The sequence below is a fragment of the Oryzias latipes genome, chromosome 12 (genome assembly GCF_002234675.1).
Source record: "Oryzias latipes chromosome 12, ASM223467v1".
NCBI classification, from domain to species: domain Eukaryota; kingdom Metazoa; phylum Chordata; class Actinopteri; order Beloniformes; family Adrianichthyidae; genus Oryzias; species Oryzias latipes.
Genome location: NC_019870.2, coordinates 3,147,784 through 3,219,872, shown reverse-complemented (window position 1 = coordinate 3,219,872; position 72,089 = coordinate 3,147,784). Strand labels below are relative to the sequence as shown.

General features: G+C 40.8%; 1 protein-coding gene and 2 long non-coding RNA genes across 4 annotated transcripts; 1 reads left to right on the top strand and 2 right to left on the bottom strand.

The window, feature by feature from the left end:
• Positions 1-27,070: 27,070 nt before the first annotated feature.
• LOC110016003 lies at positions 27,071-29,507 on the bottom strand. The gene is made up of 3 exons (XR_002291258.2): positions 29,247-29,507; positions 27,378-27,560; positions 27,071-27,313 (listed from the first exon to the last, which is right to left on the bottom strand). It is a non-coding gene; the product is annotated as an uncharacterized LOC110016003 (long non-coding RNA).
• Positions 29,508-32,239: 2,732 nt separating this feature from the next.
• lhx5 (LIM homeobox 5) lies at positions 32,240-51,847 on the bottom strand. The gene is made up of 5 exons (XM_004074634.4): positions 50,826-51,847; positions 49,584-49,807; positions 48,847-49,124; positions 46,722-46,887; positions 32,240-33,221 (listed from the first exon to the last, which is right to left on the bottom strand). Exons 1-5 carry the CDS (start codon positions 50,996-50,998, stop codon positions 32,872-32,874), a joined length of 1,191 nt encoding a protein of 396 aa, XP_004074682.1. The 5' UTR covers positions 50,999-51,847; the 3' UTR covers positions 32,240-32,871.
• LOC110016027 lies at positions 38,244-46,715 on the top strand. Of its 2 annotated transcripts, XR_002291286.1 has the most exons (5): positions 38,244-38,566; positions 41,023-41,032; positions 41,502-41,601; positions 41,668-41,768; positions 46,415-46,715. It is a non-coding gene; the product is annotated as an uncharacterized LOC110016027 (long non-coding RNA). The 2 variants fall into 2 exon arrangements; XR_002874318.1 differs by lacking the exon at positions 38,244-38,566 and having other exon boundaries at positions 40,506-41,601.
• Positions 51,848-72,089: the final 20,242 nt, after the last annotated feature.

Sequence of the window (72,089 nt, the reverse complement as noted above, 5' to 3'; positions counted from 1 at the left end):
AAGAGGACAGAACCCCAGTGTACCATAGTTACCCCAGCTTCAACTTCTAGCAGCCTTTTAAAAGAAATTGTTATTATTAAGTTTAATTTAAACAAACTAACATTAAGTTAAATAATCTCTGAATACTAACTAGTCTGACAATAAGCCTGTCCAAAGAGGAATGTTTTCAGTCTAGCTTTGAATGTAGAAACTGAGTCGGCCTCTCTTATATGAGCTGGGAGTTTATTCCATAAGACAGGGGCTTGGTGGCTAAACGCTCTACCTCCAACCGTACTTTTACCAATTCTAGGAACCACAAGCAGTCCTGCATTTTGCGAGCGAAGTGTTCTGATTGGTTGGTAAGGGACTATGAGGTCCTTAATATAGGACGGGGCCATTCCATGTAAGGCCTTATAGGTTAACAGGAGGATCTTGAACTTAATTCTAGAATCAACTGGGAGCCAATGGAGCGAAACTAACACAGGAGTGATGTGATCTCTTCTGCTGGTTCCAGCTAACAATCTAGCAGCTGCGTTCTGAACAAGCTGGAGACTTCTTAAGGAACTCTTAGGACACGCTGCTAACAAGGAGTTACAGTAATCCAGCCTCGACGTAACAAATGCATGGATGAGTTTTTCAGCATCACTCTTAGAAAGTATATTTCTGATCTTAGCAATATTCCGCAGGTGAAAAAAGGCAGTTCTACACGCCTGAGATATATGAGCCTTAAATGATAAATCCTGGTCAAGTAAAACCCCAAGGTTTCTAACTGTGGAATTGGGGGCTATACTTATACCATCCAGGGAGACTATCTGAGCAGACAGAGCATCTCTGAGGTTTTTAGGACCAAGTATAATGACCTCAGTTTTTTCTGGGTTCAAGAGGAGGTAATTAATTGTCATCCAGGTCTTGATGTCACTGATGCAGGCGTTCAGTTTCTCTATCTGGTCATTCTGGTCAGGCTTCATGGATAAATACAACTGCGTATCGTCGGCATAACAATGAAAATTAATGCTGTGTTTCCTGATTATGTTTCCTAGGGGTAACATATAAAGCGTAAACAGGATCGGTCCCAAGACTGAGCCCTGTGGGACTCCATAGTTGACTCGAGTGCACTGAGAGGAATGGCCATTTACATTAACGAACTGATACCTATCAGACAGATAGGATTTAAACCAATGGAGAGCAGATCCTCTGATCCCTATGTCCTGCTCTAATCTATGGAGTAAAATACCGTGGTCGATAGTGTCAAAGGCAGCACTGAGGTCCAACAGGACCAGAATAGAAAGTAGTCCCTTTTCTGAGGCCAATAACAAGTCATTAGAGACTCTAACTAGTGCAGTTTCCGTACTGTGGTGAGGTCTAAACCCCGACTGAAAGTCTTCAAAGTGGCTGTTGTCCTGTAGGTGGCAGTAAAGCTGCTTAACTACAACTCTTTCTAGGATTTTAGAAATAAAGGGCAGGTTTGATATCGGTCTATAGTTGGCCAAGATGCTAGGATCCAAACTGGGCTTTTTCAGAAGAGGTTTAACAACTGCATATTTAAAAGACTGTGGCACGTAACCCGTTTCCAGAGAGGCATTTATCATTGTTAATATGGGATCATTAATTAGGGGAAAAGTTTCTTTAAAAAGTCTAGTGGGAATTGGGTCTAACAGACACGTTGAGGATTTGGAGGACGTAATAATTGATGTTATTTCCGCTTGATCCACAGCAGTGAAGCAGTCTAATGTTACAGAGGTTTCTATGGATGAGGTTTCTATGGATGCCTCCATTTCTACCGCTTCAGCCTGTTCTGGGCTGATAGTAGGAATAACTTGATTTAACTTATGTCTAATATTTGAGATTTTACTATCGAAAAATGTAAGAAAATCATCAGAGCTGAGAGAAACAGGAACATGTGGTTCTACTGAGCTCTGACTGCGAGTTAATTTAGCTATAGTGCTAAAAAGAAATCTTGGATTGTTTCCATTCTCTGATATTATGGTTGAATAGTACTGGCTTCTAGCTCTACGCAGAGCTTTTTTATAATTTAATAGGCTATGTTTCCAGATATCCAGAGACTGCTCTGAACCGGAGCGGCGCCATTCTCTTTCCAACTTACGGGTTTCTCGTTTAAGAGAACGAGTTTCAGCGTTAAACCACGGTGCTACTCGGTTTTGTCTGACGAACTTAGGTTTCAAGGGGGCAACAACATCGAGTGTACTCCTGAGGGCTTGTAAGGCATCATTAACAAAGTGGTCATTTATACTAGGACTGATACTATGGGAGCTGGTCTCAGAGTATTTTCTCAGAATATCACTAAGTACTGGCTGAACTGTGTGTTTAAACTCAGACACAGAACGGTCAGTTAAGATTCTTCTAAGTTGTTTCTTATTCACTGGGGCAGAAGGATGTTCCAGTGTAAGCTGGAAGGTAATCAGAAAGTGATCAGAAATGATGGGGTTAAGAGGAAGGACACTCAGCTGGCTGATCTCTATCCCATGGGTTAGAACAAGGTCCAGGGTGTGCTTATGACAGTGAGTGGGTTCATTCACACTTTGGGTGAAACCAACATCATCTAATAAAGCTGCAAAAGCCTTTCCTAGGCAGTCACTGGGGTCATCAACATGAATATTAAAATCCCCTAATATTATAATTTGATCAGAATCTAAGACAATAGTCGATAGGAAGTCGGAAAACTCAGTTAAAAATTCTGAATATGGGCCGGGGGGGCGATAAATAATTATGAGTAAAACAGGTTTTGGAGTTTTCCTGTTTGGGTGACTTAAAGACAATATGATGCTTTCAAATGAATTATAAGCATTTTTAACTTTAGGGCTGAGAAGTAAGCTAGACTGTGATATTACTGCCAAACCACCTCCTTTCCCTGAAATCCTGGATTTCTGATAGTTAGCATAAGTGGGGGGGGTTGCTTCATTCAATCTAACATAGTCATCCTGATGGAGCCAAGTTTCTGTTAAGGCTAAAAGACTAAGATTGTTATCAGTAATTAACTCGTTGACTAAGAGGGACTTGGAGGAAATGGATCGAATGTTTAATAAACCGCATTTAATGACATCATAATTCTGCTTGTGAGAACTGCTGTCTGTCACTGTAAGGTTTCTATGACGCGCTCCTTTCATTTGTCTTTCAGCACATAAGCTAAAGCTAGGACCTGCTTGACTTTCCCTGCATGGGTTTTGCACCGGCACTAACCCTAAGGGAGGCTCAGAGGAGCGTTTTTTAGATCGTGTGGCTTCTACTGAGTTCTGGTCAGTGAGAAATTGACCCGAATGGCTCTTTAAGCGTTTAAGGTTGGAGACCCCTGGTTCATACCATTAAATTACATTCAGTATTTTAGCTTTCCTGTTGAACATTTTGTTCTAAAACTGGGAAAAAGACACACACGAGTCTTTTTTCACGAGTGTTTTCTGTATCATCATTTCTGCTGGAATTTTGAGCCATTGTCCAGCCAAAGAAAAGACTCTTTCTGTGTGATCGCTGAAGCTTTCAATTTCCTATTCTGTCAGTACCCCAACAGCAGCTATCATTATTTATTACCTCTGTCTACAGAAAAGGGTTGTGTAAACCATCAATTCTTAATCTCAGTTGTTCCAGACTAAGTTCCTCATTCACTCTTGCAGAGTTCTGTAAGTGGCCTATTCTAAAGTCCAAATACTTTCACTTCACATTTATTTGTTTTATTTGGCCCAAATAGGTTTTGGCCAACTCTTCATCCCCACACCCATTCTCCTCTTCCTAAAGGTTTCAGCCCACTTCTCTATGTCTTCCCAGCTTTTAGTGAACAAGGCTTTAATCTTCAAGCTTTGATCAAACCTTTTTTCCAAAGTGTGGTGCATGTCAGGTTGCTCGTTCCTCCAGGAGAAAGCGGCTTTTGAGGTTTTGAACAGATGGGTAGCAGAGTGGAGAGAGAGTTCATACCAAAAGCCTCGAATGGCGCTCTGTGGCCTCTCTCTAAGTACATGTCTCTGATGTGTCAAGTTTCTACCCTGACTACAGTACTTTGTCCTGTGCCGGTCATGGAGGAAACTCTGGCAGTGAGTTTAACCACAGATAAAGGTTTGGTTTTTGGATCAGAAACTGCTGCACAGTGTCCTCTGGTATGAAAGCGGTTTTGTTTGTGCTCTGATCGTGAAGGACGGAGGAGCTGCCGCTATGCTTGAATTATTTATAGCTTCTCAACGATTTACTTAAAGCTCTCTTTTGAAACAGAGGGGACTTCTCTGTCTGGAATTGACATAAAATAAGTGGTTATGAGACTTTTTCTTATACATGCCACAACTGAAATGTTCATTGGAACTTAGCACTTAAAAAACAGGTATTTTCAGGGGGGAAAGGAACCATCTGAATTGTTTTTTAGCTAGATCTACATTTTCTTAGGGTGTATTCTGACTAGAAAAGTCTGTTGGTCTGGACCGAGTCTGCTTAATTTGGTCCAGATTGAGTCCTGAACCTTGCGCTTGAACTGTATTCAGGCAGCTGTCAAGCGGACTTTCCTGTCTTGTAAACACAACCATGCGATAAACGATGTCTTCGGTCAATGGCCAGGAATTACAAGAGCATGGAAAAGCAACAAGAGGAAGAGTGAGGGAAGTCCAGTGCTTTGCGATCCTTGTCGGGATAGTTCACTTATTTAAAGTTTACATTTCGCTGACCAATTTTGAAGGAGAGTTCAAAATAAGTTACTAGCTTTTGTCCTATAACAGATGTTCCAGTGTTTGTGTGTTTGTCTTTTCCCTGTCCTCTTAGCCTCCAAACAGTCAAAGCAAATGTTTGCCCATGGAGGTTCTGCTGGAGGCTTCGTCTTACGCTTTCTTCTCGTTTTCCTCTGCACCACCCCCTTTGTTTGCTCCGTGGGGGGATGACAACAAAAACCATCCATCCATTTTTTATTCCTGCTTAGTTCTGTGCACAGTCACAGGCGTTGCTGGAGCCAATCCCATATGTTTGGGGGCAAAGGCAGGGGGCCATAAGAAAAACCCTTAAGTGCGATCTGTTGATCACTTCTGGGGGCTTTTATTAGGGTAAAACTGAGTCAGTTAAGCTCTGTTGATATTAATGGGTAAATAGTGGTTACCAGCTTTTTTTCTTGTTGTGTAGAGCCATGAATAGAATAGAATAAATAGAATAGAACTTTATTGATCCCACAAAGGGAAAATTACCTTGTTACCATAATAAAAACAGCAGATAGATTATACTAACACACTCTTACAGCTGAAACAACCCTGCTTGTGCACTGGCACCTTCAAATAACCATCATTTATTTTGAACTGCTGCAGGTTTTTGGGTTGTCCACGGGCTTATATAGGGGTATGGGGAGGAGCAGCTCCATTTTAGGTGAAGCTCAGGTGTGTCTCGCAGTTCCCTTGAGGCTCACCAACTCAAAGGACGTCATGAAAATGGAACATACCATTGTCGTGCCTGTAGTGTGTTGGGAATTTATGTGGGTAATGTATGTTTTGGCATACAGGTGACGCTGTCTAACAAAGTCCTCATTTCTGTCAGGCTACAAGCAAGGACTGCGCCCTTCTCATGTGAACAAAAGAAAAAAATGTTTCTTGGATTTACTGAGCAGTTTACAACCTTGATATTTCATGTAGTCAACAGCGAGCCCCAAACAGGTTTGACCATTGTTCACCTGTACCCCGCATCCACCAACAAGGGTAGGTGTGACCAACAGGTATGGGGAAAATCTTTAACTGAACCACTTGTTCTGGTCTGACAGTGTCAAGTTGATTTCTGAAAACCCAAGACAGTATCAATAAACAGAAGCAGGAGCCCTGTACGATTTCTTGCAAGGAGAGCCGAAAATACAGACAAACAGTCCATCTGCCAAGGCAGCTCTGAGGATGTCTGCCCGACTCTTTTTATTCAGGAAGTGGGGTTTCCATGGTTACAAAGAAATCTAAAGGATGCAGGGTCAGTAGTTTTTAACACCGTTTAATCTTTTCACTGCAGAAATGGGAGGGTCCGTGTAGAGTTCTTTAATTGAGCTGTTGTTTTTTAATCTCCAACTGTATTTTAAAGACGCTCATTGTTCATCTGTTGGTGCAATCTCCCTTTCTCAAACTGGCACACACAGAAAAAACTCCCGCACTGCAGATTCAGTGTAGGTCAAACAGATCACATTTTAAACAGCAGTTAGATTAAAAACAAGAGCATAAAGTATGTACATTCAACAGCCAGTAAGCTGAGCGTAGCCTTCAGTCTGTCTGTCGTTCATCACTCAGATTACATTTCTTTCTCAGAAATGTTCCTGCAGCTCAGGCCTGTCACCTTTCTTTTTCACCTGACACCATTGTCTTTGCAGAAAACAACTCCCCCCCAAAAAACGCACTTCTACTGAAAAATAAATCATACTTCCAGCTGGTTTTAACGCAAAATCAGTTTAAAAAAAATCCTAAAGTTTTAGCATGTAAAAAAAACCAGTTGTGTGCTCCTGTAATGCTGCCCAACACCTTTTTTTTGGTGAACAAACAGGTTTTGTGAGTGTGCCCTTGGCATCAAGTGCTGGTGGCGGATCATTTGTCTCCTTCGTTTCAGGGTGTGGATCTGACCTGTCCCTCAGCATTCCTGTTCTGCTCAGGTTGACTCCAAAAAATGTTGAGCTGGTAAAACATGCAAAGTATTTCCCTTCAGAGTTTTATGTCAGGCACCTTTTCTTCCCTTTTTTTTTCTCACTACCTAGGGTTGTTTTAACCGTTTTCTCTGAATTACCATAGTTTTTGACGTTCAAACCGAACGACCTGCAACACAGAGGGCTTTTGTGAGCAGGACCCTCAGCCGTCTCTTACCTTCAGCGCTGCACTCCACTGCAGGGCTGTTGCATCATATAACATCTCATCTAACTTTCCAAAAGCCTTTCTGGCAGAAGGCCCTGAAGGCAAACTCCCAACAGCGGCGCATTGTCCAGCTCCAGGAGCTCGCTGGCAAAACGCTGTTGCCATGGGGGAGGGGTGTGTTTGGGTGGTACATGTCGAAGGAACACCAGCAGGATCCAGGATCCAGAGTTTTCAGCGGGATTAGCAGTTTAAACCATCTCAGACAGAGGCTGGCGTAATGCTGTAAACTGAAGGATGAGCAGGATTATCACGGTTTCTGCGTCTTTAGGTCGTCAATGTTTGCTGCTGCTGTAGGCGATGGATTGGAGAGGACACGTCAGCCAGAGGAGAGCTGACAGGAGGCAGATGCAGCCGTGGAGCTCCACTGAAGGGGGTGTACTGTCACACTGTGGCTTCAGAGTGAACTGCAACGCCAGGAAGACGGACTCCTGACTTCCGTTTATCTGATCATGTTGAACATTTCAGCTGGTGGCCAATCGAGGCCTGACTGGGTTTTTATGAGGCTTTAGAGCAAGGGAGCTTGTGATATGCAGCTGGGTAGCTCAGTTGGAAAGGTGAGAGGCTACCACTTAGGTACTGGGGCAATTACCATATCAATGGTGAGCAATTAACATCACCCAAGACCCTTAATGCTACTGCTTCCCGAGTGCAGTTGGGCTGCAGCTCACCGCTCCCCCAGGGGGATGGGTCAAATGCGAAGAAGAAGTTCCCCGTTGTGGGATAAATAAAGTATCAATTATTATTATTATTCGTTGTCATGAAAAGGTGGCAGATCTACCACCACAACAGGTAATCCCTTAGTCAGAATTGCCCTTACAGGTGGCCATAGGCTGTCTGCTGGTCAAAAATAGGCAAATCTGAATGGGCCGCGCAGAAAATGTTATGGTCGTAGATTGCTCAGTGAATCTGTAGAGCCAAAATGTTCATCATGCACATTTTTATTACGGGCATGCTGTGGGCAACAGGTTGTAGTGAACACTTATACTACACATAAATGTTTATTAGTTGAGATTTAAACTTGTGGTACAGATTTTTCATTTTTCAACTCTCCCGAATCATGCGCACTGCCCAAGGTGCCCGTTAGGGCTGTTTATGTGAAGTGTGCGCTCCTTGCATGCAGGCTGACTATTAAAAATGAGACAATCAGAGTTTAGCGTGTTTGGACATCCTACAGGCGTTCAATGGGCAAAAAAAAGTATTTGGTCAGCCACCAATTGTGCCACTGAAAGAGGCCTATAATTTTTAGCTTTTGCAGCGTGAGGATTTTAGTAGTAGGTTTAAAGGTTGTCATCAGAACTTAGTTTTTAAAGACAGAAGACGTTTCACCTCTTTTCCAAAAGGCTTTGTCGATTCTGAAATAGCTGGTAAAAGAGCTGGTTTATATGTGCTCATGGATGGTCTCGTCTACTTAGCCTACATGGTTTCGGGTCGTTAAGAGTCCTTTATCCTCAGCTGGGGGTTGGGTAGCCGGGGACTCCCTCCCCAACCTGGTCATCTCTTTCAGCTGTTAATGACCCGGGTGGAACTGGTTCGGTTTGTTTGGTTTTCAGAACACTGCTGTAGATGGATGGAAGAATAAACCTGAGACCACCATTCTTATTAAGAGAAGGTTTATCCTTCTTGACAAAGATGGCTTCTTTCACTCCTCACTCAAACCATCCTTTCTCTCTGGCTAAAATTCGGACTTCACTGTCCTGGAACAAGAGGTTTGTGGCTTTCGGGTGGAGGTGCACTGCAGACACAGTTTGTGTAGAGGTTGTTTGGTTTCTCCTATGTATTTGCCATTGCCGTTCTCTTTGCAGTGGATGGAGTACACAACATTACTCTGTTTGTAGCTGGGATGTTGTCCTTTGGATGAACCAGTTTTTTTCTGAGAGTATTAACTGGTTTGAGATGAACTGGGATGTTAAGTTGTCTGAAAAATCCTTTTTAGTTTTTCAGACAGGCCTGAGATATAAGGAATTGAAATACCGTTCCCCTTAGGCTCTTGTTCCTTCTTGTCTTGTTTTCTTGTCTGTTGGGATCTGGTGAAAGCACAGTTGGGATATCCACAGGTTCGGAGGGCTTGACAGATATGTTGCTCTTCTTTCTTCTTTCCGTCAGAGCTTGTGGGTACCTCTTCATAGCTAGTGTGAGGATTTGTTGTGCAGAAGTGAAGACGAGGGGCAGTAGAGGGTAGTAATGGCTGATGTAAGCACAAAAAGTGAAGGAAATTCACACAGCCAAGATGCACATGGCTGCATTGTCCGCACGTATTTTAAGTAAGTCCAAGGTCATATTTTGTTGTTGGTATTTAAATTAAAGTTAAATTCCCATTAGCTGTCACGCACCTAGATGTATATTCTCTGCATTTGACCCATTCCCTGGAGGACCGGTGAGCCGCAAAAACAGCCGCGCTCAGGAACTATTTGTTGGTTGAACCCTTACCGCAACCGTAACCATAACCCATCCTTTAGGACAGTGCGTCCACCAAAAAAAGTTCAGAGCTTGGGGTCCAACATTGCAGCCTCACATCTGTGGAGTGGACCCTGTTTCTGTCCCGGTTTGGGCATCTACCCCAGGCTGCAGTGTGCATACCGAGGTGTGGCTCAACGTAGGCGGGGCAAAATGCAATGCGCTCATTGTCTGTGACTCCGCCCACGTCGAGGCACGCCTCACACTGCAGCCAGGGGCTTCTCGGTGTGGGTGGCCCCTGTTCCTGTGGCTGAGCTGGCTCCCGATATAAACAGATTATATCCTCACAGCGGAGCCAAAAGGTTTTTTTATGAGTTAAAGTCAATTTTTTTATGCTGCTATTCTTGTTGGTGCAGTCATGGGGTGCGTCAGTGAAGGGTGGGCCAAAATTGTGGGTCGGTTTTAAACAGAAATTTGGTGGCTACCTTTGTTTTTCTATTTGTTTCTAACTATATCGTGCTTTGAGCTGCTCAACACATAAAAATAGTTTTTTAATTCTAAAGTTTAAATGCCACAAAGGTTTTGTTGGGTTTTGCTGTTGTATACTAGTTCATAATGTTAAAAAAGCTGTGATGGTTACACAGCATAAAGCTGCTGCCATAAGATGCTAATGGGGCAAATAATTTGAGATTGGTCTTAAATTTAATAATCGTTTGTGGCAGCCTAAACGTTTTCCCAATGTTTTTTTGACATTTAACTGGGGATTTAGGGGTTAATTTTGAGCCTGCATATGAAGTTTATTTTTTATTTGTTTTACAAATGTGGGATTATATTTTTAGCCAATAGAATTTCCATAAATCTGTAGGTAGTTTTAAAAATGAATATTTACCATTTACTGCAAATCTATGGGGACAAAACATAATTCAACAGGTCATAACTGAAAATTTTCCAATCAAAGGATTGAAGACGGAAAACATGAGCTAATTTTTTTCTCTGAAGTAGAGATCGATATAGAACATGACAATTTAAATTTCCAATTCATAAATGTTTTTAAAATATTTATTTTATATTATTTATTTAATATTGATTTAATATTTCTTAGCTAACTGTATTTTTGCCATGCTTATGGTCTTTTATTTTTTGTGTTCTGATAACTATTATAATGCTGTTCAGAATTCTGACATCTTTTGTATCCACTTCTTAATTTCAATGACAATATAACATGTCAGTTGACAAAGACAAACAAAGTTCTGTTGTGACTATGGGGGGGGGGGGCGGCGGCGCCTGGGGAGGGTCTCGCCCGGGGAGTAATTCAGGGTAGAACCGCCACTGTCTTTGGCAAACAGGTTTTCCTTTTTCAAGCAGTTCAGATATTATGAGATAAGACGGAAACTGATTTTAAAATCAGTTTTTAAAAAAAACCTTGTGCTATCTTAGGCACTCTAACGTTGGGAGTTGGGTCATCTAGACCCACTAGACAGTGCTCTGAACCTTTTTTCTTCAATGATTTGTGATCTTCACTGGTGTCCATGGATTACATGAAATCTTTCCACCTTTATCCACCTTTGTCATGGTAGGAAGAACACGTCAATGTAAGGGTGGGGTCATCTAAGATAGCACAAGGGTTAAAAGGAGAGGGACTGGGACAAACGTCCAGATTTTCCCTTTTCGCTTACGACTCTTTCTGTGATGTTTCCAGTGATTCCCAGCAGAGGGCAGCAGATCTCAGAAAAACCTTTTCTGACTCCTTGTTCAGCAAACGATGTCAGGATTGGTACATTAGTTAAAAATATTTAAGACATCAAACCAGAGTAAAAGAAAACAAATCCAAACCGAAAACTCCATCTTGGTGCTGCACCTGTCAATATTGATTTTTTTCAATATATGTCGTTATTTGTGATTTATTATTTTTCTCTGAGCATCAGCTCAGTACTTTGGTGGCACAGAAAACTACTGAAATTTAGGAAAGTGTCCATTCTACCCTGTATGAATAAATGTTCAGTCCCTAAGAATCAGTTTCTGAAAGGTTCATTCTATTACGTCACAATTGTTAACTTAAAAAATTACACAGCTTTATGTTTGTGTCCAAAGTTGAAAATTAATAGAAAAGTGTCAAAGATTTATTATTATTCAAGTCATTAATTAGATAATTTATTAATTTTAATAATTATTGAGGTTGAAAAACCACACACAATAAACAAAACATCTGTAAAGTTGTGTAAATCCGTAAACTAGGAGAATAAAAAAAAAAAATGTAGGTTTAAAAATAGCCAAGCTTGATCACTAAGAAGCATCTCATATTCAGTCATTTAGAAACAGAAGTAACCAGATATGATTAAAGGAAAGAAATTAAATGGGCACAAAAGGAAACATTTGTTTAATGTGACAGCATTCTTTTGTCTGCTCCTGATTCACAGTGATTTGAAAAGATTAATACTCAGAAATTATTTTTTTTTTTTATATATGTCCTCCTCGACCTGAAAAATGCTACAAGAACAGGTTAAAAACATGATTTTTGTCTTTAAAAATGGTTAAAAATGACATACAATTCGTTTACAGTAAAGAATTAAAGACACTAGAACAACACCTTTTTTTTTTAACAAAACGATTTATTGACTTCAAAGTTTTAACTGAGAGATGTTCGATTGACTGATAAAAATTCATTTAGGTGTCGACTGCAGCTTTTTTATCTTTCAATCCTTTTGAAGCCACGTTTCTCAGAAAGGTTTGGTGCCACAAAGTATAAAAAACAAACTATGACGCATAAATATGAAACAAATGTGAATTTAGGAAGTATCCGTCTCTTTGCTTTATATAACAAACACATATTTTTTTTAATGGCTTTTTGAAGAAGACTAATGAGAAAAATGTCTCTGAACTCCTCTCAGTCAAAAGTACCTTAACTCCTTTCATAAATCAGCATCCTTGTAAAAGATGAAAAGCTAATTAAATAAAACTCAGACGTGAAGATCAATCGTTTAACACTTGAGAGCATTTCTGGTAAATAAATCCCACCTCCATTCAAGAGTGTTTCTTCCTTACTTTTCAATTTTATTTAAGCTTTTCTGTTTGAAGAGTCTTTACAAATATTAGGCCCAAAGTCCTTATAAAACCCTGTTGTGTAACAAAGTCTGCAGCACCTTTGAAATCTAAACAAAGTGTCATTTGGCAACATTTCAAACCAGAGATTCAGACAAAAGCTGGAAATGTTCTTTAGTGAAATGATACATAATTTATTATCAGAACTCCTAAATCTTTACTTACTTACTTACTTATTTACCCAACTTACATTATCCACCTTTTTTTGTTACACCTTAACAGTCAAGCTCTGCGCTGGAATAAGACCCTTTTCAAAACAAGTACAAGAAATATAGAAAACAAAGTTTTTTTCTTGTCATAAATGAAAACATCTGCCAATAAATGTGTTGTTTTGATTTCATTAATGACAATTTGACTCTGCTCTGTGTTCCACCAGCAAAGGAAGTTCCTTTTGGAATAATATAGTAACTTTGAGTTCTAAATTATGTCTTAAAATAAGCCTGTATTGTTAAAATATTTTATTTTTTCTTTAAAGTAAATATATTAACACAAATACATAGTGTAGTGCTATACTCCTCATTTCTAAACCAATTGAATAAGACTAGAATTACACATTTTAAGATAAAGTTGTCAAAATGATGTGTTGATTATGAGTGAAAAGAAATAGTTTCGTTAGAGATATCACTTAAAATAAGATGTTTTAAAGAAAATGACTCAACAAGATATTCAAGATTTATTGTCTTAAAACAAACCTCTGTGCCGGTCCCGAGCCCGGTTGCTTTGAGAAGGTTGCGTCAGGAAGGGCATCCGGCGTAAAACATTGCCAAGTTTACCATGCGACTCGCTCACTGTGGCGACCCCTGATGGGAGAAGCATTTTAATGGAATTTAGGTTGATTTTGTCTTCTATCCAATGTAATAGGTTATTTAAGCTTGTCTTTTTATTGTATACTTTTAGAGGGCAAGACTTTAAAAGAAGTTTAGTCAGGTTGAAAATATTTCACAATGTCTGTCTATTTGAGAATCACACAAAAAAGAACACATGGCTTTTCTTAAAATGTTCAGATAAAATCCTCAGACGTTTAGACATTTGAAAATGAGGACAGCTAAAGTAAAGACTAAGAATGTGAATGATACAGATATTGAAAAAATATTCTAGCAATAGGAGGAAAGGGTTTGATAACTAATTTAACTTCAGTTTAATAAAGTTCATAGTCTGTATTATTAACTGACTCATTGGTTATTTTGTTATCAGACACAGTTGTGGGTTTTTTTCTTTTTTCTATTAGTGTAATTATTTTTGACTTTAGCTTCAACTTGAAATGGGATGCTACAATCTTCCAGTCTCTTTAAGTCTTTACATTTGTCCAAAGAAAGCAAACGTATCTAAAATCGGAAACGCTAGCAGTTTCAGAAATCCTGATCAGAGTGGAAGCTCATCGAGCTGCTGAGCGAAAACATGTGATGGCCTGAGCCTGCCGCACAGAAACTCCAGGGATGAAATTGTGGGGGGAACAGAGGCTGCAAACGAGTTAGCAGATGCATCAAGAGGGAAAAGCAGGAAGCATGACCTGAACAGGAAATGGCCTGAGAAGGAATCCCAGGAGGGATTGTGGGTGAAGTCAAAGGGAAGAGTTTAGTTTAGCTCTGATATTTATGGTTTTTTACAAAAGCACCAAACCCAGAACTCTTCTATCACAGTCGGTGAAGCAGAATTAACAGAAGCTGCTATGAGGCAGAGGAAGTCACCTCTAGACAACTTCCTGTTCCTCAAACTTAAAACTTTATTGATTTGTTCAGCACCTTTCATTTTGGTTAAAAACACAAAGCGCTTAACAATAAAGCAGATAAAATTGTCATCAAATATGAAAATTGTTTAAAACAGGAAACACAGGACAATCACACACAGATGGGACCCCTCCCTCCACCCACCCAGTTCCCCCAGTAGAACACAGAACAAAAACGAAGAACTGCAGAAGGTCTGGCTCGGTTCTGCTGTGAGGAAACGATATCATGGGGATCCATTCATTCCAAGGCCCAGTGGATCACAGGGGTCATTACCACAGCGCCCGCCCAAGACAGAGCAGCCAAGGGCCACTCCATGGATATTACACCACAGAGCGGGACCCCAGCCAGCCCAATGAGAAGGAGCAACAGCACCCCCTACAGGCGGAGCCGGTGGTGCTCCAGAAGAATGGATGCCCAAAAGGAAACACTGGATTATGAAACATCCAGATGAAAATTATAATAAAAAACAATATTAAAAATATGAGATATATCAATATTAGTAATTTGTACTTATTTTCCAGAGCAATTCTTACTTTTTCAATTTTTTTTAAAAGTAAAAAGACAAAAAAAAAAAAAAAAAAAAAGTAAAAAGACAAAGAAAATTTAGAATATTTTTTAGAAATTCCAAAATATAAGTTTATCTTACCTACAATAAACAAGTACAGTCTAATAGAATAATAATTATAAATACCAATAAAATAGAAGGGGGGGGGGACTCTGAGACAATAGTGGAGGGTTTTCTCAAAAAACATTAGGCAGAGGTGTCAAATTTAAAAACAATTTTTTTTAGGACCATGGACAGTGTTTGGGGCTATTTTAATCTGAGTCCATCGACAGCAGAAGATCCTCCGGTGTTTTTGAGGAGGAGCAGAAAAGTTCTACTTGAGTTGGACAACAGCAAGTAGACATGAAGGAGATAACATTTTAAACTTGACATGCAGTGAATCCACATGTCAATCCAGTCTGGGGCAAAATGAAAAAAAAACAAAGGTAGAGGGGAGGGGCTCTTTTAAATGGTGCAAAACTTCAGAGATGAAGTTGAAAGAAAGAAAGAAAAATGTCCAAAAGCCTTACAAGGACCAGAACAAGTGAAATAGAGCTGGAAATCTGAAAAAAAATCAGATTTCCATAACCACTGACTGTATATGAGAACTGGACTGAGTGACTCCTCCCCCTGGTGTTCCAAACAGGAAATACCAGCTGGCTCCAAGAAGCCAAAATCCCATAGTCTTCTATAGAGAAATAAACAGCTGTTACTCAGTCATTCTATTGGTCAGAATAAACATGTTTCATCCGATACATTTGTTTAACATTTCCTCAATAATCCTCATTTTTTATGATATTTTTTTATGATAGTTTGTTTTTTTTACTGCAGTTCTAAACCATAGGTACCAAAGTAGAATCAGATCAGGGCTTAATGTCAAAGATTTTAAAGGTAAATCTCCATTTATTTAGTTAAAGATTTAGTTAAAAAACATGAAGTTGAACAAAAAACACCAATCTTCAAACGTACCTGCAATAAAATAATTCAACATTTCTGAATTTCCTGCAGCCACAAATCAGATAATCTGACTTTGTTCATGTTTGGAAAATGCTAATGCATGAATTTCAGACCTTCTGTGTAGAAGGTGACTTCCTTGTGGGCAAGCGGAACTTTGAAAGTGAACTTACAAGGACGCGTTGCAATCAAACGCCGTCTTGTGGTTCCGGCGTTTTCTCAAAGGAGAAAAAACTGATTATGCTGGGGGGGGCTGTGTATGTGTTTTTTTTTCCTTTTAATTGTGCGGCTGAAAAAAAAAAAGCTGACAGTACAAGCTATCTCTACAATTCCTCCTCAATTTAAAGCAAAGCGGTTTTTCAAAAACCACATCTTTGATATTCAGCAGAGGGAAGAAAAGATAAAGGAAAAACTTATTACAACAATCCTTGAGGATTACCAGGGTCAAAGTGTTTTGCTTCAGTCATTCTTCAGCAACGACCTTCCAAGAGAAAAGAAAATATGATGAAATATATTTTGGTATTCAGAGTATGATCAGTCACATCAAATTAATCAGGTTTTTGTGGGAATCACTTGTTGGCTTCAAGGAAATAATTTTAAAAATTAAAAAAGAAAAAGATAGGGTTTTGATGGCTGCTTCTTGTGTCCAAAGAAACCTTCAGTTCTAATGTGGAGAAGACGCAGAGCTCTGTACGACATTTTCACTATTCCTAAACAAACAGACAATAGTTTGTCCTGTTGGGGGAAAGTTTGCAGCAGCAATCTGAGGATTTAGGAAGAAACAATTCCTGGTGTTTGTGAGATGAAGACAGATGACTGCCTTTAATTTGGAGCTTGACGGTGCAGACCAGCCTTTTTCTGCTCATGCAGATTAAGGACTTGTTGGTATTTTGGTTACGGATTAACACGCAGCACATGTTTCTGCATGTGAATGATCAGATTTTAGTTCAGAGATTTGCATCTAAAACATCAGTCGGCTTTTAATGCAGAAATTAAAAGTCTAAATTCGACGGTGTGAAAGGGCACAGACCGTCCAGTGGCGTAAAACGTCAGACGGCGTGAAGACAAAGAGGCAAAAACATGAAAACGGTTGGAAAAATGTCCCTTTGGTAAGAATAGTGTAGTGAAACAGACTAGAATAGACTAGGGATGGATTTCATCTGGTGCCAAAGCGGTACTTTGAAAGCGTTCCGGTGTCTAAACAGTGCCTCAAAAATGGAAAAAAATAAACAAAAAAACACAATTGTTTCCAGAAACATTTAAGGCTGATGAAGCAGCTTCATAGGGGGGATGAGAGCGCTAGAATGGGGGCTAAATTTCCCTACGGGAATTATTAAAGTCGACCTTAATCTTCAAAAAAAACAGGAGTGAGCACTTTTCTTTTTTTTTACACATGGGCCACAAAGGTTTGTAAAATTTGGCAGAAGGGCCAAACCGGCGGCAGATGTTGGAGCGTTTTGGTAATCCACCTTATAAGACACAGGAAAAACATGTCTGGACTGCTTTCATTTTGATTGAAAATTGATTTATATATTTAAAAACTAAACATTTTGGACATTTCATTTGAAAGTTGCGACTTTTGTTTTCATTTTAGTGCCAACTGCACCAAAAACACAAACTTAGATAAACGAATTGTTCATGAATTTAGTGGAAAAATGTCCGACTCTGAGAACACATGAAAAGCAGTAAATCTTCAGTTGTTTTCTTCCTCTTTAGAGCTTGTTGCTGTCGCCCCCCCAACAGGGGAACTGCATAACATTTAGTCCTCACCTAAGAGTGCACTGTGAAAGCAAACCAACGAAGGTACAATTTTCACAACTGCCCTTTTAGAACACTTTAGTGGAAAAAAACTATTGTAAAAGCACTTCTGATCTACCAATTAGGATCATGAACCTTTTTTTTGGCATCAGCATCACCCACTACTACTCACATTTTGGGATTTTGACACGGTGGGTGTCTCACAGCGGTTCAATTTAAGGCTTTTGAAACCCAAAACAAACTCGATTAATATAGAGTAACAAAACTTAACGCACATATTCAATGGTTTTCAAGAAATGACATGGTTGCCAAGAACAAAACACCTTTGTTGAAGCCACAGGCATTTTAAAATATTTAATTTGGGTAGATTTAAAGCATTATTTAGCTGCAGGTGCTATTGCCATGGTGACCTGTGGCTGCAGCGGTGGTGCTGCTCATGGGTTGTAGGCTAGATTACAAACAGCCGTGGATGTGAAGGTCATTCAAAGCTGCTTTAATTTCATTTCCTTCAGAAGAAAAGTGGCTCTTTTGCCAGTGTGAGAGCTTTATGACATTTCATTTCACCAGTCATGAACTTATTTTTTACCCAGCAAAAAGAGGATTTTTGTTCCTTGATAGGGTTTGTTTAATTTCAGCTGACTTTCTTCTACATACATACACCTTAGATGTTTTCATATGCAAAATAAGTGGTGCAGCTCAAGAAAAAAGGAAACTACATGTCCAGCATCAATAGGTTTTATCCCTCCTTTTTATTCATTCCCTCTGTGCTCCCTCTGTTTACTCTCTGGAGTATTTTCCTCATTTCTGCTCCATATCACTCCATCTCCTCGGCTGTGTATCTCCACCAGAGCAAAACACAAACACACAGAAAAACGGGGCAATGTGATGAAACGACTCTATAAAAGTCGGCAACAAATCAGCCAAACACTTCCAGAGGCGGCTGGGTGGGTTCAAAAACAGGAACTCAGTGGTAAAGCCTCACATACACAGAGGCTTAAGCCTCGTCTTGTTTTCAAACCTGTGGTGAAAGGTTCGTGCAGGTACAGGTGTATGTAAAACACGGCGGAAGTCATCGTTACATTTCTGGAGGTAGACATCAAACAAGTTTTTTAATTTTATGCCGTAAACTCCTGGACTGAGGCTTCATTTTTATAAATATGTTTTGATTTGAAACGTAAAAAAATGAATCCAAGAAGTGCTTAATGTAGGTAAATCAAAGAAGCTTTAGGAACAAAAATAATAACTCTGCCTAATTCACAACGTTACCATGACAACCATGCAAACTTTGGGTAACCAAATGTGCCTTCTACATGACGATTATTTGTAAGGTAGGAAAAGTCATTACAAACCCGACCCCTGACGTTCATGAGGAGAGATAAAGTCAAAGTGAGGCGTTTCAGGAAATATACATTTTTATCATTTGCAAATTTTTATGCGTTTATCCGATGCTCGGCACAAACAAACTTGTTCTTAAATTAACCGTCCAGAGCCATGGGTGAATAAAATTCGTGGTAACTGACAGTGTTCTACAGCTTAAAAAAATGTTCTGTTCAACTTGAACACATTTACTTGTTATGTCTTGTTGCCATCACAATTATATCAGTGTTCTAACTGTGGTTGCTATGAAAAACTTGAAATTTGACTTTGCATACGGACATAAATAGTCATGTATGTAATTAACTGCACCAGACATGAAAAAAAAATTGTACGGTTGCTATAGATTTTTGGAATTGTATGAGGCCAGGTTAAAAAGTGGAATGAAACAAGCAAAGGATCTGGTTGCCAAGGAAATTTGTAAATATATAACTTTGTCCTACAGACATAACATTTTCTGCTTGTATCCATCAGCATTAGACATGAAAAAGATTGTATGGTTGCTATGGATCTCTGACCTTCTGTAAGGCTAAATGTCTTTAGCACAAGCAGCAGCTGCCAAGAAAACCCGGGAAATTGGGAAACAGACGAGGAAATTACAGAATATATTGATCTGACCAAGACTTGAGGACAGTGCCATGGTGGCTATGACCTGTAACCTTCAATGTGGTCACCATTTTGAACAAATCTTGACGTCACAGCACCACTGAGGGATGTAACTTCATTGGAACTTATCATGGCAGTGAACTTTAGGGTTTAAGCTTCATTTTCTTAATATTTGTCCTCCATGATCAAAATAAATAAATAAATAAACAAGAACATGTTAAAAACCTCCATTGGGATTGATCTTTAAAACTAAGAGTTTGCCACTTTACTTAGTTTCTTGTTTGTATTTATTTATTGGTGTTTACATTTTTGACAGATTTGCATTTTTTTTCCTGGATCTGAAAAAACTTTGCTGCTGCACAGAAAGTTTTAAACCTCTGAAACACAATATTTTGTCTTCTGACAATCAGTGCGATGTGAAAATTTTTTGTTTACACCTTTTTTTTTAAAAAGCAAATGCGTAGATTTTTTCAATGAAGGAACAATGTAATGATGGGAAGATCCATTCTGTCATTGCTTATTCTTTTTGTTGACACTTGACAAAAAAGTGTTCTTCTTTTTTTTTTCTTTTTTTGACTAAATGTAATTTTTTCTTAGGGAACCATGAGATTGCAATGAAAAAACAAAACGACTCTGATTCTTCTACTTTTCAGGTTGGACAATGTAAATATTGCAGGAGCTGGGGGGCTCCACTAGGTGGCACTGTGGATGTGCAGAGGAGCAGTAGCACCTTCAGTTCACTCTTTTGTCTCATTTGTGATCATTCAGTGGCTCATTCACCAGACCTGAAGATCTCAGCAGTTCCACTGTGAAAGGAAGGTTTTAAATAAAAGGTAAAAGTAATCAACTTGTATTGAAATAAAGGCAAACACTTAATTTGTGTCATCAAATACTGCTTTTTAACCTGATGTTTGTTGGAAAAAATGACTTCTGACATTTAAAGAATCCTTTACATAACAGCAAAACAAATGTATCAACTCAAAATGCTGCACTTGCAGTAAAATGAAACTCAGTCAAAGCAGCAGATTTGAATACAGAAGTGAGATGAAAACTACGGAGCCCGTTTTCTGACATGGATAAAATAAAATATATCTTGTTCCCACAAAATAATTACGTTTGGCGAATGAAATATTATCTTGTTCCCACAAAATAATATTCCGTTACCACGAATTAATTAATTTGTGCGGACGAAATAATTATTTACGTCATAACTCATTCATAAACACGGATTGCTGCTTCACCTACCGGACTTCGTAAACATGGACGTCAACAATAGTTGGATTTACACCAGATACCTTCTCATTTCTGTCTGTGTGTGTCTCCTTACATTGCACGGAAGACACGGAGGATGTTTAGAGATCAGATTTATTTATTTTAAAAAGCAAAAAAGCATCGGTAATCACGTTTTCATGTCTGGGTTCATTCACATCCCTGTGCCCTCTCCGTCCATCCTGCTGCAAAAGCCGCTTTCTGCCGCTACTTCCGTGTCACTGTGACCCACATTTGTTCAAGAGGGGGAAAATAAAAACAAGAATGATCTATTATTCTCTCAATGAAAATCAGAAAAATATCACGAGATTTTGGATGCCCAAGCTTCCTGCTTCACCTGCCGGACATAGCTTCTAGCTCCGCTGCAGAGCTCTTTTGCTTGTCATGCCGGCATTCAGGCAGCTGGCTGGCCGGTAGCTTTGGTATGGGATATTGTAATTTAGGGTCGAACAGGAATAATAATATTTAGGACTTGTCTTTTATTAACATACTTGTTAGCAGTCACTTTACATCCGAAGGCTAGTAGGCTACATGCTACGTAGCCAATCGCATGTCCTGTTGTCTATGAATGCATCACGGTTACAGGGCCACGGCGATTTGTCGAGATGCATCATGGGATATCTGTGATGCATGATGGGATACGTGGCATGTAGCCTTCGGTTGTAAATAAATAGACAATAAAAGATCGATCATTCTTGTTTTTATTTTCCCCCCTTTATTTTCCAAATATTGCTCACATCCGTGTTTATGAATGCCTTATGGCGTGAATAACAGGTTAATGATGGGCTAGGTAGCAAGTAGCCTACTAGCCTTCGGATGTAAAGCGAAGTGACTTATAACGTGAATAATTATTTCGTTTGCACGAATTAATTATTTCGAGGGAATGAAATAGTAACGGAATATTAATTTGTGGGAATGAGATATGTTTTATTTTTTCCACGTCAGGACAAGGGCTCCGTAGAAAACCACACAGAAGCAGAAAAAGAAACGTCTAGGTAGCAGGTCAAAGGATCAATATATTCTTTATTAACGAACAGGAGTACTTACTCTCAAAAGGCCAGTTCTTCATACGAATTATTTTTATTATTATTTCTCTGGTTTTTAACTATTTGAACACACATTGAAGCACTTTTTATGTAGTTTTATTTATTATTTATGATTTTTAGTAGTAAGTTGTGTTGTTTTGTAAAGGTATAATGTTGCACCGACCCAGGAGGCACTTTTGATTTCATTCTACGTGTGACAATGACAAATAAAGATCTAACTTTCTATCCATCTGGAGACATGAGGACTTCACCAACTGTAGCTCTTTCACAGACTTTTACAGGACACAATAACAAAATAGAAGCAGGCAGATTAAAGACAATGCAGTGATGGTTAGTAATTTTATTTTAAAGAAAAGAGTCTTGACGAGGCTCCAGAAATTAACCTTGAGGAACTCCGCGTGGATTTACCCCCCCTGAACTTTATTTGTTTCTCTATATCCAGTGCAGTTTCCCACCTAAATTCAGGAAAATTTTAGTTAAAAAGCTCCAGAAACATCCAGAGCTGCACACAACAGATGAGCCTGATTAGCCTATGGAGGCGCAGAGTCGCTGACTGCAGTGCAAACTGATTGTTGAGAATAATAAAGCAAAGTCTTGATAATTTAGCTCAAAGAAGAAAACTATGGTTAGAATAAAGAAATTAAGATTAGTTTGCCTTGAATAGTGGATGCTTTGCAATTCAGGCGGTGCAATTTGTGGCCGGTGGGTTTGCTTTGACAAGAAATGTTGTTGGTCATCACAACACTAAACACATTTCTTCGGGAGCTGCAACATCTTCACCTTGGAGGTTAAAATCCCAGTTGGAACGGTTCTGTTTGGGGTTTGCATGTTCTTCCTGTGTGTTCTGGGCAGGTTTTATTCTATTTGTGGGTTAATTTGGTGACTCCAGTTTGACTCATGGGGATCTGGTTGAGCCTCTGAGGTTAACTGTATCTGTAAATGACCTTATGATGAACTAGAAACCTGATCAAGCCTGCATCCGTAGACTTTAAAAAAAAAAGATGGATGGCAATCCTTCCATTGGTTTGAATTGAGCTGATTTGAACACAGTTTTTCAGTGCTGGGGGCTTGACAGTCACCTGTCAATAAAGAGACCACGCCCACATTTTGATTTCTTTTGTAGTTTACAAAAAGCTTTTATCGGGACGTCCTGCCTTTGTCCAATGACAGCTGGGATCTGCTACACCTACCCACCACGAGTCTGATCTGCATGAAGCGAGTGTAGATAATGGATAGATGGTTGTAAACGCTTTATCTCACCTGCCTCCCTGTTTGTAGCCTGAAACCAAACAGTAAAACATAAAAACAGCTGATCTGAAACCAGACAGGGTTCAGATAAAGGCCTGCACCTTTCCCAAAGAAAGAAAGAAAAAAATAACGAAACACTTCTTCGTTTGAATTTATGCAAGCTGCAATATCACTTCCTTCACTTTGGCAGTTTATTTTCTGGACATTAACATGCACGTCCAGAATGTCAAACAGTATAAAAATGTAACTCATCCCCCAGGATGCTCTGGAGCTGCAGCGTCCCCTGACTGACGTGCATTCACGACTTAATGCATCCTAAAGGTGCCCACCTGAACGCACATAAACACTTGGCCTGATGGCCTGGCCATGCACGACTCGCCTCCCCCTCTATTTATTTTATAGCGTGCATGTATCACTTTATGGCGCCCATCTATCTGGCAAACCTTGAGAAGGCTGTTGAGACTGCGGATAAATCTGAGGCTCTGACACTCTCCGATCTGCCCGTCCGTGTAGCCTGAAATCTCTGTCGGTGATTTGCTCTCTTTCTGACTCTCAGAAGCAGAGGCTGATCTGGTGTGCGTGTGTGTGTGTGTGTGTGCACGCATGTGTGTGTGTGATCAGATAGTGCAGCCCGGCTCTAATGTCACCTGTCAAGATGCAGCTGACAGAGAAAAATACAGAAATATTGGCGGCTGATGTTGGAGCCTCCTGCACGACCGGCTGGGATCAGAGGGAGATGGGTTTTGGCATACGTGTGTGTTTGTGTGTGTAAAAGAGCATGAGAGTGTAATTAATGATGTGTTCCTCCTCTTCATAGGGTAATAGGATTTCCCCGCCCCAGGCGGTACAGAGAGAGGGGGGGGGGCACTCTGCACATATGAATGTGAGAGGAGGGAGAGTGTGTTTGCTGCAGAGTCAGTGAATGGGAGCCCCATGAAGCGATGCCAATAGAGGTTTTTGTGTATGTGTGTCTGTGTGCGTGTGTCTGTGAACACGTGCACGCGTGTGTGTGCATGTGATGGGGGGAGGAGGAACAAGCGAGTGATTTATAGCACCTACTTCAGGTCTCTCCTCTTTCCCTCAGCAGCAGCACAAACACATCCATTACGAAAGCACTGATGTTAATGGGGCTGCCGTGTGTGCGCGCCGGCCTCATTCTCGTGCACGGGAGTGAGAGTGATAACCAGATGCTGCTGGGTGAGAAGGAGGTGAAGGTTACCAGGGGTGCAGGTTTCTCTCTGTGGCTGCGTCCTGTTTATGCCGCTGTGCAGGAGCGTGCACACCAAAGCGCATGCTGGACTTTTTTTTTTTTTTTTTTTTTATAGAGTGTAGGCCAATTTCAGTGCGGCGCGTCTGTTTGTGTGTGCGCTTCGCGTCTTGCTCTGCTGGAGACACGCAGCTGAGGAGATGGAGTGATAAAAAGCTGAATTGAGGAAAATACTCTTGAGAGTAAACAGAGGGAGCAGGGAAGAAATAAAGAGGATGTATAGAGCCGCTTGGTAATGGACTGGTAGATGCTGAGGAACACATCCTCGTCTGCCGTGGCTGTGCGAGTGTGCAGAAATGCACACAAACACACACATATGTAGGTGATGTGTGGCTGTCTCCTCTCACATTACCCTTTACCTTAAAACCAGTCAGGGGTAAAATTACTGCAGACTTGGGCCACGTCTGCCCACCTGGCCCCACAGAAAGGGGGGCTGAGGGAGCTGAAGGCTGTCCAAAGTTGTGATGTCCAGATAACCAGAGTCCACTGCAGGTTTGGTATCTGAAAGATATTGGTTATTGGGGACTTGAGCTCGGAAATGACATTGTTTCGCCCCAGTGACAATTTCTTATTTAGCAAATCATTTCGATTGATTCTCGAGGAATGAGAAACATGGCAGGAAAAAAGGTTTGGGTCTCGGTGACCCATCTGTACGGTGGCCATGAAGTCCAAATCACATCAACAGATGACGCAATGCAAAAACATATCAAAGACCACAATGACAATTAAAAGAGCAATTCTTCTTCTTTTCCTTTCGGCTTTTGCCTTCAGTCACCCCGTCTTCTGCATCCTCTCCTCTTCTACTTCTACCACTAACAGGAGTCCAATTTCCACCATCGTCGATGAACAGCACCAACGGCGATTGCGGTTATGGATAATCGATTTGCATATTTGGTTTGGCAGAGACTTTATGTCGGATGCCCTTCCCAAGTCAATCCTCTGCATTATTCCAGGTTTGGGGTCGGCCCCCCTCATCACTACATTAATTAAAAAAAGTTAATAAAAAAACCCAAAAAAAACAACATAACATTTATTAAATCAAATCATGATCCATTGTGAATTTCTGTGGGGCCGTGCGTGAGGAAATCATAAAAATCCATAAAGGAGCTGGGATTTGAAGGTATTGTGATACTATTTGAAAAAGCAATTTAAAATAGCTAAACTAAAAGACAGTCATTCAAATATGAGATTAACAACTTGTAAATCAGACGCCACTAACCAACAGCCTGTTTTTTTCCGTTTACATTCTGGGTTTACGCCGTAGCTTGATCGGACTCGTTTGTTTCTTTTAGCTCATGTTTTTGTTTTCTTTTTAGTTGATGTCATAGTTTACATGTTTAAATAATAATTGTGTCATTTTCTAAGCTATGGTTTCTGCAGAGCGGCTGGAGTTCATTAGAATTTCACCTCTGAGTTGTGGGCGGGACCGTTGGCGCGGAATGAGTCCGCCTCATGCATCTGTTTATATTCTCTCCCGCTGGCTTACAGCTCCCCACACCCCCAAACTGACATTACTGGTGCAGCAGAAATGGCGAGCATTGTCAGTTGTTGAGTTTAGATCCAGATTCCAGCTCAGATGAGGAAAACAAAGACTTACATGGATTTACTTGTAGATTGCAAGCGGATGCATAAGAATGGAGCAGAGCAGGAAGCTTGTGGCTTGCCTTTGTAGGTCCTACGTCACACCTACAAGCTTTTTCAAACAGAATTTTTGTTCGTCAACAATTCAAAATAATGAAGTATTTAAAAATGTAATTTTAGATTAATTTTCTATCTACATGTTATTAACCATCAGAAAATGCTACAAGAACATATTAAAAGCAATATTTTCATTGGAGTGAATCTTCAGCCACTTCAAAGTATATTTTAACCCCCTCCCATTCCATTTTAGTTCATACTTCACATTGTAGTTTGTGCCATAGTTTGCCTTTTATTTGCCTTTTAATTTTGCCTCATGTTTTACTGTAGGTTTAATTTACATCACTGATGGAATTTGATGTTGTGTATTTTTTGCTGTCTTTTTAAAGTTCCATTCCCCCTATTTTAGTTTGCAATGCAGCTTCCATCATAGTTGCCTTTTTTTCCCTCACGTTAATTGCAATAGTTGACAATTTAGCTAATACATATATTTTTTAATTTATTTAACCCTGTTTTAGTTTACATCTTATTTTACATTTAAGCTTATGTTGTAGGGTACTTTTTAGTTTTCTTTTCCCTTTGTTTCAGTTCACATTTTGGTTAACACTGTTTTTTGTCAAAAATTACACTTTAGAGTTTTTCTTTTATCATGTTTTAGTTAGATATTTAAATGTCAGGTTTTACATTGCAACTTCTTTTTATTTTATTTTCAAACACATTTATTTCAACCCCCATCTAAGTTTACATTTTAGCTTTATGTGGCAGGAAATAGCAAAGTTTGAAGCTTTGTCAGGTTCCTCCACATGCCAATCAACCTGTCAACCAATCAAGGCTGTTAACAGGTAAATATGATTATTTTGAGTGTAAAATTTGACTTTTTTTTTTACATAAAGTCAATGAAAAATTGTTCCCTTTCCCAACCTGCCTCTAGTGGTCTTTTGTGGTATTGCATTTATGACACTTTGTGCTTGAATTGGCAACAGAAGAGCGGAACGTCTCAGTAACAAATGCCATGATCAGAAGCCCAAACAAGATGAACTTGTGGATCTACATGTGGTTATTCCAGAATAAAAAAACTTTTCTTTTTCTTTTAATAAGAAACTCATCATTTCAGGTTGTTGTACAGAACTCCTGACCCTAGTTTAGAGTTGAATTTACCTCAATAAATAAATGACTCCATAGAAGAGTACATTTATAAGAGTTTCTAATTCAAATTGGTTTCAATGAATGAACTTGAACTCGTGAACCGTCAATTAGCAGACGGGCAGCAGAACGGAGTCTGCCTGTTCTAGTGACATTTAAGAAAAGGCCCATCAGGCTAACAACATACCACCGAAGAATGGCTGTTTTGGTTTCAATGAATGGCTTTTTCCCCACGCACAGACGCGTATAATATACCATCATCGTCAACAGGAAATAGGTTTCATGACGAGCACTCAAAACTGTTTCGATATTCATATATATCACAACAGAAACAAACTACAAACAGCTCGTCTTGTTTTAATTCAGAAACTCCAGTGGTTCCATTGATTGGTGGAGGGTAAATGAATGAAGAGTGCCACCTACTGGGGGGAAGGGGGGTTATTATAAATTGACACCTGTGCTCAAGCAAGATTCTGTATGGATTACCTGTTGTGGGCGTGGCCTTAGTTCTTTCTAACGGAGGTTAGCAGACCTCAGCTGCTCTTGCAGCATCTCCATCCCATCCAGAGGTTTCTTAGATGTTTCCAGAACATGCAGGGGATGTTGTCTCACTGCCTCAGCCTGGATTTCTGCTCTGTTGTAATACGTACGTCTCAGTGTGTGCAGAAGCTGTTTCAGAAAAGAAAAATCCTTTAGGATAACTTCCTACGAGGCCTTTTTGATCTTTAAAAACCCACTCCGATCATCATTCTATTTTCAAAGCATTTCCTGGTGGTCTTTTAACTATGATTATGCCGTTTTTAGCCAAAACGTCATAAATATGATCTTTTTCAAACAGCGTGTTTTCATCTGCACCTGCTTCATGATTTGAATAAAGAAATATTCTGCAAGACTATTTTGAGCTTAATTTACCTTAAATACATCCTCCATCATCAGAAAAATGTCACAAAAACATGTTAAAGACACTGAAAACACCTTTTCCATCACTGTAGTTCATTATTCGGAGCTTCTGACCGTATCTGAGTGATGGAATAAAGATGAGTGGATGAGTTATAATCCAGGCTGCTAACCCTCCTTTCTACTTTTTAATCTGCTTTCATTTTATGGACTAAGCAAACCAAACCTTTGATTTCTTAGTCAAACATGAGGAGAAATAAAACTAAATGTATAAAAAAAATATTATATTATTATTAGTATTATATATTAGTATTATAATCTGCCAATCAAAATGCGAGCGACCAGCAGCATTAAGAGCAACTAAATGAATAATTTCTAGGATGTTAAAGACACAGATGTCAGAGAACTGATTTATTACTGAGAGTAACAGGAGCATCGGTTCATAATTGGTACAACATTGATCAGGAAGGAAATATTTGATGTCCGATAAGCTTTGTCATTTTCTCTTGCTGCTGTGTCTCTATTGTCTTTACCTTTTTTTGATCTACTTGTGACGCAAACAAAAAGATGTCCAATCACAAGCCTGCATCTACCAAGTTGAGTCAATGACAATTGGTTGAAGTTGAACCACAGTAAGGGAAGTGTCTTGTGTGCACTAAAGACTAGTTGCCTGAGCCATATCAACTGGCTCCTCTGGATGTAGGGGAGCAGCAGTTTCACTACAAGCTCTCTCCGGTCGACCAAGCTCCTCCCCCTATCTCTAAGGGAGGATCCAGCCACCCTACAGAGGAAGCTAATTTCAGCCTCTTGTATTCGAGACCTCGGTCTTTCGGTCATGATGCAGAGCTCATGACCATAGTTGAGTATTGGAACAAAGATAAACAGGTAAATTGAGAGCTTGTCCAGTACAGCGACCGCATAATGGCGGACGCCGCTCCAATCCACCTGTCGATCTCACGCTCCGATCTTTCCTCAGTCGTGCACAAGGCCACAAGGTATCCTCCACCTGGGGCAGGAGCACTCCACCCAGAGAGGACAAACTAACTTTCTCCGGTCAAGAACCATGGCCTTAGCCGCTTCACACTTGGCCACAAACTGCCCCAATGCCCGCCCGGGGTCCCGGCTCGATTAAGCCAACGGGACAACATCATCTGCAAAGAGCAGTGTTGAGTTATATCTTTTCATTTCCAATGCTGCCCAACTTGAATGGCTCAGGAGACAACTGAGGATGCTGGACAACTCCACTCATTTTAACTTATTTTTATTTTCAACAAAGAATGGATGAGAGCTTGATAACATTTAAATAAAACAGAACATAATTAAACAGATATCAGAAATGTTTGTCAGAAATGTACTGTTATTTTAAACTTTTGCAAATATTGTGCCGTTTAACTATTTCGCTTGTTGAATAATGTTCCCACAAATGTCAGAATATAAATGAAATTGAAATAAACGTACCAATGGCGTCACCGAAGTCATCCAAGCATTGAAATGTTTGTGGTTCAGCTCACCATGACTGCCAGACAAAACCGCCACCTGCACACTGTCACCTAGTCAAATACCTCTTCCCATCTACCTACCTGGTAGATTAGGATTCACATTTTCCTTATACTGCCCCCTGCAGCTATGGAGTTGATCCTACCTGGAACAATCCTCCAAATCAATGTTCAGGAGCAAAAATAAAGAAAATAGAAGACAAAAAGGCAGAATAGACAAATCTTAACAAGCAGTGACAAAATCCTGTAGCCCCCAAACCAGACACCCTCTGGCTCCTGGCTGCACCTAGAAATTCTGTCTAGTAAGAAAAAAAAGGTTTTCTCTGGTAAAAGTAATTTTCATTTATAGTTAGGGATGTCAAATAAATAATAAATATCTAGATTGTATCCATTCAGGTAAAAGAACTGGACTGTATCGTATCGCCACAAAGTTGGTTGAATCTTTTATGAGTCGATTCGTGGACCATGCATGGCGATAAGGATCAAATCATGTGAGAAGAAAAGAGACACGTCCCTAACCAGTCTCCTCTCTGGTCTGTGTTTGGCTTTCTTCTTCTGGCTTCAGGCTTTCTTAAGCCCCATTTTTTTCTAGATACATCCAAGATAATTGCTGATCTTTCATCTGAAATGTGTCTGTGCTCCACTTTGCTCTTTTGGGACACGTTTTGAAATGACTTCTTTTTCTCCACATTGGGGAGATTTCAAACTCACTTCAGATTTCACAGCAAGCGCGGCTGAGGCTTGGCAACAATCGACCAGGAAAAAAAACATCTGTGCTGAATGAATTGTTGGCTTTAGGCTTAAAAATTGTGCTGTTTGGCTGCAGCTCAGGTCCTGCAGCTGTAAATATTTGATTTGGTTCCTCTGCAGCAGCTTGTTGCTTTCTGTTTCAGCGTCATTCTGTAGAAATGTTAAATAGTTCTTTTGTTAGAATGACATTATTAATAGTTTTAGAGTCAATTTTTAGAAAGGTTTTTACCCAAATTTGGTGTATTTTTAAAGGTTTTATTGTTATTTGCAGTTTTCTTATCATTTTCAGTTGATTTTTTTTTCAATTTTTAAAGAATTGTTTAATATCTACATTTTTTTATTTATTTCTGTCAAGAGAAATTCTCTCAATATTTATCCCATTTTTAAATTAACTATACATTTTACATCCACTTTGTAATTTTAACTAGCTCGTCCAACTAAAAGTTTTGATTATTTTTTATAAAAAAAGTTTACAAAATTGTCAATTGTTTTTACAGAACACTCACAAGAGATCATACAGTTTTTCTATGTCAATATTTTGTTGCTAAGTTATGTAACCATAAAAAATGGGTTTTAAAACGTTTGACTGTTATTATGATGTATGAATTAAACATATCTGGATCATTTTTCCTTCTTTTATTTGATGTTTGCTCCGGTTTCTCTTTGTATCCACTTAAAAAATAACATTATTAGGTTCCAAATGTCCTTGCAAAATGCTACATTTTTATCATGAGTTTATTTTGTGTATTAATCCTCTCCTAATGCAACTCTTTTTGGTTTAATGTCTATCTTTATAGAAGATATTGTGTAGTGGTAACGAAGCCCAAACTCCAGCGCAGCGTAAGCAGCCATGAAGCGGGCTGGTCTTAGTAAAAACTGTGGTCATGTCAGAAATCTGTAATTTAGGCAGCAGAATCACCAGAATCAACAAAATTGGGCAAACAGGAAGTCAATCAATGAGAAAGAGAGATTACGAAAGTCTCCTAGACTTTCAAAATAAAACAACACACTCAAACTCTAACATCACCTTCAATCTAAATGGTAAACTCCTGAGTTTGGAGCCACTGTGGTTCATAAATAATCTGCTGCCATAACATGCCTAGAATAAAGAGAAGTTTGGATTTACTACATTTTTTATTCCTTGTCTCGTATTTGTCTAAAAATCAACCTTGGCGACCTTCAATTAAGTAACAAAGGTTTATGAATATTATACTTCATGAGAGTTACAGCTGTTTCACCAAATCCGTTTTTTCTGTCTGCTAATTGTACTTTTCCCCCTAACTTGCTTGTTATTTTATTTCCACTTCTGTTTTAAGGTGATCCACACAGCAGCTGATCCTCTGATTTCCAGTTTTCTTTTGGACAGTTCAGTTATTTATTGTGTTTTTGTTTCTGAGGTATATTTTTTTCCAATTCCACTAATGAGAAGTTTGGAGAAAATACGGCATAAATACAACACATATCAGCTCTCTGCAGGTAAATGAGGAAGATTATGTGGAAATTTCAAGAATTTGTGACTTAAAACATAAAATTAATCTATAATTCTTCAAAAATGACTAAAGTGGCATTTGTCTGCCCCCTCAAATAAAGGCAAAACTGTTGATTTACTAAAAACCCCAGACATTTTGGGATTAGATTTGGATTGAAAAATTCAGATCATTTTCATTACAACAACAATTGTAGAAATGACTTTAAGTTTAGTGATGTTTGCAGAGTGAACAAAATAAAAAGTGGAGAAAAAGACAGAAACAAAAGATGATTTTCTAGTTGTAAGAGGTTTTATTACCAGTGCTATTTACATCAAAGTGATACAGCCTTCCCATTTCCCACCCCAAGAACCCCCCACATTCACACCTCTGCACACACACACACACACAATCATCCACACATTCACACAACTGTATCCAAGAATATCTGGGGTACGTCCCATATAAGACACATTCTTTGTCGACCGTACACGGCGTCCAAAGGAAACACAAAAACATCTCACAGGTTTTCCATGTGCTTCATGAGTTTGATGAACCGAAGGCTGAACGTCAAACGTGACCATGAACTGCTCGCACAGGCTTGACCACTAGATGGCAGCGAGCGCCACGTTTCAGCGTTGATGTCACAGATGTTGTCTGCCCCCTCTTTTGTTTCCTGCCTTTAGAGGAAGGAGACCTCAGCTGTTGAAGGACGTTCCCAATTATGGGTGCAATGTTCTTTTGAAAATCATTTCCATTAAAACGTGTTTTTTTTTAAAGGGACAGTAACAATAGGAAGGTCAGGTGGAGCAGTGAGCGGAGCAGAGCTACCAGGGCCGCCTGGATGTGTGCGTCTGCAGAGCTGTTCGTGTGCTGAATGATGGTAAAGACATCCTTCTTTCAAGCTCTGATCAAGCACACGCCTCTGTGCGTGAGGAACGTTTTGAGTGTGAGGAAGCAGCAGCCTTTGATTCGCTCCACATGAAACAATGTTTTCAGTGAGATGAAACCGTGCGACAGATGAACTTGGAAATGTTGCTTTGAAGCCTCGTTTTTGAAGATGTGGTGAGAAAATTAAGACCCCCTTTGGCGTTTTGGTGCTAATGTGTTTCTAGAGCGTTAAGAAGGAACCTTCGTTACATCAAGGAGAAGCAGAGAAGCACTGTTGACTTTATTTTTTTTAGACATTTCAAGTCTGGTAATCCAGGAGGGCGGTGTCATTTTTGACTCCATCAGTTTATGAAAAAAAAACACAACAAAAAAAAAAACGATCTGTAGAAATTTGAGCGCCCCTCCCTCCCCTGCTAACAATGCTGTCCCCTGAATGAACCGGGCCTGCTCAGCCCTGGACTGTCTTTGTGTTTGGTCCGTTTACCACGCCGCTGCTTCTCCCATCTCTTGGCCCTGATGGGACATTGGAGCGCTGTAGCTAGAATTGCTGGCCAGGGAAAAGGGGGGGCTGGGCCCACCTCCGTACGCTTCCCCCGGCACCGGCTGAAGGGAACTGGGTAAGCTTGGGTCGGGGCTGGGAGTTTCTGCATGAGAGATCATGTCCGTGAACCTTTGGTCGTCTGACGGGTGGTGTCCCGATCCCTCCATGGCTCCAGGCCCAGAGCCCAAAATGTAGGGAGACTCCGCCGGGGACTGCGCCTGTGAGGACGGGGGGCCATGGGGGAAGAAGTCGTAGTTGATCCCAGGTCCATAGTAGTCACCTTGGTATTCTGTGGAGGGAGTAAAACAGGGTTAGCGTCTGTCTTCAAAGCCCAAACCTTGAGGATGAAAGTGTAACGGTCCTATTTCTGAGTCAACTGCATTCATGCGGGGGGGTAGACCCGTACTGGGGCTGTGGATTTTGGGTTTTTTCCGGGCCTGTGGAAGCTTGTACGACCACTTCAAAGAATGTCATGAAATGTCATGGAACGTACCATTGTTGTTCGTGTGGTAAATATATCATGAAGCATTTGTAAGGCCAACGTAAGTTGGATGCACTACGGGTGACACCGTCGCATGGCGCCCCCATAGCGCCCCCATAGCGCACTCTAGTCTTTAGTTAGGCACGACCACTGGCTCCTTACTGACCCCAAGCAAAGGCTGCACGCACGGGGTGTGCACGTGATAGTGCCCATAGGATGTCCACACACAAACTCAACTCTGATTATCCAATTATCCTAAATTCTAACACCTGCATGGCCCGTACAGGTTTGCCCATTTTTCGCCAGCAGACGGCCCGTTTTCACCTGTAAGAGCGGTTGGGACTACTCTTACACTGGAGTTCCTCAGGGCTCCGTCTCAAGCCCCTCTCAAATTTCTAACATTCAGTCATTTCAAGATGCAAATAGCAAGATTGTTTTACTTTTGCACAGAGGCCCTGATGTTCGCTGATGACTTAATGATTTGAAAGAAATAAAAAAGAACACATCGCAAATTAGCTGCAAGAAAATACAGAAAAAAATCCTTAGAAATATATTTTTCAGATCATTTGTTTAAACTTTTAAGAGATAAAAATTTCAACTTTGTAAATTCGAGGTTCGGCAAAAAAAGAGGAAATTGATAATTAAAGAAATGTCATTTACATTTAGAATGTGTCCGAACTCCATCTATAAAGGGATTCCGCCATTTTTTCCCCCAAAGTTTCAGAATCTACTACTGCAAAATTCTGCACCCTTGTTCACATGTGAAAAACCTGCGTACATCAATACTCACTAAACTGGCAAACATAGACCACAACCAACGTTTGAACAATTTTTCCCAAAAAAAATGTATTTACATTACATAATCAGAACATAAGAACAGGGGATTCATAATTATTAGATTTTCACTTTGGCAAATAGGTGATTTGCCGTTCAAAAATAAAGACAAACCGCAGTGAGCATGTGTCCGAATTACATACAAAGTAATTCCAGGGCACTGGACAGTCCTATACAGTCTTCATGGGGTTAGAGGGAGTGGTGAGGGAATTTCCATAGCAGTAGTCTCAAAAATTTTGAAGCCCAAGAGAATCAACTTTGGATCCAACCATTTGGGCTCAATAAAATCTAAAAACAAAACAGAAAAGATTCCTAAGCAGAAGCTCCTCCCCTCCTGGATAACTGCTGAAATTGATCATGTCCAATTTCCAGCCAAGCACTCAGCAACAGCCTCATTTGAGTGTATAAACAACTCCACACCTCTCCAGCTCACTTCTCACGCCTGCTCCACACTGCATTCATCACCCCCCCCCCCGATCAGCTGGCAGCCGTGTGTGCGTGCGCCTCCACGGACGCCCCCCCCCCTTCCGCCTGAAACTTCCGGATGTGGATGAGAAATTCTGAAATGAGACTCCGGCTTCGCCTCTTTGTCACGTCTGGAGCAGCTTCCAGCCTCCCGCCTCTCCGAGGTGACTGCTCCACAGCTGCAGGCTCTGTCCAGTCGGGATCCAGTTTATCGATTGACACGATGGCGGTATTTTCAAATGACGACACTTTTGTTTATTTTTGATTGAATGATGTCAAGTTTACAGGAAGCTTGGTGTAAACGATCAAAAATCCTACTAATTCTCCCTGCACACTTCAGCTCTGCAGGAAACTTTTACCAAGTTCTGACTTCATAAATCAGCGCTCTCTTTCATAAAAATGAAGACGTGCGCACTGAACCTGATGCAACACCGTCTTTATTTTCCTGAAGCTCTGGGCAGGCTGGTTGCACTACATTGCATTTCACTGTTGTGGTTCACCAAATAAAGAGACCGCTGAGCGTGTGCGGCGCCGGAGTTCACAACAAACTCAAACAACGTGTGATCTATCAAAACAGAAACTAAGGTATGATAAAAAAAAGATCAATAAATCAAGACAAAGTAAAATAAATGGTGAAATTAAGGACACACCATTGGGAAAAGTAGGTGGTATTGCAATTGACCATGAATTAAACTGGAAAGAAGTCTTAGGTATAATATGTTGTATATATTATATAGTGTGGTTGTACTGCCCTACCGTGAGTATAGTATTGACGCATGGGGAAACACTTCATAAAACCGCCCTATATTTAGGGCCGGATATCCCTAAATGGGGCACAGGTAGAAATTTGGTGGGGGCAAGTCTGGGTTTGCTGAGAGTTCGGGGTATTATGTCGCTCCCAAAATGCTTAAAATTCCTGCTATCATCATATAAGTTCATCTCTCTGTATATCTATCTTCTCTTTTACTCTATTTTTCCTCTAAGTTTTATGTTGGATGCCCTTCCTGACACTACCCTCTGCATTTACCAGGCTTGGGACAGGAATAAACACGGCCCAGTGCCCTGTTCAGGCTTCATCTATACGTTTTCTTGTGTGCTTACTTTATTTTTCTTTTTACATCTGCCTCCCATTCCCATTTTTGTCTTATAGCGTTCACAACAAGCAAGTGAAGCAACTGGCCACGCCCACCTTATGTATGCATCTACCAACCAGCAGCTCCTTTAAATAGGAGACGGAGAGAACTCTGATCATTTAAAAAAATAATCAAACTTTGGAATGGGGGGGGGGGTCAGTTGTAGGATTTGGGAGGGCAGTGGCCCCCCCTTTCTTTGCATATTCCTATAACCGGCCCTGCCATCACCCACTGTGCAGATTGCAAAAATGAGCTATAAGAATAATTTTTAAAGGTGGTTATTATGAATTCACCAACATTTCTTTTCTATATATCAAATTTACTAAAGGATACAAATATAATAAAAAATATAATACAATGCAAATAATTCATAAAGCTAGACTTCTTCCGCAGAACAAACAAAAACTGTTTCAGGAAAGAGAAGGGGAAAAAAATTACATCAAACAACTTCATGTAGGGACAACACTAAACATTCTGTGTCTGCAGGGGGGGGCTGTGAAATAACATGGAAAACATATTTTTAGCAAACATGTAAATAAGAAAGTGAGAAGCCTAATAGGAAAACATGCGGAGAGTCATGACTTCATGATGTTGCATTGCTACCTTGATGCTTTTAAAAAGAAATCTTTTGTGTCTATGTCACAGTAATTATAACAACGTAAGACTGGAGGTTGTTTTTAACATATTTATTCAACTTTTTTATTTTGTGCATTAAGTCAAAAGAAAATTAAGGAAAATCTTACCAGAACATAAAAGTATCCATCAAATTCACTTTATTCCTTTAAATTCTTTTAAGCAAAATTCAATGTATCAACTAATTTAAATCAAAGTGTTTTTTTCAAAAATCAATATCTTTGAAATTAGATGTGATTTTTGTTTTTGTTTGCTGCTCATCTTGTCTTTTGCTGCAGCGTTTTTGTTTGTTTCAGCTCCCGTTTCACAGCTCTTCTCGCCTCAAACGGCAGCAGGAAACAAACTGACAGATTAATAACAGAATCTGCTCACAAACGGCTTCCTTTTAGCGGAGAATCACCTGAATGAGCGCATTCTGATTTAACCCGCGACACTGACTGACGTGTTTACGCCTCTGAGAGGCTCCAGCATTGTTCCAGCCTCCGACTAATGTTTGACGTCTTCGGGTCGCCTCGTCTTTCAAGGCTCTGTGGGAGGAAATCGTCTCCGGCAGAAACTGTAGATGAGTTGCTTCAGGAATGATCCGAACTGTCCTCCAGCCGCTCCCCATTCTATATAAAATGCAGCTCTGTAGGTTGAAACTACAGACTCAAAAGACTCCAACTTATTTCTTTCATTGTGATAAACGATACAAAACAGCCACACTTGATCAAATAAAATGATGTCAGTCTTTGGGAAAAGCTCCAACTGAGAAAATACTGCACTCTGACCTAGAACAACTAACTTTATTTACATTTATAAAACACCAATGTCAACTATAATGCCAAAGAACTGAATTTAAACCCCATTTAGCTCAACATTAACCAAGGACTTTTCTTTCTTTCAGGTTGGAACAACAGGCCACACAAAAACACTGTCAAATGAGGTGAAACGATCAGAACCTTTGGACTTTTATTGTGAAAGGACCCTGTTTCAGACTTGTGAGATTAATTAAATTGCCTTCGCCTCTGCCTGAAACTGCCCTGTGGCCCCCTTTGACCCCCTGCAGTTGTATGTCATTCCAATAACAGGAGAAGTTAATTAATCTTTGGACCGTCTTCAGAGCATGTTTTTCATTTAAACTGGCAGATCTGCAGCAAACATACACTTTTGGGCGGACAAGTGTGGCTTTATCTCACACTTAGTTATCCACATTTCCATAGCAACCATCGTTTGTTTGCCACGCCCGTATAAGTAAGAATGCGACAGGGAGGTTCTCTGTCGTCCAGGTCGTGTTTTCACAGGATTCTGCTCTTCAGGGCAACTGGACTCTAAAGGTTTATCTGACCAGCCAAACGTCTTCGAGATCAACCTGTAGATGCTTGTTGCCCTGAAGAGCAGAATCCTGTGACGGCCGGATTTAACCCTTTCTGTTCAGGTTTTAGGAGATTGTTTCAAGATATTCAACAATAAATAGATATCTTTGACAGATCTGAGTGTTTTTTTTTCTTCTTCTCGTTTTTACATTTCACCTTTCCTGTAATGGGCTGGTGAACTGTCCAGGGTGTATATGACTGCATATGAGAACTGGACTGAGTGACTCCTCCCCCAGGCGCTCCAAACAGGAAGTACCTGCTGGCTCCAAGAAGCCATAGACTTTTATTGAGAAATAAACAGCTAGTATCAGTCATTCTGTTGGTCAGAATAACCATTCTTGCTCTGACACTTTTATTTTAACACATTCGTGATAATCCTCACTTTTTTATGTATTTATTGCATGTTATTCAAGTTATAAACTGACCAATCAGAAGTAGGTGGAGCCTGCGGGGATCCACATCCAACACTCAAAATGTTTGTGTTCAAGTGGTAGGGGTGTGGCCTTCCGACATGCTCGCTCCTGGCAAGAGTGGTTGTCATAGAAACAGTACTCAGACAGACAGACTTGGACCGATCACGGCGATTTCTGGCAGTAGCATGGCGGCTGATGTGGTTGGAGCCGTTAGTAATCCGTTTTTCCACAGGTGACGTCACACTCACTCAGTCCTGGTCTCAGATACAGTTGATGGGTTTACTACACCTTCGCTCCAATGACCCCAAGACCCCGGGAAGGTAAAAACATGTGGAAAATGTTTTGTCTAAACCTAAACTTTGTCTAATTGAATCACATTTCCTTAAAGCTTTTGAACAGTAACATATAACACCACAATGTGTCACATAGGCTCGTGTAAATCCATAACCTGCAAGAAAGACTGTCCCACAAAACCACAATGACATGCATAAAATGCATGTTTATGTCTATAGGATTTGCTTTGTTTACGTGACACAGAGTTTTCACGCAGGGCTCTAATTTTTACGTAAATTAATCCTAAATGTTGTTTGTAGGATTTTTAAAACTGCTTAGTTCTTAGTCCACTTCCACTTTGTCTCCATGGCAACCGTATGCAGGCTAGTCTAAAGAAATTCTAAAAACTTAATTTCTTTACCTCTTTGTTCTTTTCTTAAAACTATTTATGGACAATGAACCAAAGGAAGTAGTGGACGCTGCCACCCACTGTCTCGGACATGAAACAGCACTCAGGCTTGGTTCAGAGAATGTAAGTGTACCCTGGCACGGTTCGGTTTGCCCACCTAGAGAGAATGGGCCTTAAAAAAATGATTCTCTAAACTCACAAACTAAAATCAATCCCACTATAATATTTATTTCATATTTTATGCTACAGCCAGAGGAAAAGCAGCATACCTTTGCACAAAAGGCAGACAGAGACCAATATATTGCCAAAAGTGACAGAATCCGCTTGTCAGGACCCACAAAAGCCCATTTCAAGCACAAACTGTAATTCTCAATCTGAGCTTTTGTGAAGAAAGACTCTGTGAGATCACAAAAGCAGTTTCATATAAATTCAGAAAATAGAAAGACGAGTGGAAATCTAAAGCACAAAGTGTGTGCTTTAGCCAAAGTGTGAGGGTTTGCTCTGTGAGACGCTTTTGTGCCAGAGTCACTTGACTTCCTGAAATCTATTCTCCGGAGCTCAGAGAACTGTAATTATTTTCAACCTCTTTACTGCAGTCCAACTTTAAGCTGTGAGGGAGGAAGGTCATCTTTTTTATTTTTTATTTTTTTGCAGCGTATCTTTCAAAAAACCCAAACAGGTTTGAGGTTCTAAAAATGATAAATGGATGTATTTTTAACTTTGGGTTAGTTCTGATGAGCATCGACACATTTCAGAAATCCTGACACGTAAGGCGGGGCTAAGAGGATAAAATGTAGGTTTTAACAACTCATTAAGCCCCTCCCCCTTAAGAGAAACAGCTGGGCAATGTCCAAATTCTCTTCCTACTCTCTGACTACTAAAGATTATATAGTGCGGGACTATCTAATGCCCTGAACTTTAAAAGCAATTCGGACACCATGCTCATAACTTTGTTTAGTTTTTATTAATGCCAAATATGGCGTCACCCATAAGCTGAAACCTAACACACATTTTACAAAGACTGTTTATGAATCCGCTGTGTTCTGATGAGGAAAACTTAGAAACATGTTCCTTTCAAAAGACAAATCGTTCAAAGTCAGTGCATTCTGGGCTGCATTCGCCAATCTCATGAGCATCGATGCACACAGAGGCTTCTGGGAAATTTCTAGGGCACTAGATTTGGGAATCGGAGACCCAGACAGCTCTACTAAACGGCGAACGTCATTTATGGTGCACTGAGTCGTGAGCAGAAAAAGGAATTCGGAACTTTCATTTGTTCTGCGGTAACTTCTGGAAAACCATTGCATCATTTTGTTAAAGGAGGAGGTCAAAGGTCAACCTCTGCAAAAAATTTAAAAAAGTGACTCGATGCTCATTAGATTAGCAAATATAGACCACAATGCATTGCGTTTGTACACTTTTTAATAAAAAAATTGCATTAAATCTATTATTTCTAAATCACCAGAGTTTTGATCATCAGAACACAGTAGATTCATAAATAGACTTTGTAAAATGATAGAATAGAATAGAATAGAATAGAATAGAATAGAATAGAATAGAATAGAATAGAATAGAATAGAATAGAATAGAATAGAATAGAACAGAACAGAACACTTTTTAGCAGCAGGTAAATTGTGCATGGCCCAACGGCAACAGTGCACAGGACAATAGTGAGTAAAAATAAAATTTAAATAAAAAATAACAATATTAAAAAGACTACATTTCTTAAGTTTATCACATCCTGTATGATGTTTGAAAAAAAGTAGTTGCTGTATAAATCCAGAGCAATGGATTGTCCTGCACTATATAGTCTTTTAGGGGTTAGGAGGTGGTTTCCAGGAATTTGGGGAATAGTCATATTTGGTTAAATGAAAGATGAAGGTAATTGTTAAATACTTATGTAGTGCTTTTCTACCTTCTTCGAAGGCCCAAAACTCTTTACAGCCACAGTCCCATTCACTGCACCACAACCGCCCCCGTGCATGCAGTGCAAGGTATACACGCACAGCATCATGGGTATAGAAACCAACACAAATGGGCTTCCATACAACTTTTCAAAGATCTAAGTGTTCTTCACTTGTTTTGTCTTCACAGGAATTTACAGGTGAGCTGATTCAAAACAGATTCAGGCGGATGGATTTCCCAAAGAAAAAAAATGATGGTGGAAACTCCACCGCTAAGAGCAAAACACCTCAACTGTTTTAACCCCCTCAGGACAGTCGACCTGTTCCACATGTAGGTCAAAAGATCAACGGGATTTACACCAAGGATCTACTACCTACTTCTAGCTTTAAAAAGCAATTTTCAAGTAACAGATAAAGTGTTTAACGAGACCTAGCAAAAATGCACTTGAATGCAACTAGCGATCAAATAAAAAGGGACCAAATGACAGCCATTAGATTTTTTTCTACCACGCTTTTGCATTTGTGTTGGGAAGCCTTTGTGGCTACAGCCCATTAGCAAAAGATTGTTTCTAGGTGCAACAAAGCACAATGTGATAAACGCTCCTTTTTCTGCAGAATTATGTATCAAACCAGTTTAAAACATGGCTATAAGTTATGTATGAATTGCAGCAGCACCTGATGTCAAGACTCTGATCAAATGACGGGATGATGATGTCACATTCGCCAAAAAAGGGACAACTCCAGACTAACTAAAGACAGAAAAAACAAGGTAATTAAACGTGTGGTTTTATTCAAAACGCCATTCAAAGCGAGACAGACGTCTACGTCTCCCCAGACCCCCACCAGCCGTGATACCAGTAACTCCTGGCTCTAACATGGAGACTTACGTTAACCCATTAACGATGAAGCCGTCGCCGGTGACAGCAGAATAACACGGTAAGTCTGTGAACATTTACGAAATTTAACGTCTTTCCAACAGATTCTGATGTGGAGAAACGCGGCTTTGCGCTAACAAACAACACTTTACCAACGTAAGGTCAAATATCAATGCAAACCACTTTACTCCACTTCAGAATCCATGGGATGAATGTAAATTGCGTAAACGGCTGAAGAGTTATGGTAAGAACGCGAACACTGGAGCTAAATCTCTAGTGTTAAGGGGCTAACTAAGACTGGTAACCTCTGACGTCATTCATAAGATCAGCAAAAATGTAGTTTTCAATAAGGTGGGGACATTTGCTGGAACTTACTCCGCACAACTCAATGACGCTCCATAAATGAGCAATTGGGAGGGACAAGGTGAAGACTCAAAAGTCTGAGTAAACTCTTTTCTACTTTTATTTTTCTTGGGTTTTTAGAGACCCACTCCAATGAAAATTGTGTTTTTTGATGATTGAGGACTTAATTTTAGCTCAAAATTGCATTTATGAGTAATCCTTTATTGAAATTATGAATCAGAAGCGGTTTAAAAAAGATTGTATTTGTGACGTAGAAAATACGGTCGGCCACCAGCTCCCTGCTCCACTCCATTCCGATTAGACCTGCACAATAAATCGCAAATTTATCGTTATTTCGGTTTCAAGCTGTGCAATATCCATGTCGCAAAAGTGGGCGAAAATCACAATAAATGGTAAACCTTAAATGTGCAAAAACAATCTTATGGCAACTTCAACTATTTAATGATTTGAATAAATCCCTTTAAGCATTTGACCAATCAGATGGAGCCCCTTACATTCTCGACCAATCAGATGGAGCTTTTATGTTAGATGTTTCCCTCCTGATTTGGAGGATAATTTAAAGTATTTTAAATCTTATTTAAATTAAACTTTTGCAGTGAAATGGAAATGTTTTTGTTGCTATTTGTTCATGTATCCCAAGTTATATCGTCATCCCAATATCGATCACTAATATCGCATATCGCGAGTTTTCCTCAAATCGTGCAGCCCTATTTCTGATAAATCCATCTGCAAACAAATAGATGAACGTCTTTGTTTTCCTGGTCTGAGCTGGAATCTGGATCCAAACTGTACGGCTGGACAGCTCCAACATTGCTCACCATTTTTGCTGCACCGCTAATGTTAGGTTGGGGGTGTGAGGGGCCGTAAGCTAGCAGGGTAGAGTGTAAAGACAGAGCTCTGAGTTGTGGGTCAACAGCCCCGTCCACAACTCAGAGGGGAATTTCAAATGAGCCCAGAAAACAACACAAGTGATAAGTTTGGGCTAAAAACGGCACTCTCAGTTTAAAAGACAACTAGGAACGCTCTGGAAATAGATCAAAAGACTGGAGTGGGACTTCAGGATGGAATTCAAAGGGAAATTGCTGCCTTCTGAAGTCAGACCCATAACCCTAACCCAGGGTTCATTTGCAGAACAGTGGCGTTTCATACTTTAACACAAAGAGGATGTTCAGTCTGCCTGGAGCATCATCTCTCTCTCCTGAACCTGCCTCTAACATCACACCGAGTCTAGACAGATGTTCAAACCCCCACAGCTGAATCCTCCACCCTCAGTTGAGATGAATTCAGATCCCATTCTTTCTTTCATTAATTGTAGATCCCCTGTTCAGAGTCAGCCAAACTGAAGGCGGCGAGTTCTCCAGCTGTCCGGGTATCTCTGCCCCACTCACTGCTGATCACCCATGTGTCTCAGTAAGCGAACAGAAGATACCCCAAGTGGAATCCAACTCGCAGCTGAGTTTGGAACCCAATCAAACGTCTGACGATAGAGAAACTGGAGGTACGGAAGGTCTAGAAGGACATTCTAGTCTGTTTTTGCGGTTCAGCCAAGAGTGAGAATAACTGGTGGTCAATTCTTTTTCCACTGCTGATAACCTGGACCAGGTGTGTCCAGGTTATCAGAAGCTGAGGTGAGCAGTGCTGATACCGACTAAAAGTCTAAAAGTATTTAAATGGTTAATCAGGAAACTCTAATATTTAAAAGCATGAACCACATTTTATTAAAATAATATTTTACCGTTATAATCATAAATTAAATTAACAAAAGCTGTAGCACCTGTAAAAACTTCCCTCTGAAAATCTTTTCACCTTTGACGGCTGAATTCTTTTTTTAAGCCCGTTCAAATTAAAATATCTTAGCTGGATTTCTAAGAATTTCTCCTAAACCACCGCCTCATAATTTCAACATTATCGGAAAAAAAAAAATCCTAAATAGTTTAAAGAGGATTAAAGCCCTCAATATATTCAGCTCCTTTGCATTCATTAATATTTTTCTTCACCACCTCTGCAGTAAAATCAAATCCATCCTGCTTCTGGAGCTCAATGACAGGCTTGATCCTGGGCCTCCAGATGCTGCACCGGCTTCCTTCTGCCCCCGTCTGAACGGATGGGAATCAGGAACCAAAGGGGGCAGATTTCACCAAATCTGTTGTCTAATTACAGCTTTGTCGTTGCACTTGGCTTTTCCGAATTTTATCACGAGAAACAATAAGAGATGGCGTGAATTTTCCCCAAACATGCTAATTATTTCATCTCACAACCAGACCCGGGCTCGTTTCCCCCGACCTTGAAATAAGCTTGTCTCGCCGCCATGTGTTTGTGCGTGAGTGTGTGACTGTGTGTGTGTGTGTGGGGGGGGGGGTGTTAGCTCTGCAAACTATAATTACACTCGCACATGCATTCCTCGCCTGTGAGCGGCGGCGGGGAGGCGGCGAGCTCAGATAAAGACGGGCGGGCCAGCCTGCGCCACACAAAAGGGTGTGAAAGGAGAAGGCGAGGAGAGCCGGGATGCAGGTTTTGTCCGCCGCTCTCCCCCTCCTCCCCGCAGCCTTGGCGTCTCCAGTCGATTGTCTCCTCAAGGCCCCACAGGTAGGCGCGCTGCTTTGACCACACACCGCCCGCCTAAAACACGGCAGGTGCATCTGCTGTAGCTCAGCGTGAAGCTGCAGCGTTTCCTCTTAGAAAACATCATTTCTGCCATTTTGCATCTAAAGTGTTTGGATCATCGTTACTTTTCTTTCAACAGATTAGCAGAGGTGCAGTTCCACCCAAATAATCAGATGCTTCTGCTAGTTCTGCACATTGAGAAACATAGAAAATTCCAATTTTTTCTAAATGGTTTTGTTTTTCTGCCATTTCTGCAGGCCTAAAGTTGAATCTTTGATCTTTATTGTTCAACAAATCGATCTCTGTGACTGAAACTTTTCACACTTTCCTCCAACATTTTCATCTTGTTTCAGCTCTTTCAAAAGTTCTCTTTTTGCAGACGATTTGTTAAAAAGTCACTAAAAATCTTTTTAATAGTTTAAATGGTTTATTGTCTTCTTTAAACCTTATTAGTTGTCTTTTATCATTCTTTTTATTAGTATTTAATTCAATTTTGCTTCTTTTCTGACTTTTAACTTTAGTTTTATTGACCTTTAACCCTCAGAGTGTCTGAACTCACCGGTGAGTTTTGCCAATCACATCAGCTGTTTGCATGACACCTACCCCCCCCCCCCCCCCCCCTTTTTTTTAAATAGATTGTATTCATAATTTAATGCAGATGTTTCAAAAAGTCTCAAATTTTGAAGTTTTTGGTTTAATAACAGACATGACAAGAGTTTATTTGCCATTGTTTAACCAGGAAAATTCCTTGGGATCCATTGATCTCTTTTCCGAGGAACTTTCCTGGCCAAGAGGCAAAAAAATTACACACACCCAGAAAATTATGCCACATAATCGTCATTCCGCTTCAAATGAATCCTTGAGTGGAGCTTTAGTTATATTTCACATAGTTTGGGCTTTGTCTTAGCTTCGTTTGTGGATTGATACATTTTATTTTGTCTCTACATGTCTGACGTCTTGTTATAAAACATACAAACTGTTTGGTCTCATTTTTTTTGTTATTTTTTCATTAAAAAATGCTAAATTTACCACTTGGAATTGAGTTGGTTGGACAGTTTTAGGTACTTTATGGAATTATTGTCTACTATAATCAAATATATATCTGTAAGAAGAAGAAGAAGAAGAAGGAGGGGCTGAACTAAATAGGCTGATGTTGAGCATTTTAACAACAAAAAACAGTTTTAAAGATAATTTAATCGAGCAAATTGTCAAGAAGGAAAAAAACGTTCAAAAGGGCCCCAAATTACTAAGGGTTAACGAAAATAGAGGGGGGCCCCCAAAGAAAACCGTGCACACGGCCCCCCCAAAAAATCAATGTGCCCCTGGAACCACATCCATCACAGGCAGATATTCCTTATTTTCCTTTGTTCATCTTTTAATTATTACTATTCTATAAAGAACTATTGACACATTTAGATGTTCAAAACACTGAATACGGTTTATGTGCTTTTTTTATGTTTTTAAAGGAAAGAAATGTAGAAAAGAGTTCAAAATGTGTCTCAAAAATGAGCATTTTCACACAAAAATGACAACTGACATCAGTGACTCGTTGGTGTGTTTGTCCTGCTGTTGAAATAACCTGCTGGGAATATTTTAAATGGTTTGATTTAGTTTTTGTCCAACTTTTGAGCTGAGTTTGTTCGGATTCAAGAGGAGATGTAACACAAACAAGATGTCTGAATCAACGCAAAAAAAAAGTCCCAAGATCAACAATGAGAGACTCTTTCTGCCATTTTTCAGGTCCTAAAAGTGACTCTCTGCCTGACAGACAATCCATCCATCCCACTGAAACATGAGTTCACTGACGGAAGCTGCTGGACTCCTCTGCAGGCGCTCATAAGAACTAGGTCAGTCAATAAAGCTAACAAACTGATAAACTCCATCGGAGTTCATCTGCAGCCGTTTCCTTCGGCCCCAACCGTGAGACCCGCCCCCCTGCATGCGTCCCATCTGCACAAAAGTTTCAACCTCTGCCTGCAGGACACTTAAGTTTTCCGTTTACAGACGCAGAACTGTGTTTTTGTCAAAAAATAAACGAGTTCCTCACCTCCGTAGTAACCGTAAGCTCCGGGTCCTAAAATGTCGGGATCCTCCAGCCGGCCTCCCAGAGGCCGCATCCTCCTCGGACCCCTGAAGAAAGCGTGGCGTCGGGCCCCCAGAGCACTCAGCTGCTTCATTCGCCGTTCTTTGGACCTTCTATTCTGGAACCAGACCTGAAGCAAACCACCAGCGGGTCAGACACATTTAAAAAAAAAAAAATCTGTCTTTGGCTAATTTAAGTTTCTGCTCTTTTCTAGAACTGGTGCTAAAATAAAAATAAAATCAGCCTTCAAATGACCCCATTAGGTCAGGCTTTGCCTGTCCAAATGAGAAGATTCACTCCTCCTCACACATTTCCAGCTACATTTATCACAATTCCACGCGGCTTCACCTTTCTCTCTGCTCTGTGATGGAAAAAAAGGAATTTTTCCCAGATCGGAATCACGAAGCAGAAACCCATTCAGAGCCGATTCTGGGATGAATCAGAAAGCAGAAATCGGGAAATGAGCGTTGAGACGGAGGAACAACAGACACCTTCTGCTGGACTTTCCTCCTCAAACAATCAGAGGAAAGGCTTGAAATCAAAATATGATTAAATAAAGTTTCTTTGAAGAGGAACAAAGGAGGATTTACAAAAACGTCGCGCCATATGGAGGAATGTCTTTGCATTACAAGCACATAACACATCGGGCTTCGCCTTTGCATCACTGCTGCATAATGATGTATGTTCACACCGTGCTACACCAGAGGCAGAATCCCACTGTGCTGCAGATTAACAAACACACAAAACAGCCCCCCCTCAAATAAAAAAACCCACTTAGGCTGTGCTCTCTGGGCTCCAGCGGCAGAGGCAACACCTGCTTGTTGAGAACAATCGTCTAACTGTAGGGTACATTTTTATGGAAATGCTCTCGCTTCCCTTGAGAGAGCGTTGCTTAGGGATTACATCCACATGCTGGAGGAGCGGCGAGGCTCACGGGGCTCCCCCGCGTTGAAAGCTGTGGTATTTAACACACGCTGAACCAGGAGGGGGGAGGCGAAACACAGCCTCCATTTTGGCTTGGAGCATCGCACGAGGAGGCTGGAGGAGCCGCTGACTGACTTATTGACTGATTGATTGAGCTGAAAGAAAGCAAAAGCGCCCGTGGTGGCTGATGGTGATGCGGGCGAGGGCGCAGCGATGCTGTGGCTGGAAGTGAGTGAGAGCGGCGAGGTGGGGAAAGGGGAGGGCCGTATGTAAATCTGTGAAATCAGCGATAATTACAGCGAGTGCACAAAAAGCCATATCACAGTTGGCAGAGATGGTGCTAATCATCCTGACACGGTCTGCACCCAGACACCCGGCTGGCTCGTGCACACGCACGCCTGGATCTGCGTTTGAGGAGGAAAAAAAGACTCAAAGCAGCGTGTGTTTGTGTTTCCTCCCCAATGGCAGAAAAACAACAACCAAAAAAATAATACAAAAACTAACCTTTTTTTTCTAATTTCATGGCTGTGCACCAGAATAGAATGCTGCTTTGGCATATTATAATTAACAGAGCGCCAATAAACCAGATTATTTTAAATTCAGCAAATCTAAATGCAAATATAAGATCAGTTTGAATAAAATTATAACTTCGAAAATGAATATACAGATTAAGTGGCAAATAATTTAAGTCAAAATATTAATTAACGATTATCCAATAATCACACAGCAAAAAAATGTTTTTTCACAAAAAAATACTTTAAACTAAAAAATGATGTGTTTTTATTCATTTCTAGATTAATGGAAGAGAGGATGTTCTTTATTTATGTTTTCTTTTTCTTCAAATTGCAATTTCACCACATTCATTTTTTTAATGCTTAACCTTTCAGCAATTTCTCCTTTTTAAATAAATTTGTACCTCAATTATTTTGCAAATATTTACATTTCTGCATTTAAATAACATAAAATCAAACAAACCGGCTTTTTTATTATCGCCGCTTTCTCAGCGCGCAAAGGTGGATCTGCTCCTTAATGGCGCACGTCATGTTTTGACATTCTCTTTCAGATAATGAGGCTTTCAATTAAATGTAAAATTAAAAGGTAATTTCTGTGATTTATAATCCCTCGTTTTTCTCTGCCCTCCTCCTCCCTCCACCTCGGGGTTTACCTGGATGACGCGCATGTTCAGCCCCGTCTCCTGCGCCAGCTGCTCCCGGATGTGCCGCGTGGGCTTCGGCGTGGCTACAAACGCCGCCTTTAACGTTTCCAGCTGCTTGGCCTTGATGGTGGTCCGAGGCCCCCGCCTCTTTGCCCCCGAGTTCTGCTCCTCGTTCTCGATATTGTTCGTTTCCTTGTCCGAGGACGTGGAATTGTCCGTCTCCTTGATGTCGTCCTGAGTCGGGTCCGGCAGATCCGGGGATAAACTCCTGTCCGTGCACGAGGACACTGCGGGGAGGGGGCGCGCGCCGGAGATAGGTCACGGTCCGGGGTGTCAAGTAGGGAGGGGGGCAGAAAAAAAGGATGTAAAAGTGACACAAATGTGCGCATTATCTAATAAAACAGTGCGATTTTTTTGCAAATTTTTTTTTAATAATATGATTATTTTTTCATTTAAAAATAGAATCTAAAAAATGTGTGCATATAAATAGAAAGAAAACAATAAAAGAGAAATTTATATTAATCAAATATTATAAACTTTTTTTAAAAAGCGCAGCGCACGCGACCTTAAAAATAACAAAATAATTAATAATAAAACGCTCAAAAATCTCACATTGATTTATGAATTGAAGCTTAGCACAAAAAAACAGTTATTGATTAGATAAATATAAAAACCTCGAATTTTTTTCTTCTTCTATTTTTTTTCTTTTTTTGCTGCAAAGGCCGCGTTTGCGGCTTTCCGCTCACCCGAGTTTAGGCTGACTTCTTTGATGCTTCCGGGGCTCAGGTAGTCTTCTTTGCACACAAACTTGTTCTCGTCTATCACGTAGAGCTCCTCGCCCGTGGACAGCTGCTTGTTGCACACCATGCAGGTGAAGCAGTTCAGGTGGAACACCTTGCTGCGCGCTTTGCGCACCAGGTCGTTGGGGGAGATTCCCTGAAGGCAGCCCGCGCACTTTGTGCCAAACCGCCTGAATAAAAGACGAAAAGGAAAAAATCAGATATTTTTTATGTCGTTTTTTTAAATAAATATTTTTTCGAGAAGCAACACATTTTTTCCCCTTAAATACAGATATAAATAAACAAAAGAAATATCCTAAGCTCCCAAATTTTAAATAAATTTTATTTATTCCTTGTATAAAAATGAATAATTTGGAAGCAGTGCTTTGACAATCCCACGCAAAAAAAAGGAAAACGCATTAGTGACAATCAGCACATTGTAGCAGGGCCTATATTACCGGATTAAGACGCGCAGAAGCATCTTAGCGTGGAAATCTTTTCTTAATCCATATTCACGCGCTTAAACACCGCGAGGACTCATCTGTAAGACGCACAAACGTTCCAAGAAACATCCCTTATGGTTTATATAAATTAGACATTTTGCAGAAAAAGAAACTGAAATGTTTAAGTGAAGTGAGTGAATGTCAGGCCTTTACCTGTTCAAGATAATAATGGAGGGGGTGGGGGCTGGGGGGTGTTTTGTTTTTACACTAATGTGAGCTTGTCTCCACATTTGCAATGGTATCTCTTCACCATCTGCCTTTCACATGCATGGCCCCCCACCCTCCCCAGGCAAAAAGGGCACAACTCTACTTACACAACAAATGGACACATTAGGGTGATTACTGCCCATTTAAACCCGCCGCGCTGGTGTGAGGGCCGAGGCAACAAAGACCGAGGCTGTCCGGCCTGTCATTAGACAGTTTAGGGACAAAACAGGCTCGAAAATGATGCTGGGGGACCGACAAGGCCCGCACTTAGCGCTCTCAATTACCGGCGGCACTTTCGTTTTTCTGCCTAATGGAGGTTTGGAATTCAAATTAACCAACACAAGTAAACAGAATAAATGTAAATGTGACATATTTGTCATTTGGTTTGATTTTTTGGGAGGCTGTGTAAAAGTCCCAAATCCACAAATTTGACAGCGCGACCTGACCCGTGCGCGCGCAAAATTTGAATTCAGGTGTGTTCCCCCTCGCTCTGTTTTACCTGAAAAAGTCCATTTTGCAATAGAGCTTCCCGTCCCGGGAAAAGCACTTCTCCGTCAGGTTGCAGTTGCAGTCGCAGCACTGCACGCACTTGGCGTGCCAGGCTCGGTCCAGCACGTTGAGCAGGAACCGGTCCAGGATGGGCCGCTCGCAGCCGGCGCACAGGACCATCATGTTTCCGGCCTTCAGGGCGCCGAGAGCCAACCTTCCCACACGGACTGCGTTGCGCGGACTGGGGCGGCCCGGTTCTGCGCGGAACAACGTCTTGACTCCGGGAGGCGGTTGCTGTGCAGGCGGGAAACCGGTGTCAATCCACCGGGAGCTGCTGGCGCGGAGTCCCGGTTACCTGTCACACAATCCACAACCCGGCGGAGAGCGGCGGAGACTGCGCAGCGTGCAGAGCGACCATGTCCTCCTCAGAGCCGCGCCGGAAACACCATCGCCGGTCAGTTTGGAGTAATCCCCCCCTCGCTCCGGGAACGTTCACCTCACGTTGCCACTTTCACATCACTGTGCCTGCGTGGGTTATCACGAGGTTCTGCCAGCGCGAGGCGCATCCAGAGCTCAGATTGGAGGACGGCCTCGTTAATTCCCGTGCCAGATGAGCCAATCACAGCGCAGTTGTTATGGTTACGCGCTCATCGCCTTCAAGCTGGACCCGAGGCGCGCAGGAATACCTGCGTGCGTGTTTTTTTCACCTCTGGTGGGTCACAAAGGATCGTCTGCAGGTTCGGTGGAGATGGAAATGCAGCAAAAGACCAGGTAGAAGTGAGTCTGAGCGCTTCGGCTCCGTGGCCCCGTGACCGACCGCTCGCGCAGGCTGGAGGAGGGGCCGCGGGCCCTTTCTCATGCACGGACCTGTTTACAGGGAAATGCACGCGGATTAGCTGCAGCTCATCAACAGGGGAGCCCGCGCCGCAGCCTGCAGTGCAGCGGAATCTCAATATTTACCAACAGACTCGTGCTGTTAGTTGCACCAAAGCAAATATGCGGCGCGCTAATTCCTGATGGGCCAGACTGCCTTCACCCCCCAGCCTCACCCCCGCTGTAATGAGGATTCATTTGAATGACTTTAGGTGTGAATTTCCGCCCATTTTCAGGACAAAGTTTAGATAAAGAACAATTAAACAGCACATTAGAACTCCTTACGTTCTACTTTAAATTTAAACAAACATTTGTATCACTAAAATCACAAGTTTAATTCATTTTTTAAACATTGTATTAATCATTTTAGCCATTTAAACGCACTAACGGTTAACAAAACAAGATCAGATTTGGATGAAAGCAATGGATTCAAACCAGCAACCATTGTATCATAATATATTTCGTCCTGTCATTTTGCCCCCACCCCGGAGTGATGCCAATAGTAAATTAAAAAACAAAACAAGAAACGTTTGTTCATTTTTAGCAAAAAATCAAAAGCTGTAAAATTAAGAGCAGCTAGGTTGCCAGGTTGGTGGTAATTTCCATTCTTTTTAGCACATTTCATGATTATTTGTCTTTTGTTTTGTTTTGTTTTTTGACACACAAGGTTTTTAAATTCACACTGGATATAAATTAGTTTGGCCTGAAAATGCATTTTGCTCACAGGCTGCCAATGGACAAAGAAATGACTATTTAAATTAAATTTCATAAAAGTTATATTCTTCTGAGCTTCACTTCTGTGAGTTTGCGTTTGGACTGAAGGTTTGTTGATTATTAGGCTGAAGCTGCCGGAGCCTAATCTGTAAGATTTACAAAAAGGAGATTACAAATCTCAAGTGCTTTTTCTGTGACCTTTCAGAGGTCAAAGGGAATCAGAGCCCATTTGTCCATAATTCAAAGAAGAAACTAAACATAATTGTAGAATAAAAGCGCGCTCCTCTTGTTTGCTGCGTTTTATTGTGCAGAGGAATAAAAAGCCCGGCTTTCTTCCTGCTTTGTTCGACCCCCTTGAGAATGCAGAACGCCACCCCCAGAAAAAAGGAGCCTCACCTGTGTGAAAGAATGAGGGAGCTGTCCACGGTGCTGAAGGCACAGAGCACCAAGGACGGCAACAGGCTTTCATTTCTTTCACAGAGAGTCTCGCCATCCCCGCTCGCAGTCCTTCTGCAAACAGAACGTGCTCTGAAAGGTTTCTGCAGGGAGACTACCACAATGAGACGGGCACCCCAGACCCCCTTTTCCTCCTGTGTCCGTGTTTACATCGCACAAGGGGCAGGCGTCATTATCATGCCAGTGGTGGAGATTATTAAAAGACTCATTCACAATATTTCTTTTGCAGTCCATCAACACTTAAATGTCCGAATGAAGCAGAAGAGATACTCTAAATTGGAAAAAATACCAAGTTGTATCGCCTATACGCTGGAATTTCTTTGAAGCTTTTTTCACTCACACAGCTTAATGGAGATCCTGGTTTTTCTGTCAGGATAAAAAAAAAAAACTCAGGAGAAGCAGGATGGAGTGTAGCAGGAAGCTTTTTGTCATTCAGTTTCAAACCAGAAAAATTTAGACTTTACTGGGTGTATTATGGGATGTCTATATACCTGTTTGTGCATACAGCTTGGCACAGCACTCCTTTCAAGGACCAAAAACCTCAAGTGCTTTGAAAATTGCATATTTTCTATAGTAAAAGGTCCTCAGGAAGGTCTGCAGAGCTGTATTTCTTTCTTGTTTGCCCTGCTTTTTAATCGACAATGCACAGATACATCTGCAAATCCACGGTTCCAGGGTGAGGGGGGATGTTAACGCAGACTTAAAGTTTGCGAGTATTTTAAAGACCCACTCCAATCATCTTTTGTTCTATTTTCATAGCGTTCCCAGTGGTCTTTTAATTATGATTATGCCAATTTTAAGCTAAATAAAAAAATCTGTTTCGTTTTGTGGGACATAGTTTCTGAAGAGCGGCAGGAGTTCATTAGAGATTCACCTCTGAGTTGTGGGCGGGACCGTTGGTGCAGAGTAAGCCCATCATCCCTCCCGCTAGCTTACAGCCCCTCACACACCCAACCTAACATTACCAGTGCAACAAAAATGGCGAACAATTTCTGAGCTATATCCATCCGTACAGTTTTGAGCCAGATGACGAGGACAATGAGGACGGGAATCCAATTGTCTGCAGCAGAATGGAGCAGAGCAGGGAGCTTGTGGCTCGCCGACTGCAGCTACGTCACAACTATAAGCTCTTTCCAACTGCATTTTTTTTGTTTGGTCCTGTTTCACAATGATTTGAATTGGGGATATAACAATTAATCAATTAATTGATTTTTGTTCCTACGATCCAACCAGATCTGAGGCAAATTGTTATAATCAACTTATGCTATTATACATTTTCTTCTAAATTAAATAATATTGGAAAATACTGATAGGATTGAGGCACTATCTATATATAGTGCCTCAAGTCGTAGTCAAGTCTCGTAGTCACGTCTTAGTCGTTTTTCCTTTATTGTAAAATAAACCTATAGGTTTATTTTACAATAAAGGAAAAACGACTAAGTTGCATCACAGTGGACAAAACGCATGTGATTCAGCAAAAACTGATCAGTCCATCATCAGTCCAATGTGTGGAAACACTTTGACTTTTGCAAAGACATGTGAATGTTCTCTTTGGATTCTTTGGATATGGAAAAACAACAGTGGGCTGAACTTTAAGAAACTAACATGTGAATGGATTTGACATTCATTCTTGTTTCCTTGTTTGTTTTGACACATATTTCATTTACACTTGATTATCGTCCAGGAAATACAAGGAATCTGGAAAACTTCACAGTTCAGTACCAGGTATTTTTGTGGAGCTTGTGGCTCGCCGACTGCAGCTACGTCACAACTATAAGCTCTTTCCAACTGCATTTTTTTTGTTTGGTCCTGTTTCACAATGATTTGAATTGGGGATATAACAATTAATCAATTAATTGATTTTTGTTCCTACGATCCAACCAGATCTGAGGCAAATTGTTATAATCAACTTATGCTATTATACATTTTCTTCTAAATTAAATAATATTGGAAAATACTGATAGGATTGAGGCACTATCTATATATAGTGCCTCAAGTCGTAGTCAAGTCTCGTAGTCACGTCTTAGTCGTTTTTCCTTTATTGTAAAATAAACCTATAGGTTTATTTTACAATGAAGGAAAAACGACTAAGTTGCATCACAGTGGACAAAACGCATGTGATTCAGCAAAAACTGATCAGTCCATCATCAGTCCAATGTGTGGAAACACTTTGACTTTTGCAAAGACATGTGAATGTTCTTTTTGGATTCTTTGGATATGGAAAAACAACAGTGGGCTGAACTTTAAGAAACTAACATGTGAATGGATTTGACATTCATTCTTGTTTCCTTGTTTGTTTTGACACATATTTCATTTACACTTGATTATCGTCCAGGAAATACAAGGAATCTGGAAAACTTCACAGTTCAGTACCAGGTATTTTTGTCTGAGTCGCACTGGTTGAAGTTTTGGCTAAAGATGTGCTGGATCCATTTTAGATCAGTGAATCGGATCGTTCAAAACGAACCAAACACAAATTAGGACATTTATACACCTCTTATTTGAATAAATAAATATTCCGAAGTGCAGTTTTAATCTTGATTTTCTTCATTTATGTCTTCCTAAATCCTACAAGAAAATGTTAAAAGCACCAAAAACCCCATTTTCATCAGAGTGGGGGTTTATTTTATTTTAAAAAAAGGGAAAAACTGTTGAATTAATCTGATAACCTGACAGTTTTTTCCTGCAAAGTGAGCTAAAATGAAGCCTTAATGTTTCACACAAAGGTTCATATAAATAAAGGATGTGGAGTGTGTGTGTGTGTGTGTGTGTGGGGGGGGGGGGGGGGGACACCCGAACGCCACGGCTTCAGTCCCCCCCACACTCTGCACAGTGACAGCCCAGACACCTGAGCAGACCTCGCCCCTCCCTCCCTTGCAGCCTGCGCGGCGTGTCACCCCAGCCCCAAAGGCACGCACATACACGCACACACGCGTGCTCGCACACACGTTAGACCACCTCCGGGGCCCTTCTTTGGCAGGGGCCGGTCCCAGGGGAGAGGTTAGCATGATGGATGTCTGATTGGTAGCCCTCCCTTAGGGCCTCCCTCCCCGTCACCTCTCTGCGCTCTGAATTAAAAGGCCGTTTGTCTCCTCCGAGTCCTCAGCTGTAGAGCGCCGGCCTGCAATTTCACAGCACTCAGAGAGAGAGGGAGACCATTACAGAGGAGGTTGTCAGGGGAGCCATCAGAGCCCGGACACGCCTGAGGGACTCTGTCTTTCCCCCTCTATCTTCCCCGGCTCCTGCCTCCTGTTCAGCAACACCTCTATCGCACTGCAGGCAGCCAACCCTGCCCTCAAATATATATAAATATGCAAGGCCTGGCTTGTTTTCCAAAATGCACAGACTTATATGCATATAGACAATGTTCTGATTCTCTCTGTTCCTGTTCAACAGAAAAAAACAATGGGAAACAGTTTGAACATAAAAATCCCAGAGAGTTGGAGCAAATGGCTTGTAACTAATGGTGGCTCATGTTAGAAAACAAGCAACATTTATGAGAACAGTTTTGCTTTTGTTTGTTTGCATAGCAGCAAAAAAAAACAAACACCACACAGCACCAGACAGAAAATCCAGACAGAAAAATAAACACAAGATTGTTCTGTTTGATCGCTCATGTTCACTTACATTTACAGGGACGCCTAAGTCTGAGACGTGTTTAAAACTAAAAAAAGATCAAAGTGTCGAGCATTACAGTTTCATAAAAAATGACTTCTATTTAAAAGATGCTACCATCAGGAAGTGGCTGTTCAATGTTTTATTTTTTTAAACTGAAAAAATGAAATGAAGGAAGCTTTGTGACTCCTATTTGAATTTTATGGCTAAAAATAAAGTTGTTGATAAAATTCTATAGTATGCTTTAGCCAAAGAGTAAAGGAAATGATTTTCACAATAAAATTATTTCTGTCAAGTCCATGACGGATTCCCTTCAAGACTGGAAAAAGTTTTCTACTTCAAATTTGTGTTTGTTGATAAAATATTAATTTTGTCTCTTAGTAAAAACAAAAATATGCTCCAAAATGGCAAAATTAAATTAAACTTGAGAAAAAATGAGTACAAACTGGACATATTTTAAGTACCTTCAATTCTTTTAAGCACACACAAACCCGTCAAGCCATTTTTTGCAGCACCATTCGCCACATATTGACATTTTTTCTGTTTGTCACATTCATGCCCTTCACATTTGATCATGTGTGTAGAAATGTAGGTCAGACTGACTATAGATCCGCTCCCACAGCTGCAGTTTAACGATGACCAGAATACATGCAAAACATGGCCTACCTCTGAATCAACTGAGCTGACTTATGGGGACCTTTCCAGGTCTGTGCTTGCAAGCAGCGCCCCGTCTCAGTCTTTTAACTCGCTTTTTGATAGTCAGTACTCAATGTCATTTGAATATTTGGTCTTTATTACATATATAGGATGTTCAAAGTTTAGTAGCTGATTGACAGTTCCAGTTCCTTTCTGTTTTTTTTCTGACACAATTATGAGGCAGGAGTGTCTTTTTGCAGGAATCCATGGTTTTGGAGCCGCATTAGCACTGAGTGCAACAAAAAAAAACACTTCTGTCCCTTTTTTGAAGAGTGTGTCTTTTCTCTCCATCCTTCCCCTCCCCGTTGTTAAGAGCTCTGAGCTTGTGGCACGCCCAGCGTATTTCCCACGTCACGAATACGATCTTTTTCAAACTCCTTTTTTGTGTGCGAGATACTCAGACATTTCAGTTGGAATCTTGATTTTCTTCACACAAGTCCTCCACCACCAGAAAATGTTAAAAACACCGAAAACACAACTTTCATCAGTGTCAGTCTTAGACCTGGCTCAGTGCTGCACAGACATAAGAACCATAAAACAAGAGTGCGGACACAGGAATCACAGAACGGTTTTACACATGAGGCAGCACAGTGAGCTTCTGTAGCAGAAGCAAGCATCGACAATGACCAGGTGAGGTCTCTGAGAAACGGAAAGTTGGATGTTAATGATGAGAGTTTGAATGTGGTTTGAAATGCCTTCCAGTCATTTGCAGCAGAAAAGCGGAAAACATCACGGCAGAAGACGGTTTTAGGAATACTGTGTTTGACCTGGTAAGATAGAAGCTGTGCACGAAGTGGAGGAGAGACGACAGATCAAGAGGAGTCTTATTCGGGATTGTTTTGTAGATGAAAAGAACCAATGATGGAGTTGGCGTGCGTGGAGAGAGGGCCGGCGCACCGGCTTATAGAGGTCACAGTTAAAAGGAGCATTGAGGATAAAGCTAATGGCAGAGTGAGAACATCTTACTTTTGGAGGGCAGTGATTGGTGCCTTATTGTGTACCATGTCACCCAATAAAGTAAGTACTTAATCAAATTAAATGCTTTGAAATGACGTAGTATGAAGTTTTAACAAGAACCAAACAGTGGCTTCACCTATGTTGGACCTCCAAAGAAGGCAGGAAAATCGACAGGAACGAATGAGTGTTCAGCTCTGAAAAACTGAAAACAAGGAGCTGATATCGTGATCAGTTGTAGGGGGACGGAGCAGGGAATGGAACAGCGTTAGAGGAGCAAACTATGCCAAATCTAAGCAAAGAAAGATAGAGTATCGTCCAGTAACTATTTTAACTATGTATAATGTAGCCACAAGGGGGCTAAAGCCAGGTTCTCATTGTGCCGGTCCCATGCCCAGATCAATACAGCTCTTCTTTGCCAAGAAGAGCATCCGACGTGAAATCTTTGCCAAACCAAATATGCGAATCAGACCTATGATGAAGCTGGTTTGCTGTGGCAACCCCTGAAGGGAGAAGGCTGCCTTGCAGAAGAAGCCTTGTAACATATGCTCCCATATGCGCGTTTCGGGCTACTGCATTCAAAACTCTAGCATTCACGCATCAGTATGCAAGTGTTTAAGTCCGTTTTTGGGCTGGTTGTCTCTGAGTCTTCATTTCTGCTGCCACATGGTAGAGTCAGAATTTGGCGTCAACAACACAAAACCATGGATCTATCCTGCCTTGTGTGAACGGTTCAGGTTGGTGGTGGTGGTGTAATGGTGTGGGGAATATTTCCTTGGCCCACTTTGGACCCCTTAGTACCAATTGAGCATGGTTCCCAAGCTATGTGAGTGTTGTTGCTGACCATGTCCATCCCTTTATGACCACAGTGTACCATCTTCTAATGGCTACTTCCAGCAGGATCATGAAGCCGGAATCATCTCAGACTGGTTTCTTCAACATGACAATGAGGTCACTGGACTCAAACGGCCTCCACAGCCACCAGATCTCAACCCCCATAGAGAACCTTTGGGATGTGGTGGAACGGGAGATCAGCATCATAGATGTGCAGCCGAAAAATCTGCAGCAACTGCATGATGCTGTCATGTCAATATGGACCAAACTCTCTGAGGAATGTTTCCAGAACCTTGTTGAATCAATGCCATGAAAAATGAAATCTAACAAAGTTCTTCTGTGAGCCAAAAGTGTTTACTTCTTTTTCTTTTTAAGCATCTCTGTAATGTGAAGCTATTTTCCAACACAGGAACCTGCCCTCATATATGAATAAAGATGTGGTAATTATCGGGGCAGGGCGGGGAGGAAATCATCAAGAAAAACAAACAGCTTAGTTCTCAAATATACCTTTCTCATTTACCAAGAATAAAGGACTAATTCAAACAAGCAGACTCACCTTGCACCCTGTAAGCACTAAATGTGTCTCTGCATGCAAACAAATGCTCGAAGGCAAACAGACCGCGATGCCGTAGCCTGTGAATGTGGATAGATAATTGGAGAATAATTCAGCTTCAGGTGGGCTTGAGTAACAGGCTGATGTGCAATGCAGTTCATCAGAATGAATTTCTCTCCTGCAGCCAGGCCCCGTGTAAAGTGGTGTGACTTTATGTGGAGCCGTGTAAAAGGACAGGAGTCTGAGATTCGGCCATTCGTAGATGGCTCATACTGTGTTGAGTTCTGCCCCCTCCAATGAGATATAATGAGAGAGATCACCTTTCTTGGTGGGCCATCCTAATGAGGTAATGAATGGGGGTGTGCATTGCACCTTTGCCCTCACCTACTCTATTAATCAGGGAAGGGTCACATGTAGCCGCCAGGACCCGTCCTTTCCCATCTGGCAGCGCTAATGGACCAAACGATGGATTGAAGGTGGTTTTAGTTAAGAAGGAGAAAGGGATGGGAGAGAATCCAGAGGAAATCCATGGGTGGAAACAGCTGATTGGCAGAAAATCCAGACTTTGAAAGTGGAAGGAGTGAGGAGTGCGTCTGACGAAGACCTCTGACCTCATTTCAGCCAATGAGGGGAATCACGAGCCGACTGGGCAGAGCAGCACCAGCGGCGGAAATCATCCAGAAAGAACTAAAAATAAAAAAAAAAACACATCCACCTCTCGAACAAGAATGTTTTAAATTTAAACATTAAAAAAAAAACATTTTTGAAAACTCTTTGACGAGTTTGCGATTGAACTAAAAGGTTTTTATGCAACACTTTACACAGAAAACATGTTCTTCCCATCATCAATAAGGCATGAACTCCATCAAAAAACTGTTTAAAAATAAAAAATAAACACCAAAGACAAATATGTTGAGAAGTTAGAAAAAAGTTTAGCTGTTGCCATTATCAGCAAATTAGCCAAACAGGGCTTTATTAGCCACATTCATTCAAATAGCAATGCTTCACTGAAAAACTGACCAGACACGGATTTCCTCGAAATTACCGTAGTCCTTAAAAGAATAGACTACTTTACTGATTTTGAATAGAGTTGCAGAAATTACCACAAAACCATCAAACAGCACAGAAACAAGTTGATATATCATAAAAATAAAGGTCTTTTAAACACTGATATATTTCACTTTATTTCATTAAAATATGTCTGATAAAATGGAACAAAAAGTAAATAGAGAAGGCACAAACTAGTTATATCACAAAAACCAAAATACAAATACTTATATTGTACGAACAAATTATTAATTGGTATTTGGAAAATCATTGGTTAAATGTATCGTTACGCCCCATTTGATGTCTAGATCAGTGTTTTGCAACCAGTGTGCCGTGGGAGATGGTCAGGTGTGCCGTGGGAAATTGCCCTTATTAAATGATCTAAAAACATTTCCCTTCTCCAAGATATCAGCTCTTTGTCCATCCAAACAGGTCTTGATATTTTCTAAAAAGTACCACCCCTTTAGCTGTCTCCGCCAATCATTCTTGGGGGCTTAATCCCACGTGATCAGTCTGACCAATCAGAAGTGGTTAAAATCTGCACTTCCTTTTTCTGATTCTGCTGATAAAATCTCTCAGTTCTAACAAAAATACCAGCTAAAGCTCGTCTTTAGCGGTGTAGCTTTCCACAGAATCCGGTGTCAGACCGTGGAACAAGTGAACAAAACCATGAAGCTCAGAGACGAGAGTCTTTCAGCGTTCGGCGGCTGTTTGCACTACATCTCCCATGATGCATTGGGTTAAAGTGACAGCGTCTCAGCGCACAATGAGTCTTCTTTGTTAAACGACTTGAAACCACAACAAACACACAAACCGTTTTTAAATCTTTTAACTTAACTTTTATTACATCTTTTAGAAAAAACTGCCACAATTATCACAAAAATGCATGTGAGATTGTGGAGGGACTGTAGATCAATACAGACTATGAGCTTCTCCTTTTTTATTTTTGGATGTTGGTGTGCCGCGGGATTTTTTTCAAGGTTAAAGTGTGCCGTGGCTCAAAAAAGGTTGAAAAACACTGATCTAGGGGTACCTCGAGGAGCATAACATAAAAGTAAATGTTTTTGGCCGTTTTAAATGAATAACAAAAACACCAAAAGATTGTCTCCATACAAATATAGCCAACAAGAACTTAAAGTGAAGCAAAAGGCTACAAACAAACCCCACCTAACTGAAATATAAAATCTGACCTGTAAATGAAAGAAAAGGGAACCCAATGACGAAACACTAAACTCCCTTGACTAACGTAAACAGGAGAAAAAATTTGAGAAATAAAATGGCAGTTCACCCCTACAGCTTCACATTAACATAACTACAAACAGAAGACTACACATAGTGGGCCTGAACACAAAAACCACAACTACAAAGTGCAAAATAAACTAATACTTGCAACAAAGTGCAACACACAACAAAATCATTGGACAACAGCACCAAGCCTCAGTGGAGCCATGTTGCAGCCAAGCTCCCTTCTCATGGTCCTGAGGTCCACATGGTGCTTTTGAAAGCTGCCTTCATCAGTTTGGATCCAATGGGAGCCACGCCTTCATGCACCACACCTGAAAATAATCAGACAAACATACACACAAAGATGCACAAAAACACAGAAGTCGCACTCTGATATAGAAAGAAAATACACAACAAAGAGGACTAACATTTTATTAGGAGTTCTACCTCAAAACAAAAATTCTAATTTATCAAAATAACAATAAGAGTTGTCAATTTTAAACTGTAATTAGAACATTTGTGCTGTATTAATGTATCAGATTGTTTCCCTAGCTGCATTTCCAATTACTATGAAATGGCGTGAATTGGAATTGCAATAATAAATTTGCCTAAAGGAAACATTGTATTTTTAAAAAATTCGCATTTATGGGAAAAAGAGTTATTGCGGAGGTGGTTTTTGAGGTGTATCAAAATTTAAATATTTTACAAAAACTGCAAGTTAAATGAGTCACATGACCAACATCCGGATGTTGGGTTGGGCATCATACAGCTCATCCAAAGTTGAGCGTGTCATGTGGAATTGTTTGATCCACAGCTCCTCTGTAAAATTAACAACCACCATTTCCCAAAATGGCTTCATCTGTAGCCCCTCCCCTGTGTGAGGAGCTCGCCGCTCCACGGCCTGAAGAAGACGCAAACGTCTCCTTTGATGGATGATGATGAGCGCTAGTGCCGTGGCAGAAATGTTGAAGTCATCGCGTCACTTTGTTTGTGTTTATTTGCATAGTTATCATTTAATGGCAACATTGTAATTAAAAAAATTGTGGTTTTTTTTTACATTTCTATAATGTATATAAAGTTTTGGGCCTATTTTTTTAATTGAAATGCATCTAATCGCATATAAAATTGACTAAAATTTCATTTTAAGAAACATACTAAATAAAGTAAAATATGTTACTTCCGAAATAAAACGGTTTTGATCACCGGTGTTATCAGGAACCTTTTAACCGAAACAGATCCAGTTCTGACATTGCAGCTTTATCCATCAGTCTGCACACATCTCAGTTTTGGACTGAGTAGTCCCACAGAGCGGTTGCTGTGGCAACCGTAGTGATAAGCGCCACATTAAAAACATTCCAAAATATAGATCTGCATGGAGGAAAATCACGGACGCCCAGCAGGAACGACAAATCTGTTTCTTGTTATTTTCTGCAGAAACATTTAATCATGACAGCATGAATTCTGAATGCTGGAGGTTAGTGGACATCACCTGCAGTGTGCTTCAATTGCAGCTTGAGGCACCGCCTTTTAATAACCAGAAGAGGAAATCAATGAAAAGTAGTCTGTAGTTTGATGATCGCACCGGTGATTGATGGTTTGTTCATGAACACTTTCTTTAGTGGAAGCAAATATTCTTTGCTACGGGTTAATATAAAATGTTAGTTTTCTCGTAATAAATAAGTAGAAGTAGTAATCTGCAAGTCATTTACATGTTAGTTTGAAAAGTTATAGTTCGGGTTTTAAATGAACAAATATAGCGTTTTTTATTCTTTTCCATTTTAGAGCATGTTTTGTGTGGATCTTTACTGCTGCCTCTGTCTGGAAAATAGCACTTATTTCAAAGTTAATTATTTGTCCCTGAAGGTATGAAGCCTTGGTTGACAGGTCCCCCTCCGCCCTGTCAGAGGGGGACCTGGTCGCAGACAAAATGGCGGCAGAACATCATTAGCCGGAAACGGAAATTGTTTACGTTTTCAGAATTGTGGCGCCTTTTATTTAAACTTTTTCATGCGGATAAACAACAGTGTGCAACACGAGTTTAAAGCAAAAACAAAGTATTTTGATTGATAAAACTGTCAGTTAACATTAAAATACAATTACAAGCTCAAAAAGTGGATTTTGCATGAAATAGGCCCTTCAAATAAAAAAAGACATACTAATTAGTGGCCACAAAATAGTGACATTACACGAAGAAAATACTGACTTATGGCCACAAAATAGTGAAATCTTAAAAAACACCATTCAAATTAAAAAACTGTAAGTTAGTTCAGTTCCTAAACAGCTGGGTAAATAAATCGAGTGCACCTTCACTGGACTGCAAAGTACAACTAAATACATTCATCTTCAGCCGTTGTTCCAACATGTTGTGGTACGATTGGGTTAACCGTATCCAACTGTTTTAGAGAATACCTCTGGGTAAAACCACCATGTAAATACAGTATTGGGCTTTATGACAGATCAAAGTGATTATTAGGAAACACGCCTTTAACTCCACAAGTCTTTTATATTTCCTAACTACTGGTGTATGGGAAATGAGAATTTTGGTATACGTTTTTCTTTTTGCCTAAACAAACTGATTTTTAACCGGGGGGACTTAAAACAACAACAAAAAAGGTCTTCAGCTTTTCTTTCACAGGACAGCTTTAGGTTTAGGGACAAAATTCAAAGTTTATTGCTTTGTTGTTGCACTAGCTGTTACCCAAACAGGCTGAAATCACATCCCTGTAGAATGATTTCACTGTTTTTTCTTCAACCTTCTTTGTCCAACATCCATTATAGCGGGTAAAACATGAATCTACTTATAAGCAGGCCTCTCCGCTGGTCAGCTGATCTGCGAATTCGACTGAAACCAAGCAAGACCGGCTGAGCTGAGGAAGAAGAGAAGGAGGCAGACGAGATGGAGAGAAATAATCTCAGCAGCGTATGTGTTCTCAGCATCCCGTCCTCCCCTGGCTAACCGCACCGGTGGCCACTTGAATTAGCAGCAGAGGATTATGGGCCGAGAGCCTCATTAATCTGGGCAACAAACAGTGGCCAGTGTGAATATTTGCACCCAGAAATTGAAAAGATTAAGTCCTATTTAACAATGACTGGCAGGCTGTGTGCAGCAAGAGGCTACTGTTAAATATTCATATGCTGGAGTCCTTCTTTGTGGGTTTGTTGTGTGCAAACGAGGGGATGCACAAAGACGAGAAGGGAGGGTCCTCTTCCGTCATTATGAGCAGATTGAGCAGCTCTAAATGACAAAGAGTTGATATGAAATGATTTGCAGAGCTCACATGGCCACTCATTAATGAGCAGAGAAGGCGATGAGGTCTGCAGCAGAAGCCCATCACTCCGGCCGCCTTGTCAGCCTGGCAGGAGATTCCCTCCTGCAACCACTCAGCAAATACACCTGCTATTCATTTCCTACAAGGCAGAAAAGGCGCTTCAGACCTGACAAAGCTATTTACCCACCTCCAGCCCAGCCTGCGCCGACGCTTTCGCTAATGTTTTCCCTTCTGCAGGAGATCAATATGTTTGGAAGCAGACAAACAACCCTGCTCTGCCAGGCAGGCTCTTCTCCTTTAGCGGGCCACCACTGGGGGCCCCTGACAGCAGATGTACACAAGCAAATCAACAAGCAATGCTTCTTCCGAGTCAACACCGGACACAATCAACAGTGCGGGATCTACAGAGCTAGGAATTAACACCACCGGCCCATATGTGCCACAGCCAGGTTTGACCCTCATGGTTGCCCGTGTGCCAAGTCAGCTGCCAGGAAGCAAACCAGAGAACAAGTATTGATTCGCGGCACCAGCCGGGAGGGCTGCAGGGAAATGTTGATCTGCTGCAGCGATCATAAGCACGGAGAGCCGACACGCAGCTGGAGAGCTGGACAGTGAATGAGAAGAAGCGAAGCAGAAAAAAACTCTGGAAAACACAGCATCAGAACCAAACAGTGAAAAAAAAAACTGACTGAACCAACAACCAAGCCTTCCTGCAGAGAACCCTTCATGGACCGCTCCACTCTTCCAACCACACTTCCTCTCCCTCTCATTCTGTGTGCTCCTGCATCCTCTCCCCTCTTGTGTTTTCTCAACTTTTCCAGTTTCCTAACTCCTCTTCTTGTTTCCTCTCATTACCACTTTGCTCTCCTCCCTCCTCTCCTGTTGCAATTTACTCCCAATGTCCACAGAGGTCTCAGTCTGTTTATAGCTGCCTGCTCTTTGGCTGTGCGTGTCTTTGTTTTCAACCCAAAATTACTTATTTAGGCCTCATATAACATCATGGAATGGAAACAAAAGTAGAAAACAGAGAACAGTGTTCACATTATATTTAACAGCTAAAAGCGCAGGCAGGTGGAAGAAGCCAGAAAGGCTTTTGGTGAGACCACCCTAAATGTCTTTTAGTTTACTCATCTGTTTATCTACATTTATTTTGATTTCGCAACTTAATCACAATATTTTTACATTTTTTATATTAAGCTTTGTAGAAAGTCAAGGACTTTGCATTGTATAGAAGATCAGTGTGGCTATTCCATGACTATTCCGTGATCTTATATCACACACACACACACACACACACATGTATATGTATATATATGCATGTTCATATATAGATAAATATATATATATATATTGCTCTCGACTTCTTTTGTATAAAAGAAGACATAGTTCAGGAGTCATGCTGAATAGTATAATAATATGGTATAATATAACATAGTGATTGTAAGTAAAGTATTTTTTGTATATGGAAACCACCTGGTATTATAAAGTGCACAAAATACAAATGTAAAAGTGAACAATTGAAATCATAAATATTGAGTAACTTTAACTTATTAGGGCAATTCAATATGGAGAAGGTATTCACAATTGTTTTTAATAATAGAATAATTTGAGTAAATAACTAGTGCTTCCCCAAGCAATGTTGTTATATGTTATATAAGGGTAGATCAGGCTTTAGTATTGTATTAATACACATCACAGTTGGACCGCATGCCATAATTTAGAAAACATTCCAACAGATTTTGTTGTTTTCTTGTACACTATGTCCTTTTCACCCCAAATTGTCATCAATCCAAATACCAAAGAAAAATACTTTTGAAACTCTTGTTATGTTAGCGATCTCTAACAAATACTATCTGCCCTGATTTAGTTCTATTTAGTCATAACTTCTAAAAATCATAGTTTATCTTATCGTTTAAAACATGGAAATTTCTGTCAGAAAGAAAAAGAATTGTGTCATCAGCAAAGAGCAAAGGAGGAGTAGCACCAGAAATATAAGCAAAATCAGTTATATAGCTAATTAAGGGTAACGGCCCCAGAATCAACCCTTGAGGAACTCCATATTTTATCAAATTTATTCTTGATTCAACATTGTTCAGTCAGACACTTTTTTTATTTTTATCTCTGAATAAATATTTATGTAGTTCTGTAAGCAAGACCTTATGATTGACAGTATCAAAGGCTTTGGAGAGGTTCAGAAACACTCATATTGCAAATTCATCATTATCCAAAGCTGTATTCTACCCAGAAGTTATTAATAATTTTTGCTAAATCCAAATTGGTTTATTTAGTCTCTTGTATACACGTTTTTCTAACTTTTTTTTAGGACTTATTCAGGTCAATAGTTTGAGAATATTGTCGCCGTAAAAAATGACAATTTACAAGAGTTCAGTGCCAGGACTAACATCCAAGCTGCAGAACACGTTACCTGCAGTTTGGTTGCGTACTCATTCACGTGAACCTGTGCACGTGAATAAGTGTGCACGGCAGATGCAAAAGTGTTCTCTGAGATTTCTCTCAGCAGCTGTTTGCAAATGTGGGCGTGCCGAAAGTGTTGACGGGGGCCGGATCCTGCTTGTGCGCGCGTGTGCTCCTGCGTGTGCGGGAGCACCGGGGTGAGTGTGGTAAATTGTTCTGTGTGGTGGAGATAACACCAGATCCTTATCAGCTGCATCAGGGGGCTTAAGACCCCCATGAGTGTGAGGGGAGAATGCATTTTCCTCACTACTCTGCATATTACAGGATTACACTGCACCTTTGGATATGCTTGGGCAGAGTCTGCCTCATGGCTGTGTGAATGCGGATCACTGAAACACATTGTGAATGCAGTAAAGTAAATATATATATATTTATATATGGCTGTGATCGTGTTTTTGTTTTGCAATTTATTCCTGAACAAGAACTTGTCCAAACAAGACCACGTGAACTCACATCTGAATTCTGAGCAGAGCTGCTGTAAGTCAGTCAAACGCCTTTTGTAATCTGTAATGTCTGCTGCAGCACTCAGGCTCTCCATCAGATTTTTAGACTTTTAAAGCTCACTAAATTAATTGGATTTGCTGGATGAAGATGTGAGCTTATCTGGCTGAGGATTGACTTGAGCAACCACTGCCCTGGACCTGATCCTCCAAACACTTACTGCTTTTTTGGGACCTTTAACCTGAAGCTTTCAAACTGACTTGAGGTTTCCTTTGTCTTTCTTGGACTTAATACTTGACTGGAACTTTGAAGGTGTATTCAGGCTGGAAACGTTCACTGGTCTGGATGGAGTTGGCTTAATTTGGTCTGGATTGAGTCCCGAACCTTGCATTTGGTCTGTATTCAGAGTACCGTCAAGCAAACTTTCCTGTTCCGGACCAAAGCTTGTAAACAAAGTCACCAAAGATCTCTGGAGTCATTGGCCAGGACTTACAAGGGCGGGGCAAAGCAACAAGAGAAAGAAATAAAATAATAATTGCAAACCCTGTTGGGAAATTTCATCTATTCAAACTTTAAATTTCCAAATCTGAAAGTCTGTACCAACGTCAGGCACAACATTTTTAACTTATACGACACAGGCAGACTGCAAGGCAGTAACTGAGGGGACAATATCACGTTGAAAGTTTTTTTTTTAAATCAGCCTGCATTCATCTGACCACATTTCAATGAGCTGTGCTTGCATCATTGCCCAACGTTTGTCCGCAGCTTTCTGTTTACATCCCATAATGACCAGTTACATCATCCATTTTGGTCCAGTTATTCCGCTCCAAGGACGGAGCAGAATAACGGTATGGATAAAGATACTTCCTTTTCAGAGCCAGTCGACAGTGATTAGCCTAAGTGGTCAAGTCAACGTTTCTATGGCAACTACTGTCGCCAATCAGGAATGAGCATGTTCGAAATCCACACCCCTTCCACTGAAAGCGGGCTCAGGATAACCTGTCAATCAAACGTTTGAGGTGGTGGCCAGCGGGTGCTACACGCTTTTACTGGGGCATCTGATTGGTCAGTTTATAACTTGAAGAACTTTTGATAAAGAAAAACAAAATATCATTAAAAAAAACGTGATTAGCAAGAAGATGTTAAAAAAAGGTATCGGAGTAAGAATGGTTAGCCTAACAAATAAGTAATGGCAACTTATTTCTCTCTAGAAGGGAAGGATTTTGAATTCTTGGAGCCAACGGCTACTTCCTGTTTGAAATGCCAGGGGGAGGGGTTGCTTTGTCCAGTTCTCTTTATACAGTCAACCTGTCAGACACTCAGTCACCAACACCTGTTTTCGTTTGTTACGGTGGTGGTTCGTTAGAAAAATAGCATCTTTTGACTGTTACGTTTACTTTGTCCTCTTTTACCTGCAGAAACTGTGCTCAAGACTACTTTAAAGAAAAAACTTAGAAGAGGGGAACCAAAAAACCATAAAACCTGAATGTTGCTTCGGAGCAGAATCAAAAGCATCATGTCTTTATCCGCCAAAAGGCCTCTTACATAGCTAATGCTGGTAAAGCTTGAAATTCAATTCTAGCAGGAGGAGCAGCAGCCAGAGTTGTTGAATGTTGGTCTGACTCAGTGAGGAGTCAGGCTTCAGTGAAAGCCACGACAGATCAAACACAAAGCCTCCTTCATCGGCCTGATGCAGCACAAACGCGCTGTAACCGACTCAAAACCTTCCCAGCAGTGACACATGTGCAGGTGGAAAATATTCAAACAGGTCCGCTCGCTGGGTTTTTTTCTTAACGGAGGTGGGGGGCCCCGTCTTCTTCTCCTTCCTCTCCTTTTCAGCGCCTCCTTCTTTGGGCTCCTCACGGCCCCTGGCTAATTACTCCCTTTTTCAAATGCAAAGCAGTGGCAGAAAGTGAGATGATTTCTCGGCGGCCGCTTTTGGGGTAGGGGTGGGGGGGTAGCAAAGAGAGAGAGAGGAGCTGGAATGGTGGGGGGGGTGACTTTCTTTCCAACCTTTGAAGTTGGGCCCGGTAGGGAGGGGATGTGTGTATGTGTTGGGGGGGGGTAAGAAGAAAGTGAGGGAAGATCGTGTTAACGAGATGGCCTCTAAAGACAAATTAAATGGAGGGAGAAAAGAAACAGGATCGGGCACGGCCCTACTTACAGACTCCTCACAGACTCACTCTTTTCAGGTGATCCAAAGCCTGAATTCCTGAGCAGGCTTCTTAAAGGACTTGAAGTGTGGGGAGAGTGAGTAAGGGGCTGCTTTGGGGGCAATAGGCTCCGCGGATGAGTGCAAATGTGCACGCCGGAGGGTCACCCGTCCTTTAGTCACACATCCCGGCCCCTCAATGGGGAGGTCAGGGACTTACACACCGATGGAGGGTCAGAAGTGGCGGGGATTACACGTCTGCTCTAAGTCCCCCAGATCCCCGTGTTTTCACTCCATCTCGCTGTTTGTTGTTTTGTGGCGAAGCAGACGGAGGAAAGAAAAGGAGACGGTCAGGGAATTAGTGTAAAGCTCAGGAGATGAATGGGCATCTTATTCGCACCTCTTGTTGGCTGTTTTTCAGCCCCCAAAACAGCCCTCCCATTTCTTGTCTGAGAGAAAGCGCGTTAGGGTTGCCTTTGTGCGCACAAAAGGAGACTCCCCTCATGGCTTTCATGCTCCTGGTGGAGCAACAAGAGGATTTGGCCCTCCGTGCAGCGCCCCGGAGTTGCTCCGGCTTTGATTGGACATCGGCAGGAGAGAGCTCCACAACTCCTTTTCTGGATTAATCAAGTGATTCCAGCTCTCCTCAATAACACCTTCTCTTTTTAACAAACCCTTTCTGTGTGCCGGTAATCCCATCTTCCACCTCAAACACCTCGACCGAAAAACCATGCCCGTCCTTTTCCCCCTGATTGAGAAACACTTTGTTCTCCTAATTTTTTTTCCTCTGCCTCACGCCGAGATAATCTGATGTGTGGGTGTTTGGGTTTCTCATATTTCTGGATGCTTATCACAACCGACATAAGAAAATATGAGCAGGATTTATTCAAGGATGTTTTAGGGATCTGACCTGACGATGAAGAAAATAGTTTCCTGCTGTCGAAATGAAAATATAGTTTTTCAAGAAAAGTTTTCCCTCCTTAAATCTGAATTCAGAGGATGGCACTGTACAAGCGCCAGCGGCTCATGTTTTATTCTGCCTTGGTCCATTTCCTGATTTAAACAGTCTCACTTCAAAGATTACTTTCTTATTATTTCTGATATAGCATTAAACCATCGAGCACATCGAGATCAAATCAATTAAATTCCTTTTAGTTCAGTTCAACTCAATTCAAAGACTAATGTGTAATGTCAGCCATCACCGGTTGGTGGGAACCGTGAAAGACATAAAACCCAAATCCCTGAAGTTCCAAAGAATTTTCTGTCGCTGGTGAGCGCTCCATCTATTCCAGCAACAGCTCCTTCCATGCAGAGAACATGCGTAAACTGTGTAAATTGCATTAAGCATGACGTATACATATGATTTTTTTTTTCAGATGCAGTACATTAAAGGTTTCTCTACTTTTTTTCCTGTAGAAGTTGTTGTGGTTGAAGTTAAGAAACTCAATCAACCCTCAGGAAAGCGGAGCAGGAAACAAAAAAATCAAGTAGTTAGGGTGTAAAAAGAAGTGTGGCAAAGAGATCACGGCGTGCAGAAGCAACAGTGGTGAGCTTTGGTGTCGGTCAGACCTGTTAAATAGAGAAATCACCTCGGTTGAGGCTGTCTGGCAAAGCGAAGCAGCTAAAAGATGAAGACGCACATCTGAAGAGATGTCAGAACAAATGAGGACTTGCCTGTAAAAATTACAAAGACATCTCGAAAAAGGACTTTCAGTCCCAGTGGACTCACTTTGAACAGGCAGGAAATGATACAAAAAATGTCTCATTTGGATAAATTTGAAAGTGCTGCATATGTACCATCATTCAAACGTAACGCTCACTATTTGGAGCATAAAACTTTTGAAAAATTGTGATTTTCAAAAGTTATTTTGCACTTGACATCGACAAATGCACTTAAAACAAAAACACAACATAACAATTTTACTCTTGAAACTGAAAAATTACTGCAATAATATGACTTTTCCCTTGAGG

Bases quoted from the DNA above. Each gene is read 5' to 3' on its own strand.
- lhx5 (XM_004074634.4), bottom strand. From the start codon at position 50,998: ATGATGGTCCTGTGCGCCGGCTGCGAGCGGCCCATCCTGGACCGGTTC. The intron at 49,808-50,825 runs GTAAAACAGAGC...TCTTTTATTCAG, and splicing joins TGCAAAATGGACTTTTTCAG to GCGGTTTGGCACAAAGTGCG. The intron at 33,222-46,721 runs GTGAGGAACTCG...CTCCCTCCACAG, and splicing joins AGCTTACGGTTACTACGGAG to AATACCAAGGTGACTACTAT.